At 35.9% G+C, this 72,089-nt stretch overlaps 4 protein-coding genes and 1 pseudogene across 6 annotated transcripts; 1 reads left to right on the top strand and 4 right to left on the bottom strand.

Annotated features, from left to right (window-relative positions):
* Window positions 1–1,991: 1,991 nt before the first annotated feature.
* Window positions 1,992–13,196, bottom strand: LOC110724231 (transcription factor GTE10-like). Of its 3 annotated transcripts, none has more exons than XM_021903641.1 (11): window positions 12,836–13,196; window positions 11,245–12,561; window positions 10,973–11,021; window positions 10,720–10,860; window positions 5,217–5,287; window positions 4,948–5,017; window positions 4,707–4,787; window positions 4,508–4,623; window positions 4,356–4,422; window positions 4,107–4,237; window positions 1,992–2,922 (listed from the first exon to the last, which is right to left on the bottom strand). In XM_021903641.1, the coding sequence occupies exons 2-11, from the start codon at window positions 12,520–12,522 to the stop codon at window positions 2,638–2,640; spliced, it is 2,289 nt and encodes a 762-aa protein (XP_021759333.1). In that variant the 5' UTR covers window positions 12,523–12,561; window positions 12,836–13,196; the 3' UTR covers window positions 1,992–2,637. The 3 variants fall into 3 exon arrangements, with proteins under 3 accessions (XP_021759333.1, XP_021759331.1, XP_021759332.1); XM_021903639.1 differs by having other exon boundaries at window positions 10,705–10,860; window positions 12,836–13,195; XM_021903640.1 differs by having other exon boundaries at window positions 10,705–10,860; window positions 11,245–12,531; window positions 12,836–13,195.
* A 25,786-nt stretch (window positions 13,197–38,982) lies between these two features.
* LOC110724230 (3-oxoacyl-[acyl-carrier-protein] reductase 4-like) lies at window positions 38,983–45,355 on the top strand. The gene is made up of 11 exons (XM_021903638.1): window positions 38,983–39,388; window positions 41,198–41,340; window positions 41,776–41,829; window positions 42,789–42,869; window positions 42,991–43,036; window positions 43,169–43,263; window positions 43,348–43,380; window positions 43,547–43,681; window positions 44,485–44,578; window positions 44,684–44,766; window positions 44,845–45,355. Exons 1-11 carry the CDS (start codon window positions 39,232–39,234, stop codon window positions 44,875–44,877), a joined length of 954 nt encoding a protein of 317 aa, XP_021759330.1. The 5' UTR covers window positions 38,983–39,231; the 3' UTR covers window positions 44,878–45,355.
* Window positions 45,356–46,097: 742 nt separating this feature from the next.
* Window positions 46,098–54,353, bottom strand: LOC110724229 (protein PLASTID TRANSCRIPTIONALLY ACTIVE 10-like). The gene is made up of 12 exons (XM_021903637.1): window positions 53,601–54,353; window positions 53,016–53,075; window positions 52,896–52,925; window positions 52,547–52,620; window positions 50,302–50,383; window positions 49,455–49,528; window positions 49,262–49,328; window positions 48,326–48,418; window positions 47,772–47,948; window positions 47,629–47,679; window positions 47,165–47,316; window positions 46,098–46,806 (listed from the first exon to the last, which is right to left on the bottom strand). The coding sequence occupies exons 1-12, from the start codon at window positions 54,351–54,353 to the stop codon at window positions 46,380–46,382; spliced, it is 2,040 nt and encodes a 679-aa protein (XP_021759329.1). The 3' UTR covers window positions 46,098–46,379.
* Window positions 54,354–55,232: 879 nt separating this feature from the next.
* Window positions 55,233–59,657, bottom strand: LOC110724027 (lysine histidine transporter 1-like). The gene is made up of 7 exons (XM_021903429.1): window positions 59,590–59,657; window positions 58,419–58,802; window positions 56,362–56,755; window positions 56,162–56,267; window positions 55,740–55,831; window positions 55,588–55,656; window positions 55,233–55,490 (listed from the first exon to the last, which is right to left on the bottom strand). Exons 1-7 carry the CDS (start codon window positions 59,640–59,642, stop codon window positions 55,392–55,394), a joined length of 1,197 nt encoding a protein of 398 aa, XP_021759121.1. The 5' UTR covers window positions 59,643–59,657; the 3' UTR covers window positions 55,233–55,391.
* Window positions 59,658–60,407: 750 nt separating this feature from the next.
* Window positions 60,408–64,138, bottom strand: LOC110724026 (annotated as a pseudogene).
* Window positions 64,139–72,089: the final 7,951 nt, after the last annotated feature.

Genomic DNA, 72,089 nt, shown 5'->3' with positions numbered 1-72,089 from the left:
TTGCCCCCAAATCCCCAATCCATGTCCGATGTTAGACATGGTGATAGTTGGGCTTGCAATTAAACAGCTCATCAATGTAGACACCAACTCCTCAAGCAAAACGATGACTGAAATGTAAATATCACATAATTCGGTTTGAATCACGCTTAGGATAATGAATTGCATGAAGATCCGTTTAGAAATTATAAATAGCCAAACGTTAAGCATTTCAAATAGAGCCCAAAACCAAAAAGCCTGAGAATCAAATACATTTAGCCTCTAAGCCTCCAGTACAAAATGCTAACCCAAACGCAATACACTCAAATGCCCAATAAAATCACAAAAAACTAACCCAAATGTGTAAAACAAGACATGTTTAGTTTGTTGCGCCGATCCGACGTCCCAAATGATGGGAACACTATAGAGTGTGGACACATATTATTGGGAAAATTGTGATACAAAGCTTTGGATTTGTCTCAAACAACACAATCAGTGAGACGCTAAAATCATCAACAATTTTTCTATTTTCTAGTAGAAAAACCCTAGAAATTCTTTTTTTTTTTTTTTTGTAATTGGTGAGACACTAAAAATAGAAAAAACCGTTTTAAAAATGTCAACGACGGCCTTCCCTCATTCTTCTGAAATGCTGTGGTGGGATGGGTAAAATTAACAACGTAAAAACCCAAAGCAGTAGCAGTCTTATTTTGGCAACAAAAATGTTGAAGTATGGGCCTATTCCGCAGATCTAATCAAAGAGTCTAAACAAGGATGAGGATGCTGTGCTAGGCTACTCTATTTTACACCACACAAATAAGTTTGTCTTTCAGAGATTCGTTTAATCTTTTTCATTTGTTTTTGTGATACTCGTATTTGCAAGACTATTGGGTTTTGTATAATAACAATAACTAAAAGGGATTTTATCACTGGTATCCTCAAAGATTTGACTTTTATCAATGGTGCACCTCATTAAGTTTTTATTATCAGCGGTGCCCCTAATATTTTCACCTAATTGCTACAGTGATCATATGTTATTAAAACGTTAATTAAACGTTAACTGGGGTTTTTTTTGGTTGGTTTAATGGGTTAGGAAAGTGTAAATACTCAAATGCCCCTTCCCTAAAAACTCCCTCCAAAAATATGTTCTCCTTTTCCCTTCTTTTTTTTCGATTTTTCCCTCTTTCCTCTATCTCCCATTTATTTTCTCTGCTGCTTTAGAATTCCCCTCTTCTCTTCTCTTCTCTTCCTTCCTCTTATAATCTCATACATTTCAATGTCTTCTGCTGGTTCAGAAATTATGGTCCAGTCTTTCCTATTTGATTACTTGACAATGTTGTACAAATTCCAAAGAAAGTATGACCACAAGAGTTTATACAAAATAATTCACAAAATCAAGATCGAAGTTAAGTATTAACCTTAATCCGCAATTTGTCAAAGCAATTCTCCACAAATTTTGCTTCAATTAGGGCTTTCATGCGAGCTTAAGAACAGGGGAGAGAGTATGGAAGTTGGACGATCAAATTTTTTTGCCTTTTTTTTGTGATAAATGATGTTAGTTGGGCTTGGAGGGAGAGTTAATGACTGGGAGGGCATTATCGTAAACTCACTTGCTGACATATTCCACACAAAATACCCACACTTAACGTTTACTAAACGTTTAAATCAAATATGATCACTGTAGCAATTAGGTGAAAATATTAGGGGCACCGCTGATAATGAAAACTTAATGAGGTGCACCATTGATAAAAGTCAAATCATTGAGGGTACCGGTGATAAAATCCCTAACTAAAATTAATGCAAAACATACAGCTATACTAATATACTGTATAGATCACTATGTATGAATAATCCAAAAAGGGTAATAAAGAATACAAAAAATCAAATTAGAATATACTAGTATAAAAAACTTCAATACAGTTATAGCTTATTTTAAAATAGACTACGATAAATTTGTCTAACAAATATGTAAACACTACAATATGATATTCAAAGATAAGTAAACAACCAGCTACCCATGGCATAACCCAAGACATTCACCAAGTATCCATTAAAAATGCCTCATTTTTTTTTCAAAGATGTACGCAAAATCGCAAATACATGGGAAGTTAGGACTTGCGAGTTTGAGAGTTTAACAGAAAAAAGATCGAATATTTTTTTCCCCCTTCTGTTTGCTGAGTGTATGAACAATTAAGGTTCGATAAATTAAGTCCCGCGGTTATAAAGCAGGCATGCATGTACTAACCCTGATTCTAATGCAGTGCCAAACATGTACTAAAAACCCCTGATTCTGGAGCAGTGCCATGGTTCACGTTACATAATAATTTTGCTTTTTTACAGGAAAAATAAAGGGCAAAAAAAGCCTGATTAACTGAGCTACCTTCACCCTGACAATGAATGCCACAGCTTACTTTTTTTATGTAGGTTTTTGCACAAATGACAAATAACCTCCAACACTGTAAAATCGAAGCTAAACCAAGATTATCCAAGGGGCCTCGTAGCTGAACTATTAACGAGCTAAACTCTGCTTCCATTTGACTGTTCATGAAAAGCTCCAAAGCAGAGATAGACAAATGAACGAACCGTATCCCAACATCCTATGGAAATCAGTCCTCCATTTGAGTTAGAAATACTGGCACGCTTGGGAAGAGTTTAAGGTCTTAGTCAATCGATTTCCCCCTCCTCTACATCGTTTGCTGCTGAATCTGTAGCATTTTGTGGGGCCTCAACCTCCTCCTCCTCTTCATCGTCATCTTTTCTGTATAACCCAAGTTGTTCCAAGGGGTTGCTATTTCCCCTGAATCTGAAACTACCCAGACCGCCATTTTGAGAATTATTTGGGCTGGTATCGCCCATAAAACTAGACAGATCATCAGGGGGAGCAGCACTGAGCATCTCAAGATCCTCCATGAACTGACAATTTTCATTGATATCCACTGTTTTTTCCATCTGTATGATGCCAAAAAGATCATGTGATTGAACATAAAAATACAGGAATTTTCAGAGCTAAATGAATTAGAATTGGAAAATATTAAATTTTCAGTTATGACATGCTAGGCACTGTGTCATATAGTATATGCAGCAAAGACATAATGCTCTGTTTGGATACCTGAATTTCTCTCTCTCTTTTTTTTTTTCTTTTTTTTTTTTTTTTTTTTGAATAGACCTGAATTTCATTTGAAATTCTGGAATTGGGTTAATTATAGTGTTTGGATGAGTTGGAATTTGAAATCTGAATTTAGCCCAAATTCTGAAATATTTAAGAAAACTTCATAAAACTAAAAATTTGAAATAATGAGTCAAAACATGTCATTTGGAATTCCCAACCTAACCCAGCCCCAATACTCAAACACCTATTGTATATACTTAATACTAGTTCATCCCTTTCATCAAATCCTTTCCTTCATGATGATGAAAATATTTATGTTCGTCAAAAGCTCGTCAAGTTCGTCAAACATTTATCGCACTATCATCAACTTTCTTTCTCTCTCCTCCATTGAGCAGTCTCTATCTTTCCTCCACCACCTTCGCCTTTAATGACGGCGGCTTCGACGACGGGTTAATGAAATCGTCAGATCCTATGTATATCAGTGGGTTTGGGGCTACAAAATCTCAAGTCTGGATATGATTAACCATTTTTTTGGATAAGAAGTGAGTAGAAGATTTTCGGAATTGATGATGATGAAGGTTATTGTTTTGATTATTGAAAAATTGAGGAGTTTTACACACTAGTTATTAGTTAAATTTATTTGTTATTAAAATTCTAAAGTATTGCCAAACACAATGGATACTTTGAAATTCTGGATTTAAAATTATTGTTTTCCCAAAAAAGTAATTTGGAATTGAAAGCAAGGATTTAAATTTCCAGAATTGAAATATAGAATTTGAAATGAAATTATTGTTTCCAAACACTGCCTAAGAGATTTCACAATTGTAAGCATAAGATATCTACTGCAGGTCAATATTTAATCAGACATGACAACTATGCAAACCCTTAATGGTGATAAGCCTCCAACAAAACAGGATGTAGGAAGTAGAACTTTTTCAAGTGATTCAAGTTCTTTTGGTCCACAACTAAATGCATCAAAGCATAAATTTTCAACATGCTACCATGTACCATATGATCATCGTACCTTCTGCAAAGCAAGACGTGCAGCCTCCCTCTCCAATTCCCTCTTCCTTTTGGCTTCCGCCGCAGCTTCTGCTTCAGCCTTCTTTCTTGCCTCTTCTGCAGCCCTGGCTTCTGCTTGTAGTCTAGCCTTTTCTGATTGACATAAACAAGACAGTTACCTATCATGACATAATTAAGACTGAAAGGCCACAGGCCCAAAGCTAGATAAAACCAGTAAGGCAAGCTCAAAATATAAGGAATAGTGTCAAACCTTCTCTTTGCCTTCTCTCAAGCTCTTCCCTTTCCAACCGCAATTTCTCTGGATCACGCTTTTCACCCTGTATAAAGTAGCATATCACAATATATGACACCAAGCACAACAGAACCACAAAAAAATAAACTAAAGCAAAGCATTCATGGCACCTTTTCAAGAGTCTTCTCTTGAGCTTTGAGGATTGTATCAGCAAATCGGCTCCTCAGTAAAGCAGCACGGTATAGCTTATCCGGGGAGACTTGCCTCTCAGATGGAGCACTCTCCCCTAACACGTTACAGCTCAAGGGGTAAGACAGCAACTCAAACTAACAGCACACTCTTCTGATCATGATTTATTTTCATGCTTACCCTCTTTATGACCATCCACCTCAATTGACAGAGGCTTAGTCTGGGAACTTTGTTCAACTTGGCTCAAGCTGCTCCTAGATTCTGTACCACATAAAATCAAGACTTCAGAATAAGATAAAAATAAGAGCTGAATAAAAATTAAAAAAAAATTGTAATGCACAATTAACTCAAAGGGCATCATATCCATAAGCTTGTACTCTATTTCTATCAAAGGAACATATGCAAGCTTGTAGAAACTCACGGTTTATCCCAGCTTCTTGATCAATGTCACTTCGATTCTGGTCTGCATTTTCGTTGGCATTCGCAGTTGGCTACCAATGATGCAAATAGACATAAGTACACCAAAACATATTTCACTACAATTTCCCTTTTGTTTTTTTTTTTTTTTTGGGGGGGGGGGGGTGTTGTATTTTATGACATTAAGAAATATGATGACAAGGAATTGATGATATAAGAAGAAACAATCACAGAACTCATCATAACATACAAGAATAGTTGTTACAAATGTACCTGCAGCTTGTTACCCGGAGGTAAAGCTTTTGCGCCTTCAGATTCACTACTAGAACTGCCTGAATCTGAATCTGAAAATCAATGAAGCAAACACATTAACGTGGGCGAGAGTATCATATACAAACAATTTTATCACTTAAGTAAAAAGGGTAAAGTGCCAAAAGCAAAATTTTGACAGTAAGTTAAAAGATAGAATACGCTAAGAATGACAATAGCTAACAGAAGCAAAATATCAGTTTCCCACACAATAGTAGAAGCTAAAAATATGGGTCGCTCATTGCATCATATTCACCAGTTCTCAACAAATCATGAAGCACCAATAGATATGGTTGTGAGCTTGTGACTGCCCCCACTACATGTGAGTTTTCTTAACGATATAGAAGGCTTTACAAATTACTGAAACCATATAGTCTCTTAACTTGAACATACACAAGAGAGCCACCCAAGAGCAGCTACCATATAAAAATAAAATCACCAATAAAACTTGCTGCCAAACAATATATCAGAAATGAATTTTGGAAAAAGACTAAGCACAAGTTGGGCAACAACTTCACCTTGTTGAGTGCTTATATAAAAAGAATTTAGAATTAGCTGGTGTCTGTATGCTTCTAAAACAGGAATACACAATGCTTCTTTTGACAGAGATTTCACCAGCAAGGTCCTTCATAATTTGCTTTTATAAAAATCATATATATAATTCCTCTCATCAATTATATTTTAGAACCATAAGAGTTTTTTAGGAAAAGCTCCGGGTTTCTTAAATTGAACAACTGAATCTTAAGAAACCAAACAACAGCACAACCACTGGTGAGAAAGCTAGGCCTATAAAAGGCCTAACTATTTTTCTTAGGCTACATCTCTCACAAATCAATAATACCTCTCATTATTAATCAGATATGACTATATGAGACTTAGCAGCATTACACTTGTCTCTCATTCCTCAAACCCAAGCCAAAGCTGGTCTTGTTTTCTCCACCAGATAATAATCTGAGTCCAGTGTATGTCACTAAAAATTCAATCTTTAGAACACGAAAAAAGCTTATACCTGGTTCTGTTGAAAATTTGGAAAGCATTGAATAAAAATATCAATTGTGTGCAATTACACATTAACTAAAAGGCAATAGACATCTACAAAGAGGGTGCCCTAGCTTGGACATATCTCTTGGAAGGAGGAGCATGAAGTTCATAATTATGGATATATTCAATACTCCCAAATAAAAATAAAAAAGCTCATAATTATGGATGTATTCAATACTCCCAAATAAAAAATTAAAAAAAAAATTGAAATAAAAGAAAAAAGAAACTATCCATGGTCAATTTCATGACAAAAAAATAATGATTTCAGGATAAATCCATCAGTGAATACTAATATAAAACTATGAACTTTACGTAACTTTCTCAATTCCGTACTCCTCGGGCAAGGTCTCTGGCTTAATCCCATATTATCAAGAATGGTCCAGTAAAACTTCAAAAAAAAAAAAAAAAAAAAAAAAAAAAAAAAAAAAAAAGAAGAAGAAGAAAATAGAAAGAAAAAAACCAACCCTTCCTCATCCTTAGGTGTGTGTCCTTTTTCTCTTGTCTCATATGTAAGCCCTAGGATCCCACCGTCTTAAAGAACTTCAACTCTTTCAAAACACACGAGTTAGGTCTCATGAGGAAGCTTGCTAGACTGTTTCCCGTATAGTACGGAATACGGATGGAAAAAAGTGTGGGTACAATTTCTCAAAGGCAAAGAGAGACGTGTACAAAGGAACCACTTAACATGATATCAATCCAAAGGAAATCCATACACACCAGGCACAAGACAAAGCTTAGAAGTCAGAAGTACACATAAACTCACCAACACAACCATATTTCAAATTTTGAAACTTGAAAGTAAAGCTAGGAGCACAAATTTAACTCGTTCTTCGAAGAGAGATACATAAGCTATCTCCTTCCACAATCAACAACAGTTACGACGTACTAAAAAATAGATATGCTTCCCGAACAATGATTGATTAACCCTATCACAATTGCACATGATAACTCAATTGATGGGCCGGTATTTCACAACCCATTAATTATTCAAGGTTTATTGCCAAAATTATCCACAGCAGCTTTCTGCTTCAGAAAATCAGAACCCACAGGACATGGGTCAAGCTAATTTAAAGTTCATCAGCAAGCCAATTCAAAAATTCCAGCAATAGAAAATTCAGGATTGTACATCCCTATTAGATCAAGAAGAAATCTGTAGGGTAAACTGCTAAAGTACTTCACAGATTGTCAATGTCATCGCATTCAACAACCAAATAAAAGTAACCATCCAATTAACGTCAGTCAAACTTAACCATCATTGTGTCCATGTCAAAACATGGTATCTCCCAGCATGATCATTAAATCAAGAGTACAAGTCGGGAAGATTAGCGTATGTTCTGTTTCACTGGTCTAATAATGAGTTAATGACAGGGTATTTCTGCTAAAAATGACAATCCAAAACAAAATGCATCCATACGTTCCATGGTACATGAGTCAGCACTTTCAGCTATGGTCAATTAGTGGTTCTAATGTTAAACATCATACTAAAATGTTAGCAGGATAGCAACAAAGAGCTAATTATTAGTTTCTACTATTGCTTAGGAATAACATAAACATAAAGTTAAAACAATAACCCTCCCAACCCCCCAAAAAACACACACACACATCACACCTTTCTAATCTTCCACCCAACACTCACTAGATCCATCAGCATTAGTCATTCCAACAAAATCCAGATAAATCTACTCATATCTAGAAGCAATATTGATACACCAACCACACTTCACATCTCATTGCTCTTCCTTAATTGCCTTTAATTCTGATGCTTCCCCAAAACTACCGCAGATTTTTCTATACAAAGTCCACTGCAAGCTTGAGGGACATTAACCAAACCAAACTCTCAAAAGGTTGATAAGAAATTAAGAATAAAATGGAGTGCTATGCTGATACCAAAAATCCTAATCGTGGCTTATCACAATTGAAATCATATAAATTCCTCAAATAAGATATCAGATAGAAAAATCTAGACTTTGAATCTACTGAGGCTCTATCCTAATTACTGTGGTCCCAATTCAGCATTTGTACCTAATTAAAATTAAACTAGACATATTTAGCAGTTACATATGCACAGAGCCAAACACAACAAAATAGTACAAAAACATGCTCAGATCAGAAGAAATATATTAGTTTCCACACATATCACTTAGGCATTGCCCATTCGATACATGAACAAATACAAACACAGTACAATTTCTTGAAGAAGATCACTGGCCAGCAACATCCACAATGGCATATAATGATAAGCAAATTGAAAGCGTTTCTTGTTGAGAGATTTTAACAATGTACAGAAGGTAAACATTGATCAACTCATATACCAGTAATTCAGTAACCTGCACATCTGATAAAAGCTTCTAAATCATTGCCACACTGGCACAGTGACCCTCCTAGATTTCCAAGGAAGTAATGATAAATGCAAAGAAGCTACCAGCATGAATTTTGAAGATAACTGCCCAACACATGAAACATATTAAACGGGTATTTGGTTTAAGTGATTGACACATTGGAATAGAGCAGGCACCATTCTAATAATTAAATGATTGATTGAGCAGTATCTGCCATGGAACCTCATAGCAGTGGTATCAAACTCCATTCCAACCCCCTACAATCATACCCACCTCACCCCTATGACTCTAAATCCATTCCACTCTAAGTATAATCCCATTTAAGTTTCAAACCAAACAATTTAGCAAGGTAAGTATTAGTTCCCAATCTATTCCATTCCAGAACCAAATGAAACCATCACAAGGCAACAATATCTAGATATAACTCCACTCTTCCCCCACACTACATCCCCACATACTCACATAGACACAGTGACATGAAAACATTCCCAAAAAGAAGGAATAAGGTGGACAAAAGATGTGCATTAAATTATGGAATGCAAAGCAAGCATTAGCAATGACAAAAATGAGTCCACCTCACACATGGATATATAAATATCACATTCCCATATTCAGAATATAGTACAATTATTTTAGTATCCTATAACTAAGTCCAAATTATACTAACTCTTTTCTGAAATATTTTGGAACTTTATGTTACTAAGTCCAAATTATACTACCTCCTTTCTGAAAGATTTTGAACTACGTTTTTTGTCCATTTCAAAAAAAAATTAACATTTTAACTTTATTCCAATCTTGGCAAACCCCTTTTAGGTTTTATTCTTTTCACCTCATTCTTATTACTTGTTCATATAATCGGACCACACCTAGAAAAATCCAAATCAAATCAAACAATATCATAAACATTATAACTCTGACCGAAGACGAGACCAAACTAGAACTTTAAAAATTCAAATAAGGACCCCTTAAATATGGTGAAGAGAACAAATCCTCATTACCTTAACCCTTTTAACCTATAATATTTACATTGTTTCACTCATTCTCTCTTACTTCACCGACCTTTTTTGTATACCCACTCACCTTTTAGATCATACACCATTTTTCTTTCACCCATTTACCACATCAACTTTTCTTTCCAATTGCATTAATTATTATGCAAACAATAAATGTAAATTTTTTTTAGAATAGGAGGTAGTATTATGTTTACCCGTAAATTAGAAGCTAGAATTATACATAATCAAGAAAAGCCATCCTACTACTTTTGTTGATAAGCATTTCATATACTCATACATCTTAAGGTTATCATTCCTCTAAGACATAGTCATTTGCAATCACTAAATTTTTAGATAAAATTTTGTTTGTTTGGTCGGAAGCTGACCTACCTTGGACCCTAAATAGCTACATCCGCAAATTCCAAGTGTAAGAAAACAATGACTTAAGAGAGAGGATTTAGAGAAGAATAATTAAATTTTGTACAAAAGCAATAATTAAAAGTGAGCAATTCCTAGCAACATTAGCATTAAACTAAATCAAAATGAATTGAAGAAGGTATCAATGGTAACATAATAGATCTCCAACTGCCCTAGACTCATCTTCTACAATGCCATTTTAAGATTTCCCAATTTTATCTTCTACTAACCTACTTTGGAAAAAGGCTCCCCATACCCCTGCTAATATAAAGTGTATCCTAATTTCTCTTACTAGTTCTCTCTCCATCACATCAACCAGTTTCTCCCAAAATTCCAACACGTTTTCTTACTACCTTTTATCACTCTGTACATCTTGTCATTTAGCACACATTTAACTACTTTAAAGGCCACCTGACTAGTTTTCTTAATGTATGTGGAAAAGCCTAAAATAAATAAATTAGATTTAGAAAAAAGGATGGAGTAGGTCAAGAATATGGTTATAAATACAATGCAAGCATAAACAAAGCCATGAAGGTTTGCTGGTTTTAGCCAAATAATTCTATGGGCATATGGGATAGTACATCCTTTCATATCTGTCAATAATATACAATAAAGAGCTCTTGCAAAGGAATCAAAGCAAAAAAAGTTAACTAAAGGACCAACCACTAGATGATGAACCTGAGTCACTGCTGGAACTGGTTGGACTACTGCATCTATTGTTCTTATTGGCTGTATCTTTCTCTGTCTCTACTGGAGGGATGCTTGAAATAGGATGATCACTACCTCCAATATCAATTTCCTCATCAACTGCATCATTGCCTGAGACATGAACCATCCAGAGCAACAAATAAAGTAATTAAATAGTTAAACAAAGGACTCACTCCTATATTAGCATTTTATCCAAGTATCCTTCTAAATAAATCAGAAATACCTTTTCCAGCTTGAATAGATGAATTGCTAAACCCGGATTCATTATGTAACTGTAACAAAGAGAGGAAATCAAGAAAGAAATCATATAAACATCGCAGTTGTTACACAGAATGCACAAAAAGTCACAGTGTTTTAATCAGATGCTCATAACTGTCATAAGTCACAAACACATGACAGGGGGAGACAAACTAGGAGTAAGCTCTTTCCAAAAAAAGAAAAAAATAGTAAATAAAGAATTTGAACCCATAAATAGGATACAGCATAAAGAAGTACCTCCATTTCGCAGGGCTCAGCCCTTGCCTCGATCTTCTTTTTCTCCAACAGGAAGTCATCTAACAATTTTCGTAGCTTAAATAGCACATCATCACTGAGAGCATCAATATCAATCTCAATCTCCTCCTCACCATCTTGCCCATCAGCAGAACTATTTGCTTTCAAGAATTCGATTATAGTATCTGGCAATTCAGTAATTAATGCCTCTAATTCCGTGCTCAATTTATGTTTCTCATCAACTGTAATGACCTTCTTAATAGGCTCTGGCTTCCCTACATATCCCACAGGAGCAACCTTCTTTTTCTTAGAAGGTGGAATATGATGGGCTGTTGGTTCATTCCGTATGGGGGCATTTAAGTGAGAAGGCAATACCTGAGCATCTGTATTGGTTGGGACCTTTTTCTCAATTGCTCTCCACCTCTGCTCAAAAGATTTACTAAGTGCATTGGCCATGAAATTAACATCATTTCCAGGTGGATTGTATGTCAACGCATTTGAAAAAGTAAGCCTAACATCTGATGCAAAGCCCAATGGATTAGTGTATTCCCCTCTAGATAACTTGTTTTTGATTGTACTAAAATCCATGGGATGCTTTATCACAGTATAATAATCAGGAATATTTAGCTTGACAACATCAACAGGTTCATTAAAAACCCAACCATACTGATGTCCCATCAACCAACTCAAGAGGTTTTCGCATCGCTTCATCAGCATAGGGTTAGCTGTACTTACTGATGTGACTTGCTTTGGAGGATCAATTTGTTTAGAAAACCCCTTTTTCACACGAGCCCCATTACGACCTACAGACTGTTTCTTCCCCTGAACTGGATGCTCAGGTCGTCTCAGAGGATTCTCGAGTGGAGGCCTCTTCTGCCCATCACTACAACTACGAATGTCACTCGCTGGTGATAAAACAGCAGCACCCGTACTAAACGATGCAACTCTCCTCTGTAAAATCCGAATCTCTTCAAGCTCCCTCCTCAACCGAACCTCCAAATCCTTCCTTTCTAATCTCGACATCTTTGAAAATGACAAAACTTGCATAGGAACCCCAAACTGATCATGACTATCCCCATTTAAACTGATACGCTTCCTCTTTGGAGAACACGAATCCTCAGAAAGCGTCATCTCCGTGTCTACCCGACCCGAACTCCCAAAACCCTCCGACTCGGCCGTGGTTTCCACAGCATGCCGATACTCAGGACCGTCCCCAATCCAGGGCATGACGGGCGGGCGCCCTGGACCCATGGAAAACATGTCCATTTTCATTTTTTTCATAATTTTGACCTAACATTAAAGGGTTATATAATCAAAATCCTGCAACACATTAGCAACCAGATTTGACTCAAATTATCAAATTCGGCTCGAAAATCGCCCTAAATTCTTCTCGCTTAAATTCATATCAAAATTCTAGCAACGAAATCAATCATTACAATTTTTAATAACTTCACCAATCATAATCAATAGTTCAATTATTCACCTTGGAAGAACCCTAAATTGACTATACTGAAAAATTAAATTGAAATAAAATTCAAGATTGTGAATTTATAAATATTCAATTAATAATGAAAAGAAAAAAGAGAAATCTTACCTCAGAAGCTGCTTCAATGGAGGAAATAGAGCTCAGAAGCCGCTTCAATGGAGAATTCAGAGTTCGCTTCAATGGTGGAGAGAGAGAAAGGGGAGAGGGGTGTAGCGAAAACTAGCGACGCAGCGGAAAACGGAGTCGTTTTTATTCAATAACAGTTGTTATACTCTTCACAAATAATAGGGGTATTTTCGTAATAAAGGAGTGAAATTTATTAGCAAGTGAAAAAGAAAAAAGAAAAAAGTAAAGGAAAAAAATAGGTAGAGAAAATTAAGGAAAGACAGTGTTAAATTTGGTTTTGAAGTAGGGAAACTAATCGATGAAGATGGAAAATTTCTTTTCGATTAAAAATTTTTGACTCTTTGTGATATGTTAAATACCCTCTCATACGACATAATTGATGAAATTTCACTTTCACTGAAAGACAACGACAATTAACATTCCAACTTTACTTAGAATTTATTTGAATATTTTTGAACAAGATAAAAAGGTTGGATAGATTTGGTAGGTTAAAGAGTTATTTAAGAGTTTTATTTTCAATAAAATTTGGATAGATTTATTTAGTAGGATAAAAAAGTTATTTTAGAGTTTTATTTTCGATAAAACTTTTGATTTAGAATTTTATTTTCTATAAGGTACCAATATTTTCTATAATCATGCTACTTGCGTCACTTTCAATACCAACCCAAACTCTTTCTTAAAACCACCCACATCTTTAAGAGCGGTATTACTAGATTTTTAATTTTACAAGTATGATTGTCAAGTGATTATTATTCCATGGGTAGATTTGAAATACCAAATATATTTTAGATAAAAAAAAAAAGTATTAAAGTTCAGTAAACAACTCGAGCATTGTACGGGACACAAAACCAGTTTCTTATAAATTCGTAATTACATATTATAAAGGCTTATATGATTAACTTAATACATTATAAGTTTTTTTGTAAAATAAAATTTATTATTAGAAAAATAACATATGTAGTATAAAGAGTAAGGCCTTGCATTGTTTAGTTCACCTTATTTTTACTTATTTTAGAAAAAATAAGATCAGATCAGATTAGAAAAAATAAGTTTAGACTAGATTAGATTAGAAAAAATAAGTTCATAATAGATCATCGTTTTATGTGTAGTGTGTATCGCTATTTATCTTTCATTCTGTAATGAAAAGAGTTATGAAAATTGCATAATAATAAAATACACGTTATTACGAATCTAACAAGACCCCACTTGATATATTTTTTCCTAATAGATTATCGTACACTTAAGGTCAAAGTTTTATCAAATCAGGCAATCAGATCATATCACACCAGACCAAATCACATAAGATCACATCAGACAGACCAAATCAGATAAGCAAAAATAAGGTGAACCAAACAATAAGGCCTAAATTTAAACATTTTTTTTTATAACTTTAACCTATCTTACTGTAAATTAATGTACATCCGATCCGCCTAGAGAATTTGTGTTTCACTTTCTACACAAGTTCAATAGTTTTTTTTTTTCTTTTAACAAAAGTTCAATAACTAAACCTAGATAGCTCTTACACTCATCAATTAACAAACATTCATTCAAAATTGATTTTTTTTAGGAAAATTTGAGTTTTGCTACCACCAAAATACCTTGTTTTGACTTTTGTTTCCTATCTAAAACTTATTTTATTTTGCTACCTCCAAAAGTTACAAAATATAGGTTTTACTTAGGGGTGTAAATGAAGTGAGCCAATCAATAATCTACTCGGGTTCGAGCTCAGTTGAAGCTCGTCCATGTCTGTTTACCTGATAAACTAGGTTAAAATCCTGTGCAATCATGGTTATTAAATATTTTTGGCAATAATATTACAAAATATAAAGTATAAAAGATATTCAAAAATATTTCATTTGGATATAGATGGAATAAGATTGTCAAACTGAAAAGAAAATACATAAGGTATAAATAGTTTACTTTAAGATTTTGCAAAAAAAAAAAAAAAAAAAAAAAAAAAAAAAAAAAAACAAACAAATTTCACAAGGTAATGACAAGTGTCATGGAAAGATTTGCTTTTAGTATATAGGTTATGAGCCAAGTTTGAACAAATTTTAAAACTCGTTTATTGAACACGAACATGGATATGCTTTGCTCGTTCAGAATCTTCAAATAAGTTCATGAACTCATTTATTTATGTTCATGAACATCTCATTTTATTTATGTTTCATGAATTATTGATTTATTCACATCTGTTAATTTAATTCTTAAGTTTATAATTAAGATTTAATTATTATGCTACTTTTGAGATTTTCAAATTGTCAAAAGTACAACTAAAGCTCGTTTATTATTAAGTTCGTTCATGAAACACTCGTCTCAACTCATTTAACAAAAGAGTTGTTCGTGAACATATATTGTACTATATGAACCAAGCTTGAACATATTTTTGAGCTCGCTTGAAAGCTCAAGATTATGCTCGGACTCGGCTAAGTTAAATGAACTTAACATAAACAAGGTATGTAGTACCATTTAACAAAATCCATTAGGGTTCCGTTAAGTGGGGCTCATAATTATCTCATCAAATAATGATTTAATTTATTAAGAAAAAAAAAGGGAAAACTTGCCTAGAATAATCAAACCTTTGCCTCATTCGCCCAAAATAATCCCACATTTCGACTATTTTATAATGATCCGACCTTTATATCTCTTCCACTTTAAATGGTCCTAATCGGTCATCTAATCTGTTATTACAAGTTACTAGACACGTGTCAACCTACTGTAAAAAAAATTAAAAATAAATAAATAAAGATAAAATAAATTAATAAAAACAGAAAAATAAAATAATATAAAAAATAAAAAAAAACCCCAAACCCATATTCTGGCAGCCCCTGCCACCGACCCCGACTCAATTCCGGCCACCATCTCCCTTCTCCTCCCCTTTTTGATTCCGGCCACTCCCTCCCCTACCCGACCCACCCACCGAAACCACCTCCTTCTTTAAACTCCACATTATTTTCTCTCTTTATTATAATTCTCCCTTCACTCGGTCATTTCATCAAAAACCTTCGTGCAACTCGACTAATCATGTAATACCCCATATTTTCATACGTATTTTCTATTTAATTAATTAAGAATTATTTTATAAAAAGGGTATTATAGTAAAATCATTATTTGGAGCCAAAATAATATTTGAATTTTGGCATCAAATATAAGTATTTAATCATTTGAATAATTAATTATTTTCGGATTTCTAAATTAATAATATAGTTTAATTATCTTTTTTTAAGGTCGGTTCGTACTTTATTATACTAACTATTTCAAGAGAAATATCTAATATACACTATTGTATTTAACTAATTTTGATATTATCTAAAATATTTATTTATTCAATTATTTTATTATGATTTTCGTTTTTATTTAAAAATAAATAAATAAATAAAATAGTTGTGAACGTTAGTTATCATGTTTTTAAGAGTGATTTTATCACCTTAGTTTGTTAATAATTATATAACTTAACCTCTAATTCTATATCTCATTTTGTTCCTATCTTCCTTCTCCCAATCATATGTGTATCCATTTAATTTTTCTTATCTTTTAACCAACCTACTAATTTAGACCAAATGTTACTCAAATTCATTCAACAAACGTAAATTTATCATGTTCTTATTCTAATCTCATTCCACCTTAAGCTCTATCCTTTCTACACCCTCAACACTATAAATAGACCCTTAATTCTTCCCACTTATTCACACCAATTCTCTACTTTTCTTCTCCTCTTTTTACACAAATCATCCCGTTTATCTTTGAAGCCAATTTTCGGGTATTTCTGGTCAGTTTTGGGGTATTTACGTTTCATAAAATATTGTTCTTCGCAAAAAATCCTTGAGGTTAGGCTCAAGAATCACACAATTCGGAGTTATATCAAAGGAGTTATAGCCTCTGCAAGTTCTGCCTATTCTTTCCAACGCAAATCCAATTCTTCTCTTTTCCTTGGTTTCTTATATTTTCTTATTCTCTTCTCTTATTCAACTATTATTATTATTATGGGGGATTTATAAATAATTATTATGAATAGTTTTAATTATATAAAATCAGATTTTTAATAATATTTATGTTGAAAGGTTCATGAACATATAGTTGGGAGGTTTTAATTTAATTATTTGTGATTATTTGTTAACCTTATATTGATTAAGGTTACATTTATTTGTAGGGTGTGTTCAATCAAGGTTCTTGAGGTTCTTTTTGTGTGAAGGATCAAGGTACGTTTAGGTGCCTAGATACCTTTGAAAGTAATTGGTTTGAATAACATGTTTTACATGATTTAATTGGTGATTGAATTAAATTGATTTTGAAATAAATTATGTTTGAAAGTATTTATTTTAATAAAAGTATTTGAATGATTGATTTTTAAATCATGTTTTGAATGGTTTGTGTTTCGGGGTTTTCTGATGTCCTGCGGGAGAGTTACAATTCCGAGACTGGAACCGGACGTCTGTACCTGCAAAATAACGGAGACTCCTGAGAGCTCCGCCTCCAACGGTCAAGTTAGTACCTGATTAAGGAGTAATCAATACAGAAAGTAAAGTAATGAGATCTCTCTAGGTGAGAGTGCTTAGTGTTGGTAACCTGCGTCGTTAGCGAGATTAGCCGGTTGTTAATAAGTCTGTTCTTCTCTGCTTGATCTCTTAATTATTCGGTTGTTTTTTTGTTGTTTTTTGATTAATGAGGATTAATCGAGTATTTATAGCCTTGGGAAGCGTGCAACTCTCTAGGTTTAAGGTAAACCTAGGGCTGATCGGGCCTCTAGACTGAAATGGGCCTTGATGGCCGGTTGTCCCACTTGGCATGGGTGGACACGTGGCGTGTCTTAAGTGGTCCGTGGAGGACGTATCTGTGACTGACACGTGGCAAGCTCCTGTTGGCCTTCGTGAAGGACACGTGGCGGAACCTGGTTGGTCCACTTGTCAGACGGTGATTGGTGGATAAAAATCCCCTAATCATTTGCCCCTCACAGGTGGCACGCGACTGGTCACGTGTCGCCTGTGACAGGTGTCGCACGGTGACAGGCGACGGCCCGTTACAGGTGTCACCTTGCAGACGGCCGAGAGATTTTCCCGCCCAAATTTGAATTTGGAAGCGACCCTTCGCCTTCTCATTTTGCCTATAAAAGGAAGTGCTGACTTCGGTCATTTTCACATTTGAGAACTTTTGCGAGAACATTCGGACCCCTGAACTTGCTCTGACATTTTCGGACTTTTTCTGCCTACCGCCTGTTCTGACAAGCCGACTGACCCGAACTTCCAGGACTTCATCAACCGTCACCCGTTCAGGTAACTCAGTTCTCTTACTCTTAATTTTCTTTTTATTTTTTGAAATGGCACCATGGAAGCACACGACACGCCCTAAGTTAGTGATCAGCCGGTCACCGGGGACGGCTGAATCTAGGACTAGGAGTGCCGCCTGCCCTTTTCTGGACCCATCTTTGCCCTTTATACAAAGTCCGACTGAATCTGTGTCTATGCAGAACGTGATGGCCAGAACAAAAAAGACTGCTATGATATCAAACTCAGACGGCTCCTCCCAAAGGGTGCTCCTTAGCGAAACATCTGACCAGGCGCCAGATGTAGAACGAGGCGACTGTCAAGCTGACAGTGCTGAGAGAGGGACCAAGGTGTTCCCTTCTCATCTAACCGTGGACATGTCTAATTTTCCTTCTGCTCCTTCTAAGGGAGAGGAGGCGGGCCCCTCTAGGAGAGGGGAGGAGTCGTCCTCTTCGGACTCGTCAGGGGACGAGTCCGAATCCAGCTCTTCTGACCATAGTTCTTCTGGCTCAGAAGAAAAACATAGCCGCCTACAAGAGGCGAGAAGTTCTCATGCAGTGGAGAAGGGGGATAATTGGGCAGAGCCGTCCGCCTCTTACAGAGAGGAAAACGCCCCCTACTACTGCAGGGTGCCCCGGGGCCGGATTGCAACCATGCGAGACAACGTGGCGAGCTTTATTGCTAACCACAAAATGGGCCCGGAGTATTTACTGTTTGTGCCGGATCCAGAAGATACTGTCGTCTGGCCGGCTGGTACCAGCTATGGTGACGGCTGCTTTGGCTGCTATGTGGCGGCCATCAAAGCTGGACTGCGCTTCCCATTACATCCGGCTGTTCAGCGGATTTTAGATGGGTATGATCTGGGGTTATGGCAGTTAGCCCCCAACTCTTGGGTAAACGTACTCGGCTATGTGGCCGGGTGCGAACTGAACGGGGTGGAGCCAAGTTTTGAGGCTTTCGCCCACATGAACTATCTCAGCCGGACCCCCAAGTCGGGAGGTACCGGCTGGTATCAATTGACAAGCCATAGGGGTTACCTCATGACGAGAGGTAAGGCAAACAAATGGAAGGATTGGCGGAACACCTTCCTTATTATCGAGAGTTCAGACACGGAGCTGAACAAACGTTTTAATAAGTGGAACAGGGATCCACCTCTTCTCGCAGGCGGCCGCAGCATGCCGCCTGTTCCCCCAAAGGCTAAAAAAGAGATCCTAGACAAAGGACTCTTCAAAGTAGAGACTAGGGTGAACTCTACTTCAGGGGTACGAGAGCAAGTACCCCTAAATTGCGTCCCGAGCTTCAAGTGGCTCTATGACGAGTACTTCTTGGCCGCCTGTGGCCTCGGCAGTCGGTGCTCTAGAGGTAGCCGGCCTGACGAATACTCTGTTTTTTCACGCCTTGTTTACTTGGAATTTTTACTAACTTTGCTGTTTATTTCTTTCAGCCGACGCCATGAGTAAAATAACAGCATCTAAGACTGCGGCGGCCATGCTGCGGGTCTCACTAATGAAGCAGTCGTATGTCGACTCCCCCAGCAAGGAGGCACCCTTGGTAAGCTTTGAAAACTCCTCCTTTTAGTTGTATTATGCATATACTAACTCTTTTTGTTTTCAGTCTGGCACTCCAAGGGCTTCTTCCTCGCAACAGCCGGACCCCAAGGCCCGGAGGACGACTGTTGCAAGCTCTCCTGGGTCTTCCAGGAAAACAGTGGCGGCTGAGAAGCAGCCGGCCACTTCTTCAAAAACCCAGGCGGGGCCGCCTAGATGTATGGACACTTGCTTGTAAAAACTCACCCTTGCTTCCTTCTTGATTAGGTCTAACTTGTTTTTTCCTTTCGCTTAATGCAGCCGGCCCCCAGGGACTTGACTTGGTTGAGGTAGCCAAGTCAATGGTTAAAATAGTTCCTCCATCTGACAGGGAGGCGGTCAAGGGTGCCGGCACCCTTGACCTCGATGGAATTTCGGGGATCCTAGCTGAGGTATACTTAGCACCTTTTTGAGCTTTTGAGTTCCAGGACGCCTGTTAACTCTTTTGATTGGAAACTGACGCCTGTTTTTCTTTGTACTTAGGCCCTGCTCCGAGTCAACAGCCTTCGCAAGCCGATTGATCGGAAAAACAAAGAGGTAAAGGCCGCAAAGGCTATGGCCGCCTCCAGCTGTGATAAGGCAATGTTTCAAATTGCCCAAAATGAAGTACTGACCCTTGATCTTCTTTATTATCAGGCGCAGGCGACCGCCGCTGTTCGGGCTCAGCTAGAGACGGCCCAAAAGAAGGTTGACGAGCTGGAGGGGACCGTCACCAAACTTAAAACCGAGCTGAAACCCCTTCGCCAAAAAATGCACTCTTACGAAGCCATGGAGAAATCTTTGGCTAACGTAAAAGAACGCCTGGTGAACCAGGAGAAGAGTCTTACCCAAGAGCTCTCGGACAAGGCCGAGCAAGAGAAACAAGAGCTCGTCCGGGAGATGGTGGAAGACTCCGCCCAAATCCAACGCATGACCTGGGAACGACTGTTCCCCAGTGCCGACTTTGCCTCATGGGAAAGAACGTACCGCCAGTGTTCGGAAATATATAATCAACAGATCCTGGCGGCTGCTGAAGAAGAGGCGATGGACGTTGCGTTGGAGGAGGAAGAGCCGGTTGTGGCGCTTGTGCCACTTGGGGGTAAGGCATCAAAAAATGATGCAGCTAAGGCCGAGTCCAGCAAGAAGAGTGCTGACCAGGCGGCTGCTGCTGATACTGAACTGCCCCCTTCTTAAGCTTTAAGTATATTTTTTTCTTTTCACGGCCTGCGTGCCGTTTGCTTTGTAATTACCCGGCCAGGGGGCCGGGGTTTTGAATATTCTGCTGGTCTTTTATGGCCGGCTCATTTTAATCAAATATTTTGTTTTTGTTCAAATTTGTCTAAGTATTTGAAGTTTGCTCACTTGACCGACTGTTGTGTATGGCCAAACGTTTAGACAGGTAAGTATGCCGCCTATGCCCCTGGACGACTGGTTGTCTGTTTCCAGGATAGATGATCAGTCGGCCATTTAATCAATCGGTATTCGAACTCTTTATTCAATTTGACCAAGTAAATAGAATTACCTAGTAGCCAAGGAATTTAAGTAGGAAAACAAGCGGCGGGTACCGGTTGTTTCCCTTTATTGCCAATGTTGGCTTTAAACTCGTTATTTTTTAACCTAGCAAGAGTATTGGTTGAGAGCCTTTGTTTATTAAAAACAAGTGGACGACTCATACCTTTTAGGCTTCATACTAAGTTTGAGTGACTATTAAGGTAACATAGGAGTTACTTAGTCTTTGTCACAATCTTGATTGAGTAGTAGAGGTATCAGGCGGCGTAGGCCGGCTAGACCCCTTGATTCACCAATGTAAGCTATTAACTTAATAGGTTATCCAGTAGGAATAGGGGTTCGAGTGCCCTTGTTTGTTTAAAACAGGCGGACGACTCAAACCTTTTAGGTTCCATACCAAATTTGAAGGAGTGACTATGAGTTAACTTTGGAGTTACTCAGTCGCCGTCACTTTGTTTGAGAAGTAGAGGTACCAGGCGGCGTAGGCCGGCTAGACCCCTTGATTCGCCAATGTTTGTTGGCTATTAACTCAATAGGTACCCCCTGCATTTATCCCAAGTAATACAGGCGGTCATCTGACTCAGATGTCAACTGCTACCACTGGTTTGGTTAGTGATAGAGTTATCCTTGTCTCAAAAACGGCTACGTGGTTGCCCTTTGGGACAGTCGTATAGGTGCCGTGTAATTAGTTTATAGAACAATGTTCCACCCAAAAGGGAGCTGCTCTCTGCGACGAATTTCATCCGGAGGGATGCCGTCGGACGCCTGCTATGATGTTGGGACAGGTCGAATTAGTTTTTTAGTTTTGATCAGGTGGATTGGCGCCTGGTCTGATCATTCGGCCGATGGCCTTGGTAAGTTCTTGGTGAACGTAGGTGCTAAGTAAAAGAAGGGTAGCCGCCTGTAAGGTACAGGATCGGCCAGGCCCTTATCTTTTTAGCTAAGTATTGTGAGTAAAATACTCGATGGAGAGTAGCCGACTGTAAAGGAACAGACGGCATGCCCCTCTAAAGATAGTGAAACTCAATGGAGAGTAGCCGACTGTAAAGGTACAGACGGCATGCCCCTCGTAATACAATATTGAATAGTAAGTGCAAACTTTATTAAGTAGCTCTTTACTTTACATCATTCAGAAGAAATATTTTTTAAGGTTATCTACATTCCAGGTTCGAGGCAACGGTTGTCCGTCTGGTGTTTCCAGACGGTAGGTACCGTCCCTGACTTCCGCATAGATTCGGTAGGGTCCTTCCCAGTTGGGAGTTAGTTTTCCAGACTCATTGGCCCTACCAACTGCTTCCATTTTTCTAAGTACAAAGTCCCCTACTTTGAGTGGGCGCCTGTGTACTTTCTTGTTGTATGATCTAGTCATTCTTAGGCGATAGATCTCATGGCGCAAAACAGCATTGCCCCTTTTTTCAGGAAGTGAGTCTAATGCCAGGCGCATAGCTTCCCAGTTTGCCTCTTCATCATATAGCATTACTCGAAGAGTCGGCTCGTAGTGTTCTATTGGAAGAACAGCTTCTGCACCATAAGTTAGGAGGAAGGGAGTTTCTCCAGTCGCCCCTTTTTCAGTCGTCCTAATGGCCCAAAGAACATGTGGTAGTTCATCTGCCCATAGGCCGCCTGCTCGTTCAATCTTTTTCTTGAGACCGTCTGAGATGATTTTATTAAAGGCTTCTACCTGGCCGTTTGCTTGTGGACGGCCGACAGATGCAAAGTAATGTGCAATTCCTTGGTCTCCCAACCAGCTTTTGAGAACAGGCGTCTCAAATTGGGGGCCATTATCAAAAACCATAGACATGGGAACCCCGAACCGAGTGATGACGTTTTTCCAAATGAATGAAATTACATCTTTCGTCTTGATTCCCTTTACAGCCTCCGCCTCTACCCATTTAGTGAAGTAGTCAACGGCAACAAGTATGTACCTTCTGCCGCCTGTAGCAGGCGTATATGGCCCCAGAATGTCCATGCCCCACTTAGCAAACGGTAGTGGGCTGTGAATGGTAGTGAGGTCAGTAGCCGGACGGTGAATTAATTTGCCAAACCTTTGGCACTTGTCACATTTTTTCCCCATCTCCATTGCATCTGCTTCCAAAGTAGGCCAAAAGTAACCCTGCCGCCTTGTCCTTTGAGCAAGCATCCTACCACCTATGTGGGAAGCACAGAAACCAGAGTGAAGATCATCTAGTATCTCTCGTCCCTTTTCAGGAGTAACACACTTTAAAAAGGGTTGAAGGTGCCCCCTCTTGTGAAGTTCTCCCTGTATAATTTCAAAACAGGAGGCTCGTTTTTTCAGTGCTGCCGCCTGTTGAGGATCATCCGGCAGTGTACCGTTTGTCAGATATGCCCTGATTGAATCCATCCAGGTTGAGCTTCTGTCTAGAATTCCAATAGGATTTTCCTCGATGCTTCTCTTCTCCATTACTTCCCAAAACACAGTCCGAGGAGTATCGGAGGAGGCGGATGATGCTAATTTCGAAAGTGCATCTGCCTGGTTGTTTTCTGATCTCGGCACTTGGATCAGATGGAAATCCTCAAGGGAGCCGACTGCTTGTCGGACCGCCTGTAAATACTTGATCATGGCCGGATGTGTTGCTTCGTATTCGCCATTGTACTGACTCACTATCAGTTGTGAATCAGAACAGGCGTCTATTTTCCTTGCCCCTGCCGCCTTACACATGCGGATCCCGGCTAGTAAAGCTTCATATTCTGCCTCATTGTTTGAAGCCTGGAAACTGAAGCGTAGAGCATACTCGAACCTGTTGCCCTCTGGAGATTGACATACGACGCCTGCTCCACAACCGTTTGAAGTAGAGCTTCCGTCCACATATACCTTCCAGACTTGGTCTGGAACTTGAGAGTCAGGAGGACGAGTCATCTCTACGATAAAGTCAGCAAAGGCTTGCCCCTTCACTGCTTTTCTAGGCTCGAAAGTAACTTCGAGACTCTGCATTTCTATGGCCCATTTGATCATTCGTCCGGAGGACTCCATGGTGGTAAGGGGCCGCTTGATCGGTTGGTCGGTATACACGACGACTGCATGTGCCAGAAAGTAGGGCTTCAATTTTTTAACAGCCATGAAGAGTGCAAGACCAAATTTCTCCACTAGGGGATACCTCAACTCGGCATTTTTCAGTACGTGACTGACAAAGTAGACCGGGAGTTGACAGCCGTCCCTTTCAGCAAGGAGCACCGCGCTTAACGCATGATCAGAGATCTAGGGGATACCTCAACTCGGCATTTTTCAGTACGTGACTGACAAAGTAGACCGGGAGTTGACAGCCGTCCCTTTCAGCAAGGAGCACCGCGCTTAACGCATGATCAGAGACGGCCAGGTACATGTAGAGATTTTCTTTGGGCAAAGGGCTAACCAGCCTCGGCAAGGAATGCAAGTGAACCTTTAATTTCTGGAAGGCGGCCTCAGCATCCGGCCCCCATTCAAACCTTGCCTTCTTCTTAATTGCCTGGAAAAAGTATAGGCATTTGTCGCCTGATCGGCTTAGGAATCTTCCCAAGGCCGCCAGACAACCTGTTAACTTCTGAACCTCTCGAACGGTACGAGGCGACTGCATGTCAATGACCGCCTGTACCTTCTCGGGGTTCGCCTCTATTCCTCTCTGGTTGATAAGGAATCCGAGAAATTTCCCAGACTCAACTCCAAATACACATTTCTTGGGATTGAGCATGACATGGTGCCGCCTGAGTGTGGCGAAAGTCTCTCGGAGGTCCGTCAGATGATCTTTCTGAAGTTTAGTCTTGACAATCATATCATCAATGTATGCCTCGACGTTTCTCCCAATCTGATCAAAGAACACTGTGTTTATCATTCGTTGGAAGGTAGCCGGAGCATTCTTAAGACCAAACGGCATGACCGTGTAACAGTATAATCCCTGATCAGTGACGAAGGCCGTCTTCTCCTGATCTTTCTTCCACAAAGGAATTTGATGAAAACCAGAATAGGCGTCCATAAAACTCATCAAGGCATGGCCGGCTGTTGAGTCGACCAGGTTATCAATTTTAGGCAGAGGGTAACTGTCTTTGGGGCACGCCTTGTTCAAGTCTGTGTAGTCTACACACATTCGCCAGGTGCCATTCGGCTTTTTAACAAGTACCACATTTGCAACCCAATCTGGGAAGTAACATTGCCGAATGAACCCTGCATCAAGTAATTTTTTGACTTCGGCGGCTGCCGCCTGACCTCTCTCTTCACCATGGTTCCGCTTCTTTTGCCGTACCGGCTTCTTTTTCGGATCCACAGCGAGTTTGTGTACTGCCAGATCAGGACTAATGCCTGGCATTTCATGGACTTCAAATGCAAAGATGTCCTTGTATTCTTTCAACAAGTTGTGAAAGTCGGCACCAAGGTTTCTTAGAGCAGCCGTCCCTACTTTGACTGTTCGGTCAGGATGGGAGTCGTCTAATATCAGGTCCGCATGCTCACCAGCCGGCTGAGGGCGGAACTCATCCGGCCGGTCCTCTGCCAATGATTGCTATTTTCTTGCTTTTCTTGCGGACTCAGTCTGGAGTGCCTTTCTCTTTTTGTCGCCTGTTTCTTGAACAGGCGCACTTTCCTTGACATTGTCAAGGTCTGTTTTTTCTCCACTTGACCCAGTGGCCATAACAGTGGGCTTGACATCCGAGAGATAGCACTCTCGGGCCATCCTCTGATCTCCCCTAAGGGAGCCGACTGTTCCATTGTCCCTTTCAAACTTAAGCAGCATAAGTGACGGGATTATAACAGCCTTGGAATTATTCAGGGTTGGTCGACCCAGAATCATGTTGTAGGCAGAGAGTTCCTCTACCACTAGGAACCGGACTACCATGTGTCGTCCTTCCCCTTTTTCGCCCAGGCGGATGGGTAGATCTACTCGTCCCAGTGGGTGGACGACTCCTCCCCCAAACCCTATTAAAGGGTGGGAGGCCGGATGTATGCAGTCCGTCTGATATTTCAGTTTTGATAGACATTTGCTGCTGATGAGATCTGAAGAGCTCCCGGTATCTATGAGGATTCGACCAACTCTCTGGTTGGCCACTTTACATTCAATAACGAGAGGGTCGTCATGCGGCCCCCTTATTCCTCCTAGATCCTCTTCAGTGATGACAATCTCAGGAAATGTATATTTGGACGGTCGTTCTTGGTGAACGGAATTTACATCTAACCGCCTTATATTATCTTTGTTACCCCTAATAGAGGGGCCGCCTCCTGAGAAGCCGCCTGCAATGGTGTAGACGACTGCATCATCTGTATCAGAACTGTCGGCCTGCTGATTCTTTTTGGCCGACTGCTTTTTTGAGGAAGTGTTTCCCGCAGATTTCTTGACATAAGTGTCAAGATCACCTTGATCAGCCAATCGGTCTAGGTACCGCATGAGACTGATGCAGTCATTGGTGTGATGACCAATGTCATCATGATAAGCACAGATTTTGTCTTGGTTCCGGTTGCTCGCAGAACCCTTCATGGGGAGCGGCTTCTCAATTGAGAGCCGTCCCTTTATTTCTTTTAGGATAAACTGGTTATCCTTGTTAAACACATATTTTGGGGAGTATGGTTTGAATTCTTTTTTCTTTTTCTGGGCCGGCTGTTTAGAGGAATCAGCCGCCCAGACCCCTTTTCTTTTTTCATCCTTGTTGGACGACTGTTTCTGTCGTCCCTCTCTATTGTCGAACCTCTTCCCGTCCGACTGTTTCATCGTACACAGATCAGTCGCCTGTATATAGGCTTCTGCTTCAATCAAGGCCTCTTGAAGAGTCGCCACCCTTTTTCGAACTAAATCAAATTTGAAGGTAGACCCGTCTTTGAGACCTCTAAAAAAGTCAGTATAAGCTACCTCATCCGGTAACCCTTGAATCTGTATTCTCATCAGGTTGAACCGCCTGATGTAGGAACGAAGCCCCTCCTTTTCACCCTGCTGAATTGTTCCCAAATCAAGGGTCGTTTTCTTCGCAGGGATGTTCATTGCGAAGTTGGAGGCAAATAAGTAAGCAAGCGTCCTGAAGCTGTTTACACAACCAGTCGGCAGGTTGCCGAACCATTGCTGTGCAATTCCCTTGAGAGTCGCTGGGAAACACTTGCACCAAGTGGGATCATCCAACCCTTGAAGGTACATCAGGTTGGTGAATGCCATCAGATGGTCTTCCGGGTTAGTAGTGCCATCATAGGCGCCTACTAAAACATTTTTTACTTTGGCCGGCTGAGCGGCTTCAGTAATTTCCTTGGAGAAGGCCGACGGCTGTTCACCAAGTCTAAGCAGCCGTAGCTGCCAGTCCATAGGTTGGACGTTTTTTGCTGCAGGTCCACCAAATGGAGGTGGCTGCATAAAATACTGTTGTTGCGGCACAAATGGTAAGTTTGGTACCGCCTGGGCACTATGAAAGTCGGACTGACGGGAGGTGCCGCCTGACTGACTCTCATGGTACGACTGAGTTGGCCTCATCGAGGCGTTTCGCAAACTGTCCTGAAAATTTGAAGTAGAAGCCGACTCTGATAATCGGTCACTCTTCTTCTGCTCTAGCAGGTGCCGAGCATCTGTGAACGTTTGCTTTGACCCGTCCGCCTGAATATGACGAACCGGTTTCCTATTTCCCGTAGGGTAACGGAATTTTGTGAAATCAAGAGCAGACGGTTCCCGCTTCTTGGATTTAGGATGGGGAGTCGCCTCTCGCCCTTGAACTGGCTTCCTCCTCAGTGAAGTGGAAGGTTTCTTGGCCGACTGCTCTTTGACTGAAGCAGGCGGTTTTTTGTTGATCAACTCTTGGATCTCTCCCTTGAAGTCCCTCATGAAGGTCATGAGTTCGTTCCTTGTGATGGGAGCAGACCCATCAGTCGGCTGTTGCCGAGCAAGCGGTGCGCCTGCTGGCTCGCTTCCTGTTTGAAGATACTCCCGTTCCCTTATTTCAGTATGACGGGTACGGCGGGCCCTTAGGGTCCCGTCTGGAGCTGTATGAGTTTCAACTTCAAATTCACTTTCGGTATCATGGTCCGACTGAACTTGAGGGTCGTCTAGGGGACGCCTCTCTTCTGGAGTCGGTACAGACTTGGATGCCATCTCTGAAGTACTCTCCCCACAGACGGCGCCAAATGTTTCGGGGTTTTCTGATGTCCTGCGGGAGAGTTACAATTCCGAGACTGGAACCGGACGTCTGTACCTGCAAAATAACGGAGACTCCTGAGAGCTCCGCCTCCAACGGTCAAGTTAGTACCTGATTAAGGAGTAATCAATACAGAAAGTAAAGTAATGAGATCTCTCTAGGTGAGAGTGCTTAGTGTTGGTAATCTGCGTCGTTAGCGAGATTAGCCGGTTGTTAATAAGTCTGTTCTTCTCTGCTTGATCTCTTAATTATTCGGTTGTTTTTTTGTTGTTTTTTGATTAATGAGGATTAATCGAGTATTTATAGCCTTGGGAAGCGTGCAACTCTCTAGGTTTAAGGTAAACCTAGGGCTGATCGGGCCTCTAGACTGAAATGGGCCTTGATGGCCGGTTGTCCCACTTGGCATGGGTGGACACGTGGCGTGTCTTAAGTGGTCCGTGGAGGACGTATCTGTGACTGACACGTGGCAAGCTCCTGTTGGCCTTCGTGAAGGACACGTGGCGGAACCTGGTTGGTCCACTTGTCAGACGGTGATTGGTGGATAAAAATCCCCTAATCAGTTTGGATTACTTTTTGTGTTTAAATAATATTGGGAACTATTGGATATTAAAAGGATTTATTGAACCATTGAATTATTAGTAATGCTTTATAAGCATGTTAGTAATCCCACTATGCGGATTTGGTTTATTGATAAGGCCTTGGACTTTGTATGACCGGGTCTTTCCTCAAGAATAGCCTTGTAATATAAGGAGACTAGCTTGGGGGTGTGCACACTTGGGTGAGGAATTGGATTAAAAGGAATTGGTTCTTAATAAATGAATGGTTTTAATAACTATTATTTTGAATATTGAATCATTGGAATCGGTTTTGGAATAATGAGTTTTGAATTTATTGGATTAATTATTGGAATTGGTTTTAAAAGCATGTTTGCAAATAAATTGAGTTTACACTATCTTGCACTTATCGTACTTAGCATATTTTGCTAATTCGTATTTCTTATTTGTTTTGGTTCGCCCTGTTTACCGTAATGGTAAGCAGTGTTGACTATTTTCAGGTGGAGTCATGAATGAGCATATAGGAGTCCAGGGATTTGCTTCACCTAGTTTAGGAATGTTGGTCTTGTCTTTATTTTTGAGCACTCATAACAATGTTACTATTTTTTTTATAAATATTAATAAAAGAAAATTGAGTTTCCGCTGCAAGTTTTGTAGTTGAGTTAAGTACTTTGAGTAGCCTTGCATAATCACGCGGCAGTAATACGCCCAAGTCTATCTCTACGGTATAATTATATGTATTATGCTAGTATTTCCGTAGAGGAAGATTGAGGGTGTTACAAATCAACTTTGTTTACCTTACATCAATGACGAACTTCACCTTCAACTCAAAACCACAACTAATGATACACCACCTTCAACTTCATCTTCTCAATTTCTTTTTGGGATAACTCAATCCTTATCCCAAATCAACAACAAAACGAAAGAGAGAAAAATAACAAAGACCCAATTTACAGAGGAGTAAGAAAACGAGAATGGGTATCCAAAAAACGAGAACCCGGAAAAAAAAATCTCGAATATGGCTTGGTATGTACATTCAACACATCAGAAACGGTGGCGCGTGCTCACGACGTTGTTGTACTTTGCATATATCAAAGTTGACTCAACAATTCTCCACTTCCCTAAACTCCCTAACTCATTCTCTTGACGTGTTTGTGTCGAAATCACCGGGTGATGTTCAAGTTGTTGTCGCTTTAGACGCCTGGATAGAGTGATGGTTTCGGTGGGTGGGCTAGGTAGGGAAGGTGGTTTCGATGGTGGGTCTGCCGGAGAAGGGTGGCCGGGGTTTTTTTTTCAATATTTTTTTAATTATCTTTGATTAATTTTTCTATAATTTTTTTTTTAAAATATTTTGACCAATGGCGTGATGACACGTTGGGAAACAATCTCATGGTAACCTATTTACCCGGTTTCAAGTTACTTGGAACCATTGAGAGCGGATTGGATATAAAGGTCGGATTATTATAAAATAATCGAAATGTGTGATTATTTTGAGCGGATAAGGCAAAGGTCAGTTTATTCCGGGCAATTGTGTTTTTTAAAATGAAAATTTTAAATTTCCAACCACTACTCCCCCTCCTTATCAGCCACCCCCTCTCCCCATGCCGACTGTTGAGGCCCGAGCAATCACCCGGTGCAAGTGACCCATATTGCCCCTTGGCTGCCCCCACGTTACTGCAATTGAAATTTTTTCCTCTTTTCAAAACCCTAATCACTTCAATTGTGATTCAGCTTTAATCAAAATCTTCCAATTTCCAATGATTTGCTTCGATTCCACAATTCCGATCACCAAAAAAATTAATGAAATAGGAGAATATTGTAGGTTCAAGCTCAATGTTTTTTACCAAATGGTAGCTGCTTCTCATATAATAGTATGGATCGGAGTAGGAGTACTACGTATTAAAAGGTCCAATCTCTCTCCATATTTTCCCCTGTTTCTTTTTCTTTAGTAAATTAATTACAGAACATATGGCTACTAGTGAAAGTCTTCAAGCTAAAGGAAATGGAAATTAATACAAAAATAAATTGGGTAGGGGATGGGGTCACCAGCGTTGGGGGATTGTTTGGGCGCTGGCAGTCGGCACTGTTGCACGACTGTCGAGGAGGGGTGGCTGATATATAGGGAGGGGGAGAAGTGACTGGGATTTTTTTAATTAATTTTTGTAAGTTTTTTTTAATAAATTAATTATTATTTAATGAGATAATGACCACACTTAACGAAACTTTAACAATTCTGTTTTAGCAATTAATAAATATATATACACACACTAGTTTGTGCCGTGTGCGATACCAAATTTTGATGTGCTTTTGTGATGATTTCCTATCGAGTAGGAATGTAATGACTAATAATATTGGTGAAAATTTTCGATTTAATATATTAAAAAAAATTAGCAAAAATACGGTGGCGTTAACCCCTAGCTTGAACCCCACTGTGATCATACACTAAAGTAAGGTGGCGTCCAAAAGGGAAAAAGATAGAGCAAAAGAGTCGCCAACAAGTTTTAAGAACTTGTAAATCGTTCACAGGGTGAAAGTTACACCCCTTAACGATCTAAGAGATCGTCAACTCCATAAGGTCTTGAAACAAATAAGGGTTCGGGGATGAAGGTATAAATCCAACCTAAAAGAGATTGAACCTGCCCTAATAATAGGTGTTGGGAATAAATTTCAAGCTTTAAACCCCTAGCTTGAACCCCACTGTGATCATACACTAAAGTACGGTGGCGTCCAAAAGGGAAGAAGATAGAGCAAAAGAGTCGCCAACAAGTTTTAAGAACTTGTAAACCGTTCACGAGGTGAAGGTTACACCCCTTAACGATCCAAGAGATCGTCAACTCCATAAGGTCTTGAACCAAATAAGGTTCGAGGATGAAGGTACAAATCCAACCTAAAAGAGATTGAACATGCCCTAATAATAGGCCTCTACTTTATTCTGATCGTATTCATGTGCGCTTTCTGATTAACATGCAATCAATAGGATTAACCCTAAACCTGTTTATCTATGTTGGTTGAATATTAATGCACAAATAAATCTATTATTGGCGATCACTTGAAATTATAATCATATTAACCCTAAACAAGATTATTAATTATCTTATTAAGCGTGATTACAAGTACAAATTCCCTTAAACATGCATAAAAGGTGTGATCAAGCAATAAATATACTAACAATCATAAATATTAGGAAGAGAATAAAAGGCATCGCAGGAATCATATTTAATATTAAAAATACCCTAGACATGATACTAGGAATATCATAATAACAATATAAACATGATTTCTACATCATAATAAATCAATTAAAATACTTACTTTGATGCCTCGTACTTCTTTCTAATAACAAAATACACACGTTAGTAACTTCAAGGAAAATAATAAACAAAGCAATTAAATTAAATAATTGAAATAGAGATTTGGGACCAAACCCTCAGAAATTAAAACCTCGTCTAGGGCGAAGGCAACTTCGAATATGACTAGGTGTTTCTAGATCTTGTGAATGCGGAATTTTGTATGTAAAAAGCTAGTTTAGAAAAGAGAGAGAAAGAGATGAATGAATTAAGAGAGAATTAGAGAATTAATGATTGCGAATGAAAACTGATTGTAGGTGAATGTAGATGATTGATCGTGAGAATTGGTGAATGAAAACAGAGTTTTTAGTACGATATTTATAGAGAAAATCAGCCAAAAAGATAAAATAAACAAAACAGAGCCTGACGCACAAAAAACAGAGCTGGCGCCAACCCTGGCTAACTGGCGCCAGGCACCAACACTAGCGCTAGGCGCAATGGCTAGCGCCAGGCGCCAAGCCTGGTTCTAGGCGCCAAAGCCTGGGGTTAGGCGCCAAGCCTAATTTTAACGCGTTTTCGAAAATCAGATAAGTTTGCCGTACTGGAGGATAAAATCATATAAAAATGCTATTTGATTTTGATTAAAACTCTGAAAAGTCAACAAAAGTCAATTTATCAATGCTAATTGAATTAGGAATGAAAAGAACCTTCTAGAAGACTAAAACCATTCCTAATTGCATTAGGAATGATAAATCATATTAGGCCCTCCCCTAGATCATTGGGCCATACATAAAGCTCAAACCGGGCCCAGTTTGGTAAATTGGTCATAACTTCCTCAATATTTATCGGAATTGGGCTTATAATATATCGTTGGAAAGCTCTTGTCAAGCCCCATCTAACTATACTACTATTAGACCCATATCATGGACCAACCAAACTGGATTGGCTATTTTCTTAAAATAAGTTTTCAAAAACATAGGGAAGAGAAAAGAAATTAAAACTATCCGCAACACTAGACTTTCCACACTTTCACTTCATTCGATTATGATTCGACGTGAAAGGTACTCATCACTGGGTTTGGTTTTGGGGAGACACAAATGGGTGTCTACAATAGGCCTCTACTTTATTCTGATCGTATTCATGTGCGCTTTTTAATTAACATGCAATCAATAAGACTAACCCTAAACCTGTTTATCTATGTTGGTTGAATATTAATGCACAAATAAATCTATTATTTGCGATCACTTGAATTATAATCATATTAAACCTAACAAGATTATTAATTATTTTATTAAACGTGATTACAAGTACAAATTCCCTTTAAAACATGCATAGAAGGCGTGATCAAGCAATAACAATATATATCAAGCAACATAATCATAATCATAATCATAATAAATAATAATTATAATATTAATAATAAATAAAATAATTATCATAAATTATAACAATTATAATCATAATCATGTCCTTGTTAATATTAAAGCATAATAATAGCAAGATCCTAGGCATGATACTAACAAGATTAATAACAAACCCTAGCATGTCACTAAGCAATAAAAATCAAATCTTTAACCCTAACATGATACTAACAATCATAAATATTAGGAAGAACATAGGAAGCATCGCAGGAATCATAATAAGCATATTTGATATTATAACCTTTTCCCTAAACATGATACTAGGAATATCATAATAACAATATAAACATGATTTCTACATCATAATATCAATTAAAAACCATTAAAGCACTTACATTGATGCTTCGTACCTCTTTCTAATAACAAAATACACACGTTAGTAACTTCAAGGAAAATAATAAAACAATTAAATTAAATAATTGAAAGAGTGATTTGGGACCAAACCCTCAGAAATTAAACCTTTCATGTCTAGGGCGAAGGAAACTTCGAATATGGCTAGGTGTTTCTAGATCTAATGAATGCGGAATTTTGTATGTAAAAAGCAAGTTTAGAAAAACAGAGAGAGAGAGAGATGGTGAAATAATTAAAGAAAACTTGATGAGAATTAGCGAATGATTAAAGAGAATAAGAGAAAATTGAAAACTGATTGTAGGTGAACGAAAACGGAGTTTTTACGTCGTTATTTATAGAGAAAATCAGCCAAAAAGATAAAATTAACAAAGCAGAGTATTGGCGCAACTGAAACAGAGCTGGCGCCAACCCTGGCTAACTGGCGCCAGGCGCCAATGCCTGGAGTCAGGCGCCAAGCTTGTTTTCGACGCGCTTTCTCAAATCAGATAAGTTTTGCCGTATAGGAGGATAAAATCGTATATTTTCCTCAAAAATGCTTTTTGATTTTAATTAAAACTCTGAAAAGTCAACAAAAGTCAATTTATCAATGCTAATTGAATTAGGAATGAAAAGAACCTTCTAGAAGACTAAAACCATTCATAATTGCATTAGGAATGATAAATCTATATTAGGCCCTCCCCTAGATCATTGGGCCGCAAATAAGGCTCAAACCGGGCCCAGTTCAGTAAATTGGCCATAACTTCCTCAATATTCATCGGAATTGGGCTTATAATATATCGTTGGAAAGGTCTTGTCAAGTCCCATCCAACTACACTACTATTGGACCCATATCATGGACCAACCAAACTGGATTGGTTGTTTTCTTAAAATAAGTTTTCAAAAACAGAGAGAAGAGAAAAGAAATTAAAATTATTCGCAACACTAAACTTTCCACACTTTCACTTCATTCGATTATGATTCGTCGCGAAAGGTACTCATCACTGGGTTTGGTTTTGGGGAGACACAAATGGGTGTCTACAATTATAATCTAATAATTTTTTTTGAATAAAATTATAATTCAATTACATTTGAAATATTGGTATTTTATCGATAATAAAACTCTAAACTAATCGTTTTATCCTAAAATTCTATCCAAATAGAATTCTAAACTAACTTATGAACCCTACTTAAATTTATCCAATGTGGCGTGACACTTGGCGAAAAGTTGAAACGCCAAGTGTCGCAATGTCGTTATATAGAAAACTTTGGCACCTTTTTATTATTACGCTTACCAACACATGTTTTTAACGCTTAGGGTGTGTTCTATTCACCTGATTTTTACTTATCTTAACTTATTTTTCCCGAACTTATCTTATTTGAAATTATTAACCCTTATCTGAACTTATTTTAACTTATTAACCCTGAAATAAGTGAAAATAAGGTGAACAGAACAAGGCCTTAATACCTCTAATTGTCAACATTATAAAATTATAAAAAGTGGATATTAATAAAATATACATTGAGAAGATTCAAACAAGATTACACATGACTATATTAGTATATTTTATCGTACCTATTAGACAGTAGTGTATGAATAGTGTAGAAAATCAAATGGTGTCAACTAAAAAAATGGAGGTAATACTCTCTCCGTACCAGGCCATAATATAGAATATGTTTGTATTTTTTACGGTATTTAATAAATAGGAGGAAAAAGTAGACGCAGTACATTAATAAAAATGAAAAGTATAAGGAAATTTTGACTTTTGCTACCTGTCAAATAGGTCGATTTAACTTTTGCTACCTATGAAAACTTTTATTTTATTTTACTACCTATCAAATCCCGTTTTTTCAATTTCGCTACCAGTTAACGGAATTCGTTAATAATCCGTTAATGAGATCCAGCCACCCTCATTACCACCTTCCGACCACCACTCCCTCCTTAGCCACCCCTACCACCCCTCCCCTCAACTGCCACCTCCCTCCACCACCCTCATCCATCACTGCCCACCTCAAGCCAGCCACCCACGTCCCTCCACCACCCTTCATCCATCACTGCTCACCTCAAGCCACCCACCCACCTCCCTCCACCACCCTCATCCATCACTGCCCACGAAACCCTCGAAAGCACCCAGCCACCCACCCACGAAACCCTCGAAAGCACCCAGCCACCCACCCACGAAATAGCCTATAAATGCCCAGCTCACGAACCCACATGCGAGACCACTCCGTCGCAACAACACCCCATCGCGACCCAATCCACCTGCGACCCAACCCACCCGCGACCCACCTGTGGCACCTCCCAGCCACTCGAACCCCCTTAACGAAGCCCCTAAATTTTGAAATCAAATTGGGGGAAAAATTAGGGTTTTTAATTTTTTCGAATCAAACTCATTGGTTTCAAAACGAAAACAACAATTAAATACATGATTTTGCAATTCAAATGTAAACAAACAAAAGCCCTAAAACAATTTCGACAATATTGTTCGAATTATGCCCAAAGTCGAACCAATTTCGAAAGAGGGAGGTGGGTGGGTGGCTTGAGGTGGGCAGTGATGGATGAAGGGGAAAGGGGGGTTTTTGGTTCGGGATGGGGTCGGGGTTGCGTAGGGAAAGGGGGGTCAGGGCTGCGTAGGGAGTGGGGGAAAGGGGGCTGCGTAGGGAGGGGTGGGTTTGCGCACCGGCGCCGGCCGAAACTCTGGGTGCCAGCCGCCGGCAGGGGGGAGAGAAGGGGTGGCGGTTGAGGGGTGGCTGTTTATTTATTTATTTTTTATTAATTTTTTAATTTTTAATGTATTATTATTTTTTAAAAAAAATAATAAACTTAACGGAACCCTAATAGATTTCATTAACGGGTAGCAAAATTTTAAAAAAGTACATATGTTAGGTAGTAAAATAAAATAAAAGTTTTGGTGGGTAGCAAAATTGAAATCGAGTTGTTTCACAGGTAGCAAAAGTCAAAAAATCCAAAGTATAATCATAGATATAAGTTGGAACAGTGGGTTTCTGGTGCGGCTGGCCGCACCATGCGGCAGGTTGTCAAATCAGCAAATGACAAAGTAACTCCCCGACAAAGTAACCCCAAGACAAAAGTAACCCCTCACTGACTTAGTAACCCTTGACCTAGTACCCCTGGCCGACCTAGTAACCCCTAATCGACCTAGTAACCTCCGACCTAGTAACCCCAAGTAACCCCTAACCGACCTGGTAACCCTCGACCTAGTAACCCCAAACCGACCTCGTAACCCCCGACCTAGTAACCCCTATCCGACCTGGTAACCCCTGACCTAATAACCCCTAGTAACCCCTAACCGACCTAGTAACCCCCAACCTAGTAACCCCCAACCTAGTAACCCCAAGTAACCCCTAACCGACCTAGTAACCCCCGACCTATTAACCCCAAGTAACCCCTGGCCGCCGATCTAGTAATTAACCCGAAGTAACCCCTAACCGACCTAGTAACCTCCGACCTAGTAACCCCTGACCTCCGACCTAGTAACCCCTAACCGGACCACCTAGTAACCCCTAAACGGATCTGGTAACCCCTTACCCACCACCAACAAAAAAACTACCACCAACAACCACCACCAACGAACCACTACCAACCTAAACGCCTTGCGACTAGCCCCTAACCCACAAACAAACCCCTATCCAACCAAACCATTAAAAAAAAATCAAATCAAACAAATACCTTAAAATGTTAACAATGGTTTTGAATATCACTTCAAATATGGCTAAAAAGGCCATATTCGACCATGAAAATTCTAGATCTAGAGTTTTCACGGCCGAATTTGGCCTTACAAACTTTGAACTTGTTTTCCGACGGCGGAGTCACCAAACCACCACTACCCTCCCAGTGAAACCACTACTTCCGACGAACGAACCACCGACGAACGAACCATGAAGACGACTATTGATGACGATTGCGAAATTTGTGTTACGTTCTCTGAGAAAATGAGATCTGGCTTGAAGAAGAAGAAAAGAGGAGAGAGAAAGAGAATAGAGAGAAGAGAGAAATAATTTTTTAAAAATAAAAAAATTTGTGGCTGGCCACACCGTGTGGCCAGCCACATATGAAACTTTGTAAAGTTGGAAAGAGAAAGTGAAAAAAAGTACAAAACATGTGCAAAAGTCAAGAGTAAATTAAAAAGTACAATAAATAAAGTTAAAAAAATAAGGGTATAATGGTATTTATATACGGAGTACTATCCAAAAATAGATAGAGAAACAACATTTTGAATCTCCAAAATAGGAAAATTGGAACTATATTATGACACAGACAAAGTATACTAGATGTAGCCCATGCGATGCACGGTTTGTTTAATTTTTTTTTTAAAAAAATAAGTATAAATATATTTATGTGCTAAAATTTCTTTTATATTTAGATAAAATTCCTGATATCAAAAGATAATATTTTATATTTAATTAATTTAAACTGGGAAACCTCATTCGCCAATTATGCTTACGTGTCATTTAAATTATTTAATTCTAAAAGAAATTAATAATCTCGTATTTAATTGGCTACCACTAAAATTCCTGATATCAAAAGATCATATTTTATATTTAATTAATTTAAACTGGGAAACCCCATTCGTCAATTATGCTTACGTGTCATTTAAATTATTTAATTCTAAAAGAAATTAATAATCTCGTATTTAATTGGGTACCACTAAAATTGTTTATCTTACGTGGCGCGCTAAAAAAATTAAATCCTATGTAGCTCTCTATAAACTCGAGAAAAAACTCCCCTTTATATATATACTAGTTTTGTGCCTCGTGCGATGCTCGGGTTGTTTATTGAATATAAAATTTTAATCTATATGTCAAAATTTTAATTTTATCATTGATACAAAATTAGTTAGGAATTGATGTGCTTTTATGACGATTTGATATATTTAATCGAAAATTTTTAACAAAATTATAATTCAATTTATACCTCTGAAATATTGGTATTTTATTGAAAATAAAACTCTAAACTAACATTTTTATGCTAAAATTATATCCAAATAGAATTTTAAATTAACTTTTAAAACGTCTGTTTAAATCTATCCAACATGGCGCGACACTTGGCGAAAAGTTAAAACGCCAAGTGTCGATGCCTCGTGACCTGGCTAAAAGTTTAACTTTATATATTAGTTATTATATGATATGATATGATACAAGTATTAGATTTTTAGCGCTTTGTAAAAAAAAAAAAAAAAACCGACGGAGTTTCCCAAGCATAGAAATGACCACCCAAAGATAGTGAGCAACTAAACCAAACATATCAGCAAACGAGTTTCCACCCAAACACACTCCTTCATTCTCTCTGCATATTGTGGCGACTCTCACTCGATTATCCTTCGTTCTCCGTGACAGATTCTCCATGGCTACCGCTGCCGCAGCAGCTGCAACCTCAATCGCCAAGCTCGACACTTCTACCTTAGCCTCGCCTTTCCGACGCCCGATCTCTCAACTCCGCCTTCCTACTCCTTCACTTCGCCTCTCTCAATTTCGACCCTTGACCTCCTCCAATCCTTCTGGTATTCTTTCTTTTCTCTCTTTCGATCTCAATCGTTTTATTATTTTTTCTTTGTTTTTGAATTGTGATTACTGTACTTTATTATTCAGTTGATAGTGCCGTTATAGTTTCATTGATTTTAGAATTATAAGGCATTGTTATTTGATTTTGAATTGTATTCATCGTACTTGTTATTTCAGTTACATAGAACATATATGTATCGAATTTGCCTAATTCATAAAATTGTATAGTTGGAATGTTTGTTTATTTGACAATTTCAAGATTGCTGATGTCGTTTTGCACTTCTGAGTATGAGGAGTGTAGGTGCTTTGTGACTTCCATTGTGAAATGCGAATGCGCCACATTTTGGTTAACTTAATGGAATGAAGTTGGTTTGTTTACGAAATCTTAATGTTGGAAATCATGTTCATATTATTCGATTGTTACAATATCCGTGTTGAACTCTTTAATATGCCGTTTTGCCCTATGTATAATGAGTAAAGTTTGTAGATTTGTGACCTTTTGAGTCTTCTTTGGGTGATGGAAGTATATGCTTTAATGCTAAGCTGTTACCAATGTGATCTTCCAGCAAAAAGATAATGCAATGTGAAGAAATAGAATTGTAATGTGTGCATCATCTATAAGTAAAAATAATTTAATTACGCTTTTTAACTTGTGTCAAAAAGTTTAATGGAGGTTTGTTGGAAAACACATCGATAATTCAGGTGCATACATCTTGATATGGTGCTATTGTTGGCTTGTTGCTTGGAAATTAGTACCAATTTGGACTTAATACCTTAAAACACAAGAGTTTGTGTAATGGACCCGGTACCAGGAGCAACACTAGGAGACAAAATTAATTAAAGAAGCACTAGGGTGAAAATTTTTGGGCCTCTGCTCTCTGTTTTGTTTGGCAGCAGTAGATGACAAGAGCAATTAATATTAGGTTAATGATTTGTAATGTGGCTTTAGTAAATAAAGTGTTGTAGTGAAGGCAATAGGACATTATGTAAATTGTGAGGAAACATGTTAAGCGTAGTAACCTCAAGTTGTTTGTAGAGTGATAAACTGATAACCTAGAGTTATCAAGAGAGTAATAGCATCAAGCTATTAACCTATCCTTTTGTAACCTTTCAGCCATTACCTATCAAAATATAACCTATCCTTAGTTTATATACTACTTGCAATCAGAAAATCAGTATATTACAGCTTGTGTCCAGAATTTATTAATCTGATATGCTTTTGATCTTGTCACTATTATCTAGAAATTAATTATGCATTATATTATTCAAAGTCGCTAAAAATTAAAGAATGTAATGTTTGTGCAGGTATATGATATAAGGCTTATAGTTAAAGAACATTTTGAGCTATTTTAAATGTTTAAACTTTAAAGGACTATAATGTTTCAAATATTGCAAAAATTATAAAAGTACTTAGTTTACATTTTAACTATCATTAGGTCTATATTGAATTATATTCATACATTTGGAACTCCCTAAACCTTGCCATGGGCAAATTCTTGCTGGGCGGTGGTGGTTGTTTGCAAGCCTTACTTTTTCTTGTTTGAAACAAGGGAGAGCTGTGTTATGATGATTTAATCGTTGCTATTAGCCTGAAATCCCTTTTGCTAAACATTGTCTAGTTTGCATTAGTTTTATTGTCGGTGTTTGCTTTAGCATGGACTGTAGTCATTGCACTCTCTTTTTTTTTTTTTTTTTCTTCCATAGATATTTCTTTTAATATCATGGACAATACAACACTGGACTAATCTTCCGTGATGGACCCAGGGGTGCTGATGTTATGCTGATGTTTTCATTAAACTTATACTTAGGTATTAAAGCCCAGGTTGCAACTGCTGAACAAGCTGCTGTCGATGCGGTGCAACAAGTTGAATCCCCTGTTGTTGTTGTCACTGGAGCTTCTAGAGGAATTGGGAGAGCTGTTGCATTAACGTTGGGAAAGGCTGGCTGTAAGGTTTGTAGCTAACACATATTGGGTAATTTAGTGTAGCTAATCTCAAATTGAAGCTCCTACGGAACTTGATTTTGTTTCTTCCTAATTCTGTAAATTGTCTGAGTTGATAATCTTTACCCTAACTGAAAAAGGCTTGAAAGTAGTAAGGAGAAATGCTAATATTGAATTAAATATAACCTTTAAATCAGCCCCTACGAGTCCTAACCATTTGAGTGTGAAAGTTTTGGGTTTTGAAATGAAATTTACTTAAAGTTGGGAAAATTTGATGTTGTGGTAAAAGAGAAATAATGAGATTGCAAAATATATTAAGACAATGTAACTTTTTTTTTTCCTTCTGAGATTGCTGGAGGGTTTTCACTAAACTGGGTTTCATATCAATCTAAGCATGACATCTCCATATTGTTTATTAAACTTGAATTGGATGTATTGCTACAGGTCCTTGTAAATTATGCGAGGTCATCAAAAGAGGCGGAAGAAGTATCTAAAGAGGTCAATATTTGTCTATTAAATTTTTTTGGACTTGTGAACTCAGAATTTAGATTTTAAAATCATTGTTGCTTCATTTCTTACTAAAATATGTTTTGCTGTTAGTGCATTTGTTCCATGTCATCATTAATTTTTCTGTACTCATAGGTCCTTGACCATTTGCTTTTGTTTGTCTAAGGGCTGTATGAGTCTCCGTTGTGTTCCTATGTCACTAGAATTATATGAGTTTGTAAGTAACTTTCTGAGAGTTACGAGACCTAATGGTCTAGCTATCTAGATTGTTGTTGATTTCACTTGGATACAGTTTTAGGCTGTTATGTTAAAATACCATTGTGATGACCTGGAAGTCAGAAACCCTTGCTCAATATTAATATATTATGAAATACGTTTGCATAAATATAATATCAGAGATGAATGTTTTGCAAATCAAGTTCTCTTAGTTAATAATCTTTCTCTGAGACCATTTTCTCGTTTTCTTATTTGTTGGTTATTGGTTTGAGTTTTACTATAATACTTCCTCTGCTCCCAGAATATTGCACCATACCAGATTTTAGGTATTGGGAACGGAAGGAGAGAGAGGCAAAATCATTAATTTGCCTTTGTAATTGAATTCAGTAACTAAAGCAACACGTGTAGGAGATATTTGTTTTCCTAAAATTGGGTATGGTGCAATATTTGTGAAATTTCCTTAAAATGTAAATGATGCAATAATCAGTGAACAGAGAAAGTACATATAGTGTCAGTGAGCTAGTTCCGGTCATTAAAAAACAAACTCTTCTCTTAATGCTGTTGAACGGTATTGTTTCTGAAGTTTGAGTAATAAAGAGCAGTAATTGGCATAAAAGCAACATTGTTCCTGTTGTTGAAGCTTTGGTGATATAAATGCACATTTATTATTTTATTTCAGATCTCTTCCTTTTCTTTTAGTTTTATGAATATTTTTTGTTTTAATATGCTCTCAGATTGAGTCATATGGAGGTCAAGCTCTTACATTTGGGGGTGATGTATCAAAAGAAGAAGATGTAGAATCAATGATAAAGACTGTGAGCTTCCTTGCTCTGTAATAAACTTCAATAATTCTACAAACACAATTTCTATCTGAATATTTCTATTTAACCATCAGAGGAAATTTATTGATGGACCTTATCTAAATTGCATTTGCAGGCTGTAGATGCATGGGGAACTGTTGATGTATTGGTGAATAATGCAGGTTAAATCATTTATCTCTATGACCCTAATTTGTTCTCCTGAATATTATGAGTTGATAGATCTCATCTGCTATAGACTTTAAGTTTTTTTCTCAATTGAGAATTTCACAACCATAATGTTCCATGCTGTTTAGGTATTACACGAGATGGCTTATTGATGAGAATGAAAAAATCACAGTGGCAAGACGTCATTGATTTAAATCTCACAGGGGTTTTTCTTTGCACTCAGGTTTGTGCAATCATCTATACTTTGCGGTGTGTGGTCTATTGATTATTAAGTTTGTAAGTATGAGGAGTTGTTTCCTTGTTGCAGGCTGCTTCAAAAGTTATGATGAAGAAGAGAAAGGTATTTGTAAATATTGCTTTTGAAGATTAAGCATGTTGAAAATTGAATAACCTGAAACTAAGAAGTATTAATATGATGTTAATCAAATGATGCTTATATGATTTTTGCTTTTTCTGAATTTTCCGTGACTCATTTACTTCTGGATGTTATTTGACTATATATACAGGGGAGAATCATAAATGTAGCTTCAGTGGTTGGTCTTATGGGCAATGCTGGGCAGGCAAACTATAGTGCTGCAAAAGCCGGTGTTATTGGTTTCACAAAATCTGTAGCGAAGGAGTATGCCAGCAGGAATATTAAGGCAAGTATTTAAATTCTTAATCATCATATAAGCTCAAAGTATATATGCAGTAAGAAAATTACGGGACATAGTCCCCCCCCCCCCCTTTTTATTCTCTCCCTTTGATATCATTATATTGAGTATTGTGGTAACTGGGCATTTGGCTCACTGGTTTTGAGTAACAGTATCTAATATTTTGGGAGGGGAGAGGGGGGGGGGGGGAACTTAAACCTAAGCCCATGGAGTCAGATTTATTGTCCAGAATTAAATCAATACCATTATTGCGGCTACCGCCTACCACTCATTGTTATTTTACCATCATCTCCCTCCCTCACTGTTGCGGCCCCTCTCCTCCCTCCCTTTTTCTCCACTGCCATTGCAATCAGATTAGGGGTTTACTGTATGTTGTGAAGTTTAACAACACTACAAACATTTGGGGATAAAGTGCCCCAGATCTAAGTATTGATTTGATCTGATTAGCACTTCTAGAATGCTAGGCGCTAGCATTTGGGGATCTCGTTGGCATTACTTCAGATTGAAGTTGCCCAGTGGTAGGAGTAAAGAGGGAAAGTAGGTAGGAGGAAGAGAATTGGTTGTGTGTGTGACACTGTTAGCACCAAAAATGGAGAAGTTGGGAGGAGAGAGGGGAGGAGGGAGCAATAACATGTACAAGGGCAGTTCTGAAATTTTATTTAAAGTGAACCAAACACCCAGGGCTTAAGGTATATGTGTTTTAAGTATCACTGTACAACTATATCTCGGACCAGATTTTTATATGCCTTTAGTGTTCTTATTCACTGTAACTGACTGGCAATGTTCTATAGGTTAATGCTATTGCCCCAGGATTCATTGCCTCTGATATGACAGCCAAGCTTGGAGATGACATTGAGAAGAAAATTCTGGAGAATATCCCCCTTGGTGAGTCATGAGTAGCTGGATTTTTTTTAAGAAGGGTGGTTTAACTATTTATACTTACAGTATATAATACAAAGGTGATTCTAATGTCTTGGAAAATATTTACAGGACGATATGGTCAACCCGAGGAAGTTGCTGGACTAGTGGAATTTTTGGCACTTAACCCTGCCGCAAGTTATATCACTGGACAGGTATTGCCGCTACTTTGTAATTTTGCATTTGATATGTTCAGTTGTTGCGAACATATTGATTCAATATCTTGAGTGCAGGTTTTGACAATTGACGGGGGCATGGTGATGTAAGAGGTTCACTGGTATCAGATTAGCTAGTATTCATTTGGATTTACGGCCTGGATTGTGGTTATTGAATAGAGACTGAGATATCAGATATGGAAGGAAACTAGAACTCTTGTCGGTTTTTTCCTATCACTCTATGGCTCTATAGCTGGTAACCTTGACAGAAAGACTAATCAATATCAGATTGTATTGGTTTGCCTTGGAGCAGGCATGTGCAAGATTAATCCAGATTCATGTTCCTAAAATTTTCCCTTCAAAAACATAGTTTTCCTCTAGGTTATGTTGTTTCAATTGAGAACGTTGTGAAATGAATTCTAATATTCCTTGAAAGTGATTAATCTTTCCACTGGAAGAAAACTGTCAAAGAATTCTGGAAAATGTTTTCCTTGAGTAGACAGCCAGCTGAAAGCATTTTTTATTAAGATATATCAGTGTTGTAACAGTTGAATTAAATGAACCCTGATGTTTTTAGAGTTTTGCATTATGCGTAATATTATGCTATCTATATCTTACAAATGCATAACGAGTGTTGTAGATTATTTTGCTGCCTTGGGGGCCTTACTGGTTACCGCAATTTCTTTGCACAGAAAGACTCCCCCTGTCCCCCCAGATAGAGCAAACTTGCTTGTTTACTCTCGGCCTGGTCCCAACCAAGAAACTGTGTTTTCTCCTTGGGCAACGCCAGATTGCCCTGGGCAAATTCATTGTTTACTCTCGGCCTGGTCCCAACCAAGAGTAATCTGTCATATACTTGTATACGTAGTATATAAGTAGTTTCAACATGTTTTAATTTGATTGTCGCAGAATTAATTTATGCATAATGTGTGTTGCATATTCTTCAAATCTGACTAAATTCTTGATCATCTTTAACATTGCCTTCCCAGATCCTATGCAATATCACCAATATGACTGTTGAAGTAATGTTATGCCAATGGAAGCAGCAGTGGGTGGTTGTCTTAGTGGTTACCATTAGCAGGGAGGTGTGCAACTAGTTTCGTTTAATGGTAGTTTCGTTTAATGGATGGTATAGGCTAGTAGCCCTAACCTTTATTAGAACTTATCTAAACCTCTTTGAACTTATTTTTATTGAGCTCAAAAAAAGTGAATATAAGGTGATAGGTGAACCAAACAAACCTTTTATTAGTAGTAAATTTTCTCACCTTCATTCCAAATTATATTTAGGCAAATTATGGTGAAAAGACACGTATAATGGCAAAACTGAGATAAGAGCAAAAAATTAATCTGAATTTCAATCCACTTACAAAGCAAACATAAGCCAAAATCATGCTCAAAAATATTCATTTCTATTCGATCTGTACAAAAGCCCATATCCTTGAGTTTAGAGATAGACATCTTATTATAACACATAATAAATTTTATAAATACTCGATACCCCTCAAAATGCTTTCACACTATTGGAAGTGTGAACTAATTTTTCCTACTTTCCTAATAAAATATTTACTGTACAACTGACAGATTTTTCTTCTGACTCATTGCAAAGTTGCAAACTAATCTTCGAACATACCCTCATCTGATATGCTGGGTGATTCTGTCCCATTCACATGAGGTTGGCTAGCATACTCAGCACTCAAGTCGCTTAGAATGCTGTAGTCAAAATCATCATCACTATCATCATCTAAACCTAAATCTTCGTCTGTCTGCCTCTCTGCAGTGTCCTTTGGTTGGGCTTCCCTATGCTTCATTTCCTCAATTGCGTCTCCATAAGACATTTCATACCAAACATTCCCCTTTCCAACAATAGATTTGTTGTGAGCATCTGTCATCCGCTCCTGTTTACTCTTCTCTGAGTTCTTTGGCTCTCCCCAATAGTCATAGCGATACAAGGGGTGAGAAGGGTCATATTGATCTTTGCCAAGAATACTGGGATCAACATATCTCCCTGGTTCTTGAAGTGGTAGGCCAAGAGCTCGGCGACTGCAATAAATTCGAGTCTTAGTACTAAGCAATCTAAGGACATGTTCAACACCAGAACAAAACTTTAAAGCACTTAGTTTGTTAAATATAATTTACATTAATGTCATTTCTCAAAACCCTAGTATAAGTTGGCTTTCTTCGTATGATGACTGCATCCAAATTGTCATATTGTCCATAACTTTAAATTCCAATAATTGAAGAAACACCAGGCTTTATATTCTTTTAGTCTTTGTTACCCACAGTCAGTTTGCTCTTACCCAGTTCTTTTCTGGGATGCAGGTGAGGAGGATCATACAGGTCAAAGGCCCGAAATAAGAAAAAAGTTTGTGGCTAATGCACCTAAGAGTAGTGAAAATACCAGCTTATATCTCGCAGAAGAGCTTCTCTTTCCTCAAACGAACGACGCCAGTGGATTAAATCATACTCATCCATCTCTAAGTTTCGTCTTAGTTTGTGAACTTTGTAGTTCTCCCCTCTTTCTTCTGCTTCCTTTTGAAGTCTATTGTGAAGCTGAAGAAAAGGAAAACATGTATAAGCAAAGCACTAAGATAATGCACACAAATGATAACATCTCCTTGGTAATTAGGTAACAAAACTGTGCCAAAACTTGCTGTCTTCTACATTATGTTTTCATTCATAGTGGTGGTATAAACTGATTATCAATGACCATAGGCAACTAAAATATGTCAATTTGTTAAGTAGTCCAATAATTCCTTTTCCCTCTGCGCATTCTCTTTTTTTTTTTTTTGTTTTTTTCCCTTCCCTTTTAAAACGGAGGGGTAGAGAAAATGAAACATCTAAAAAGAGGAGCAAGTGATCAACCTGACGCTCAGCAAAAGCTGATTCCAAATCAAGTTCCTTGACACTTGTTTTCTGTCAACCACATGAAGAACATCAGTAGTAGTACTGCCAAACACGCCAACTCAAAACTATAATTAGTGATTTGGCAGACAAATTATGCTTACCAATATTGTTTTTGGCAACAGTGAGTTTTTATAATAAACTTTTGTGTATTCCACACTATTTTTCTCATCAAACTCTTCTTCATCAGTCAGTTCTGACAGTTTCTTCCCTTTATATTTGTCAGGATTAGCCTCCATATCATCCAAGATCATCTGCTCAGCTACATTAATCTGCCACAGCTGCATGATATGGAAAAAGTAAATGGTTAAAGAACTTAGTCTTGCAAGCAGGTTTGACAATTAATGGGGGCATGGTGATGTAAGAGGTTCACTTTCTTCTAAATTTCTCTCTTTCTAGATACGTTTCTGATTTATGTCAAAATTATCTAATCTACATTCCACACTACTTGCAGTGGCTCTTCACTTCAACAAAATCAGTGCATAGACTGTTGTTTGTTCCCTATAAACAGAATAGTTATACAACTAACTGACTACGCTATGTACTGTTTCTTCAAGATACAAAGTTTATCTTTTCATTGAATAACGATTAAAATATTTAAGATGTAAACATAAGATAGTGAAAGAGTCTGGAAAATCAGCATCAACCTTGTTTTTACCTTGTCAACATATGGATGATCAGACAAAAGAGACTCTTCTTCTACTTTGATTCCTAGATCTTTTCTGGGAACAGGAGGCCTTCTACAATCACGCTGAATACAAAGCAGCTTCAATTTAGAGTACAAACAGGAAAATCTTTCAAATAAGATATGACACAATCACCTAGTCACCTACTCGCTTATATCTATTAAAATCACCGCATGCAAATGTGATTTGTTTGAGAACAGCTTTAGACCATTTAAAATTTGAAATCAAACCAAACTCCAACTTTCAGCGGGGGAATTAACAACTTGAACAATGGATCCAACTTCTTTTCTTATAAACCAATGAAAAACAAAGCCGAAGGTTAAGATTGGAATGAAGACGTACCCTTCACGATTAATAACTGCTAGCCGGAATTAGGTTGGTCATTAATTAGTAATTGGGACGATATCCTAGATGCCAAAGAAAAGTCTGGAGAGTGGATAGGTTCATAGGCAAGTCAAAAGCGATTAATAACTTCAAAATGACTGTTATATATATATATATATATATATATATATATATATATATATATATATATATATATATATATATATATATATATATATATATATATATATATATATATATATATATATATAGGTCTATGCTGGATTGCGGCTAGAGAAAAGTTCGCCAGACATTGCTTTAGTTTTTCAGATCAAGGATTGAACTGTAAGGTCTGTAACAACCTCTCTGCAATCATAGACTTTTGGCTTCTTTACTACTGACATAAGCTACGGAAGGGGGTAAAAAGCCTTGGAGAAACAATGGGTCAAAGAGTTAGGATACATCGCCAAGACGCCAAATGTATAGTGTGAGACTGTGAGCAAAGTAGCAAACATTGCAAATAAGCATCGATGTTTCTTGGTATATAAAACACGGCAAGCTATGGAGAGAAGTAATATACTTACTCGTAATTCATCAAGATTTGTATCATCATCACGATGAAATATTGGTGGATATTCAAACCTTTGAAAGCTGCAAAATGGAGACCAATGTTTTGAGCAAGGAGAATTCAAGCATCAAATTATTGACAAGCAATTGACAATAAAATAATAGAGTACTAAAATTTTGAGGAAATTAATGAGGAAGGGAACTGCTTACATAAGATGATCAATGTTTGGGTCGACAAAACGTAATTCAAGAGGAAATCTATACCGATAAGGATCTCTCTTAGCCTGAAATGCAAAGTAACATGTCAGACACAAAGCCATTAATATGTCCAGTTACTAGCAAGATAAAAGCACACTGGAACATGCAAATATACAAATTTGAAGACTAATTGACAATCTGTTTATGTATCTGAAGTCTTTAATCTCCCTTGCAAATTTCTATGAAGTATTTAGTATCCTTAGATTTAGAAAGGAACATAAACAGCGCAACAGTTTACAGCATCAGAACATGAGGAACTTCTGACCAATTTGCATCATAAGCAGATGTATTATAACAGAAATTAGAAAAAGACTTTGATAATGGGTCTCTTGATTCAAGTTCAGGTGCTGCTTACAGAACAACACAAACACACAAGTGCGAATATAACACACACAGACTACACACACACACACCCCAGAATAAATTATGATGCATGAAGTTGAGGATAGAATGGATAAATAATAGTCCCACGCACACATACCCACACCCACGTGCGCGTGCGCGCACACACACACACCGGGATAAATTATGATGCATGAAGTTGAGGATAGAATGGATAAATACAAGTTTGACTGCTCATGAGTTCATGCCACAAGTCCTGTAACTATCTCAAAATTCTGTTGCAACTCCATATGAATTTAGAGCAAAGTTAATAAGGCAAGCTTATAACTTGTTATAAAAAATGAGGGGCAATATTGATAGGAGTGCTCAAAAGTCAAAATGTGTGGGTCCTCAGTTCTTCAAAGAGGAGGGTTAAACAAAAAGAAGCAATGCACAAACAAATATTTGAATTACTCACCAAAATCTCAACCATAACATGCATACCAACTTTTATGTGCTGGCGAATCCAGTACCAATCATTGTTTTTTATAGGAACCCACCTGAAACGGATGGTGCACAAAAGCATATTAGTAGGGAAACTCTCAGACAAAGGTTAGATGCTATAACTAACAAAGGCAAGTATTTGCTAAGAATCAACTTAGCTTCAGACAGATTCAAAGATCAAATATAGAGATTAAGTGAAGAAGAATAGAAGATGAACATTGGTGGATCATATCTAAAAAACAGCAGTAGATTAGTTTGGTTATATGCTTTCGAGAGGCTTGCTCTCTCCCAAATCATAAAATACCTAACAGAAAACCCTCAATTATGTTTAGCATATATCCTTCCTCTCTCTAATCTGGCTTATTTTATGAGTTTCTACCTTACCTAATTAGTTAATCCCTTTCTCTAAGCCAGTTGTTAACCATGGAACCAGTTCTTAGAAATGGCAGGGGTTATCCATTGGGGATGTCCTGCTGCCAATTTACAGCACCTAAGGTTTCTTACTGACTTTCAGCATAACACATAAGTGCACTGTGCTCAAGGAGGAGAAGATAATAGAGCAATCAGTTTCCTTTGGTATCATGTTGGTGAGTTTTCTGGACAGGTGATTGAATCTTTAGATCTGGGGTCTTGTGATTTTATTTTGCGGGAGAGAGTAGCTTCTTACCGGTGGGATTACCTATAACCAAGAATTCTTTTCTTATATGTACAATGACTGCAGTGCTGTTTTTCTTTTTTCTTTGACCCAGGAGGATTGTTGGCCCTCCCTCTGCACGCCTCTCATTTCCATGTTATAAAAATTTACATTATGAAGAATAGTGCATGCAATTTCAATATTCATATAACTGATGTAAGAGCCACAAAAATCATATAGATAAAGAAAAGTGTTATTTATGAATGATACTGCGTAAAATCAGAAAATTGTTTGTTTGAATAGGCTGCTTGAGTATGTAAAGTGTAGGAACAATTCACATTGGACATACTATGCTTAGGATAACGAGTAGCCGGGATGAAGGTTAATTTTATCAATTATAAGAAAACAGATTTTTTTTTATCCTTCCTAGATGTATCATTTTTCCGGTTGCACAATAAGTATCAACTAATCAACAGATTTTACCCAAACCACAATAAATTGGGGAAAAACACATTTCTCTCACACTGAAGCACAATTATAATACAACTATATTACTTGTTTAAAACTCCAATATAATGGGTAAATAGTTGCATTTCTTTGTTTTTCCATCTCATACATAATGCACCAATATTTTTCTCTATTATGATGAGATGACAATAAGTCAACGAGTATAAAGAATAGGGAGAACCAATCGTGTTGGGTTAAGTATTCAAGTGGAGATTGGAAGAAGCGGAGATTGGAGTAAGGATAGTTGAGGGTTGAGGCAAGGGGATCTTTATAAGAAGAAAGGGAAGACCAATAATGTCTTGGATGGAATGAGTTTAAGGACATGGAGAAGTTGGGTTTGTAGAAGCGTATAACATTGGACAGAAAGGAATAAAAGGAGAGGATCATGGTTGGCGAGTTCTGAAAATAAAATCTTGGCTCATGCCGTTGACACCATCTTTGGGATTGAGGATTTGCTTGTGTTATTGTATTAATGAGATGACAATACTACAATAGTGACAATTAACAACTATATTCTCCTAACTAATAAATTAATGATGTATACCAAGCATAAAATTGCAAAGGGAATATTAGAAGATGATACTAAAACTATGATAATAGTTACATATGGCCAACACACACACAAAAAAAAAAAAAAAAAAAAAGTTTCTCAGTTTTCACAAAGTGGCCCAAAGGAACTGAAAAAAAAAAACTCCAAAGATTTGAAAGTGTTCTAATTGGCGAGTAAACTAATCATACAGACAAGGAAAAAAAATCTTATTGCAAATGAAACAAGAAGATAGGGGTATTCAGTTTTGTAAACTAGGGAGCGAGGGTAGAAGCTTAATTATTTAAGGAAGAATTGACAATCATGCAGTAGACTACATACAACAACAACAACAAAACATTAGTCCCAGAATGATTTGGGGTCGGCTAACATGAACCGTCATAAGGAATTTTATTTTCCAACAAAACTAGAGAAACAAATAAACTAAAAAGGTTGGATTGTGTTCTTTTCAATGCTATCTCAGATTTAAGAAAAGGGAGTAAAAAGCAATATAGAAAGAAGGAAAGAAGACCAAGAAGATGGATAGATTACCCTTCATACACTCCTCCAATGTCCACAAATGCTCCTTGATATAGGTGTAACGTAGTCACCTGGCCAAAACAGATCTGCATCCAAAGATATAGTGTCAAGTGTGATCTGTTACGTGAGTGCAATTGCAGGCAGTCATCAATTAGCCAAGAAAAAAAACCAGTAAGAGATGGATGGATGAATGTAACATCCACATTTGATCAGGAGACAGAGAGCATCTCACTCAAACCAGTAAAAATCTAGAGATTGGTGGTCCAGCAGATACCAGTAAAGAAATGCAAGCCATACTTCTAATTAGAAAGCTTCATCTACAGTTATAGCCAACTACTCAAGAGAGTCCAGAATAACTTACTTGTCCAGGATAATAGAACGGTAGTTCATACTGCAAAAATGGAAATTGATGATCAATCAAGGGCTCTGCATGTCATGTAACAACATATAAGTTATAATTAGTCAATAAACAACAACCTACCATTCCCTCCACATAATCTTTTCCTCGTTTCCTTCTTCCTGGGTGATAATCTTGATCATGCTGCATAAACATTGATAATTTCAAGACTTAAGCAATATGAATGAGTGAATCATTCTTATTAGTTACAACTCACAAACAATAGCAAAACCATAGCATTAACAATTACAATATACCAACCAAACAACACGTTACACAAACTGAAGCCTAAACAGCATAAATCAATAGGCAACTTCTAAAGATCTAATCTAATTTCATCAAAAGATGCCACACAAAACTAACACATTACGACAACACTCCCTAATTCATCTACAAATTGGCGTGGTAGATATAGAAGCACACAACCTTATCCTTAGAATTGTTAATGTTTCACTACTCTAGCATGATATCAACACAATCTAAATTGGGTCAATCATAATCTAAAAACTAAGGAGCAAAATTCCAATTATAGAATCATTCAAATGCCTTGAAAAAGAATATAATTTTGGGTTCTCATTAGCCAAATGTAACACATCAATAAACACAAATTCATGGCAATAATGCTCAATTTATTGCTAGAAAAACAAGAGAAAGTGAGAGAAAAACAACCTCATAAGACTCTTCTTCCAATCTATCCTTGTTATACTCAACCCACTCCTGGTATTGCTTAAGAAACATTTTATACCTATCCATAGACATCCCTTCTTTTTCCCTAATAACATTATCCAAATCCTTGATATCAACCCTTTCAGCCATCATCTTATGACCTTCCCTAATAAACTCCAGCTCCTTCCTATCAACCTCCCAACCCCGAGGCGGCCAATCGCGAGGCGCAACGTGGCGAACAACCAAGGGGCCATCCCAGTAAGTCTTCAAAGGCTCCAAAATCTCACCCTTAATATCAAACTGTTTAGCAAAATAGTCATCCTCAGTCAACCCCATTTCCTCCATCTTCTTCTTCCTGTAACTGGGTTTCAACATCTTGAATGCCTCAATTGTTTCAGGGTCTTTCAATGCAACTTCTTCCCCTTCATTGAGTGATTTTCTGGCGAAATCGGCTTCAGGAGAGAGAATCTCCTCCCATGGCGCCCAACCCCGCTCAACCCAGTTCCGCTTTCGGGCTTCTTCCTCGGTTTCCGAGTCTTTCGGCCCGAATTGCTCGAGGAATGTCTCGTCAACTGGGACTTCATCGGGAGCATAGGCATTTGGGGGTTTGGGAAGAAGAGAAGAGGTTGAAGAAGAAGAGAGAAGAGAGAAATTGGGGAAGAAATTAGGGTTTTGGAGATTGGAAATTGAGGGTTTAAAGGGGGTTTTAGAGAGGAGAGAGAGTGGGAGGAATTGAGAGGTTTGAAGGATATGCATGTTTTAGTGCAGAAGTGAGTGAAGAAGAAATGCTTCACTCATGAAGATGGAGTAAGGTTGGTGCTAATGGATAGAGTTGGTTTAAATCGTTGCGCGGGTTTAACATGCATGAGGTGTTAATTCGGGTCGGGTTAGGTCGAGTTCAGTTGGGTCTATTTGGGTCGAATTTAGTTCGAGTTTGAGTTATCACGTTAAATTATTGTGTCTAAGACATTCAAGTCGAGTTTAGTCGGGTCGGGTCAGATTTAACACCTCTGTTTTAATACAATTATTTATTATGTTTTGTTATGACCTTACTACCTTAGGTGTTAATATTTGTGTACTCCGTACCATATAAGAAAGTTTCAAATATGATTAAACATTTAAACCATATTATTATTAAATCATTGGCATGCTTGGGTCCATAACCCCAAATATAGGGGCTCTGAGGCAGCCCTAAGGATATGAAGAGGCTGCCCCGCTTCACCCTTCCTAACCCACACTTTAAATTAAATTGCTCAATGAGTACAAAACTATAAGCTCTTGTAAAGATTACTAGTGATAAATAGTGATAAAGAGAGAAATATATTGGTGTCAATTTGGGTAGCTAAGTCAAATTCGATTGAGTCGGGTCGGAATAAATCTAGTTCGAATTTGAATCATGTTAAATTATTGTGCCTACATAAACAAGTCAAAACTGGATTGAATTACCTTCGGATTGGATCGAGTTGGGTCAGTTTTTGACACCTTGACATTACTACTCCGTACTACAACCAAAACTTGCGTAGTTGCGTTAATCTAACGTTTGAACATGAAAGGCCATAGTGATCACGGTATAATAACAAACCAATTAAGAAAAACTCCCCTTGTAATGTGAAACCTTGGGGAGAGGCGATTAAATTAGTACTACAAGAATTCGCTGTTACACATCAGGTTGCCTATAAACCAATTTTCCTACATAACTACGTCAAATTAAACATTAGTGCATCATTACATATTAACCACAAGATGATCCGCTAAAAAAAAGTAGCCGGATCCAAACAGAGAAGTGGTTAAGGCTTAAGAGAAGAATCTATAAGTTTTGAATTGAACTATGATATCCCTTACAGCTCCAATGGGAGATAATATTGTCAAGGACACGCCGAAAACAATGCAGAACTGCAATAATAAATGATAAAGTTTATAAGACTCAATTGAAAATATAAACAAATACCCCGTAACTGTATAAAGATAGAGCTTGGAGCTGAGAACTAACCCAATTACAAAACCAGGATAAACTGTATCTCTTGGGTTTGCATATTATTAGCCATATAATACAAGGAAGCTGCAAGTCAAGTAAAATGATAATGTGTGATCAACTTCGCAAATTTGATAGCATTAGTATATGGTGTAGTGATAGAGACTCACATAATATGAAGTGGGTGCGAAGGCTATTCCTCCTAAGACGCTTAGAAGCGAGCCAAAGAATGGAAATATTATCCCAATGAACATGGTTACGGCTGCATGAAAGAGTACAAAAATTGTTATCAACAACTCTAATGTTTTATATACTTATTTTGTCATGAATTAGTAGGACATAGTAGTGAAAGAACTACATTTTGTGTTTTAAATCATGTTTTCTAATACAAGTATATATTTATGATTAAATTTCTAGATATCTCGTCAGTAATTAAGCAATGAATAAAATATTAACTTGATCCAATTATGATCATTTATAAGGCCTTCTTTGTAAGATCAAGAAGTACTCTTGCACAATGATGGTGTATTTTTATTACCAAGAAACAATATTGGGTGGAAATTTTGAAAGTGGATATAAATATACTACATACCAACAAATGAAGAGCGAGTTAGAATGCGAAGTGTGCTACTAGGTTTACACTTCATCCTCAGCACAAGAAATGACTCGAGCATGTCAAATATTGGCATTGCAAATACCTACAAATAGGAGTAAACTATAGTAAGAAGAATGAAATGATTCTCAAATATAAGACATGCTAACAATTAAAAACCATAGTTTCGAATTTTGTACCTGATAACTACCGATTACATGAATAACAACAAATATATTGGCAGAGGCGATAAGCCAACCTGGCTTCTCAAGCGAGATGAGGATGTTATCTTCAACTTTGTTACCAAACACAAGGTAACCAACAAAAGCAATTGGAAAATAACATAGAGCCACAACTATAGAAGCAAGGAGAGATCCTTTCCACATAGGTATTTTTGATGGAATCTCCGAAGTTGAAGGGATAGTTGCTTGAATCTCCAAAACAACACTATGTCCTGAAAATGCAAATGCTACTGTTCCTAATCCACTTAAAAAACCAAATATATTCCCTGCACTCGAGTGATACCTGCTACCATAATCCGTGTCTGGTTGTACTCCTCTTAGTGCCGAAGCTACCCAAGCAATGGCCGAATAACTGAAATAATCATGATGATACAAATTAAAAATTAAGTTTAGGGTGCATCGTATATGCAGAAAATCTTGCGTAGACCTGGTCCATAATAATATTATTATGGACCTAAGGTTTATACACACGTAACTGACATTATATTCAACATATAGTGACCTCTAATTTTAATATAGTAACCTTAGTTTTAACATAGTGACCTTTTTAAAAACTTGTGTGACCTTTAATGCTATGATGAACTTAAATTACGACATTATGTTGAATATTGACCTAATTTTAACATAATGATCTTTATTATTCATATTGACCATTATATTAAAAATTTCATTTACAAAATTAACCTCTTATAGCTTTTATAATGTCACACTAACTTTTATTTCACATAATCACCTTTATTTTAATATAGTCATCTTTTTATTTTATTAATAAAACAATCCTATTGTCTCTAATGTTGGTGGTCCATAATAAATTAGTGTGAACCTAGTTCATTTAAGAATTTGTATCCTACATGACCCTCTAAGAGCCCTAATAAGGTTAAAAAAAAGCATGTCTTCTTTTAAGGGTGAATAAAGCTTCATTTTACAATTTTACATTATAGTTCCCAATAATATGATCAGCATATCCAAAATTTCCAAGTCACAATTTTCAAAAAAGTAATTAGATATTGTAATAATAATTAAATTGCATCATCTTATTGATTATTGAAATATCAAAATCCACCTTTTGCAATGAATCCTTGAAAATTAAACAGTACAATACTCACGTAATAAAAAAAAAATTGGCTTGTTTAACCTTTTGAGCTATTTAATTTTTAATCAGAGGTTTTTCAGTGCGGCAAGTCACATGGTGCGGCAGAGGTTACTTGTAAGGTGTTACTTGTATTTTAGGGTTACTTGTATTCTAAGGTTACTTGTATTTAATTTTGGGGTTACTTGTATGAGTTACTTGTTTGGTGTTACTTGTAACCCCTGACCGAAACCAGTAACACCCATACAAGTAACACCTACAAGTAACCCCTGACAAAACCAGTAACACCCTACAAGTAACCCCTGACAAAACCAGTAACACCCTGCAAGTAACCCCTGACCAAAACCAGTAACACCCATATAAGTAACCCTAAAATACAAGTAACACCCCCTGACAAAACCAGTAACACCCTACAAGTAACACTTGCCGCACCATGTGACCAGCTGCATACAAAAAATTGTATTTTTTAATTTATACCGTATTTTTATACACCATTGTCACCCTAACACCATACCATTGCATACTAAACTAAAATTAACCTCAAATATTATGTTATTTTTTGTTAAATAATAAATAGCTAGTAATAAAATATATTTCATAATACCAAATTTTTATAAATTTTAGTAATGTAATTTCCATTTAGTAATGTTCAAAGTTATGCATGGATATGAGTTCTTGGCTAAAACATGTCAATTATTTTGAGAGAGTACAAATTAGGCCTCTAATTAATTAATTAATTAATTATTATTATTATTATTATTATTATTATTATTATTATTATTATTATTATTATTATTATTATTATTATTATTATTATTATTATTATTATTATTATTATTATTATTATTATTATTATTATACCATGAGCCTATAAATGTCATCATTAAACCCTCAATTCCATAAATAACATGAATAAACAATCTACCTGAGGGACATGATAGCAGCAGCAAAGGAAACACCAGCGATGGAGTTGAAGTTAGGTAGGTTAGACAAGAAGAATTGAACGACAGCAAACATCATGATGAAGTATGTGAGCTTGATGGGTTTGCAGTCAGGACAACTAATGTTGTAGAACTTCATAAGTGATCTTCCTGCTGTTACCATGTAGATGACGTCACAACCTGCTTGAACAATCACTTGTTGAGGCACCACAAGCCAAAGCCCCACCTTGTCTCCAAATGCGTATTGTCCTAACTCATGATACCTATCAAACCTTTTTCCCGGTACTATTTCATGCATTTCCACCATTTGCCATAATGTATATAACGTTACCATCCATGACAATACTAATATTGTCACACCCGGACCCCTGAAACACATACAACAATTATCCATGTTTTGTTCGTCGATCATCATATTTCACTAATAAGATCATTAAATTAAAAATTCAGGTGTCTTATTATCGTGCATCTTAATTAATTCTAAAATTTCGATTTTCAAAAGTTTAGGTGCAATGTAAGGCAAAAACAAAAATAGGATGTTTAATTTACTAGGTCGGTTTATTTATTTATTTTTTCTAAAAATATTTTAAAAGAAAAAAGCAAATTTTCCCTTTCACAAAGTTAAAAGTGTAACGAAATATAAACATGTATGCATTCTAATTTTTGGACTTACAGATCGCACCAGGCCACTAGGGGAACATGAGATGATCCACCACTTTAGATCGCCTGATCATGAGTTGTAGGACAAACAACTCAAATCTTTAGAACAATACATATGCAGAAATAACAATTTCGTCTTCTTGTAAGAATTAATCATGGTATACTTTTAATTAATTAATTGTCTATTTGATCATTAGATTAGTTTTAAGAACAATAGTAAATAACCACCACTAAAATCACCTAAAATTAATTTGCCCACTCTTTTAAATTTGTTTATTTAAAACCACCCGTAAAAAACTTAGAATCACTAGTAATAATAATATGATTGGTAAAAGAAACTTGTGAAATTATGACGATCCCAATAAACAAATGTGATCATATAATTAAAAGGTGATTTTTCAAAGCATAAATGAATTGAAGCTAGATTTATATACACGCAAATGTGAATTACCTAGCAATCGAACATAAAATGGGGATTGGAAACGAAAAACGTACCATCCAAGTTGAGACATGGCATAAGGAAGTCCTAGGATACCAGCGCCAACCATACAAGTAATATTGTGGATAGCGGAATACCACCATTTTGCCGTCCGATTCGACGTTATCGGAAGCCAATCGTTGATATTATTATCATGTTCTGCGTTTTCCCTATCATTAACCACCATTATTGATGTTGTTTATGTTAATATTATAGATCCTTAATTCTTGCTGCATCTACTTATTTGTTTCAAATGTCACAACATTTTTTTTTTTTATGAAAATTTTAATCTATTTTTGAGTTTATATATATGGATTTTAGCCATTGCTAAGACGTGTGTTTATTAATTAACTTCCTTAAAGTTTTCTGTTTTTAAGACACGTTTATTGAGGTGTCTTCTAACTAATATTTTGTTTGGAGTTTCCTTCATGTAACAATCTGAGGTCGAAACAATTTTTTGATTATTACGAAGTATATAAAAATAATTTTTTGTTAAAAACACAAGGTTATCTAAGCTGAATAAATCTAAGCACTCCATATTTAGTATGCTGTTACTATAGTATAGTACTGCTTTTGTCCATTTAAAAAAAAATAGTACTGCTTTTGTCCGTAATAAAAATTTAACTTGTCTTTAAACACATTTTTAGTATGGTTAAATAACAAAAATTTGGATAGCGAGATTTATTTGTTTGATAATTTGTGAACTATAAAAAAAGGTGCTTTAAATTCAACTATTTTTAAAGATTATGTACAAAATTATTATAATAGAGACATAATTAAAACAATATTTTTTTTTTTGTGTTTAGAGAGCCACAAGGGCGGGGGTGAGAATTGATCTAGGACCTCCTAGAATCGGAAGGAAGCTCTAACCACTTGAGCTATTCCACACTCTAATTAAAACAAAATTATTTGATTGTGAATAAATAATTTATGGAAAAAAGTGAATAAAAAAATGGTGAATAAAAAATTCTGGAAAAAATTATCATTCATTGTTTATCGAACACAATACACATATTAGAAAATAAAGTAGTGTATCATTATTTCCTAAATATACGAAGTAGATAATCCCCTAAAAAAATCGGTGGGATTGAAATTTTTTAATGTCCTATTATCCCTAACTAAAATCTAACATTGATCAAGAAAAAAATTTATACGATCCAGCTTGCATTATGATATCTCTTATAGCTCCAATGGGGGCTAAGATCGTCAGTGATGCGCCAAACATAATACAGAACTGCAAGGTAAAAAAAATAATTAAAAATTAGAATAAGTACTTGTATAAAAATAGGAACATAAGTGAAAAAAAAAATATTTTAATGAAATTTGAAGTTAAAAACTTACCCAGTTGCAAAACCAAGATAAGCTGTATCTTTTGGGTTTGCATATTATCAACCACATTATGCAAGGTAACTGTAAAACATATACAATGTATTAGTAAAATATAATATCAGACACATTAAAAAAAAAAAAAAACAATATATGAAAATGATGAAAGATTTGAAAATATAAACTTACATAGTACGCTAAGAAGAGAACCAAAAAATGGAAACGCTATTCCCACAAACATAGTAATTCCTGCAAAAGGTATCATATAATAATTTTATTATTGTTATTGTATTACAATGAATTATAATGTAAAAGTATTCCATCTTAAAAATTGACAATTAATACTATTATAAAAGTTAATTTTTCTTAAAATGAATATGATTTACGATTATTTAGTGGTTTTCATTTGTATTTTATTTTTTATTTTTACAAGCATTACCTACTTGATAAAATGAATATATGAAAAGAAAATAAAAAAAAACAAAAACAACTTACTGACATAGATAGAACGGGTTACTAGGCGAAGCATGTTACTTAATTTGCGTTGCATTTTTTGCGCTATAAAAGATTCGAGCATGTCGAACATTGGCATTGCATAAACCTAATAATAGAAATTTATTAGGTTTTTTTTTAATGAAAGATTTGAAAAAAAAAATAATAAAGTAATTTATATTTCAAAATACCTGATAACTCCCAATGACGTGTAGAACAACAAAGATATTGGCAATAAGAGCAACTCCAATGGTTGAAAAAAGGGACTAGCTTGCAAATATTAAAATTCTTAAACTAATAGCTATACCATTGTTGCACATCTTGCTGATTAGCTTTGGCAAGCAAATTAGCTTTGTAGAGCTAATTAGCTTGGTAGATATTTATTAGATAAAAAATATTTTAAATTTAAAAATAAATTAATTTATAACTAGTTTAACCATTGGAGCAACAAATAGCTAGAATTATTGTAGCTTACAAAGATGATTTGACATAACAAGCTATTATATGAATTAGCCAACCATTGTAGTTGCTCTAACAATGAGCCAATCAGGTTTATCGAGTGATATCATAATGTTGTCTTCCACCACTCTTCCAAATACAAGATAGCCAACAATGGCTACCGGAAAATAACATAGCATCACCATTATGTAGGCAGCTAATGAGCCTTTCCACATGGATAATTTGGAAGGTTTTTCTGGAGTAGAAGGAAGCGTAGCTTGAATCTCCAATACTACATTATGCCCAGAAAAGGCAAATGCAATTGTTCCCAACCCGCTCAGAAATCCAAAGATTTGAGCTGCATTAGTGCTATACCTACTCGAATAACTTGTATCCAATTGCACTCCTTTTATAGATGAAGCTATCCAAGCGATGGCAGAATAGCTAGATTTAATGAAAAATATTTAGTCAATATCCAACACAAAATATTTTAAATAATCTTTAACAAATTAAAATATCTACTCTCTCTTAAAATAACATAGACATTTTAACTAGCTATAAATTTAAAATTCTGGAGTAAAACATATTAAATTCAATTGATAAATTGAAATCCATTAATATTTGGTTAAAGTTAAATTTACTTATATGTATACGTATTTCCAAAATTACAAAATCATTAAATAAATAAATAAACTGTTGACAATTTTCTTTAAAAAAAACATGCTAATGAGAATTTCAAAACTCAAAATCCCGTTCGAAAAAAAAAAAAAACTCAAACTCAAGTTCCAATCCATTAATAATATGGTGTTAAAATTTCAAAACTCAAAACTTACAAGACAAATAAAAAACTCAAGTTAGAATCAATGCAATTAAAAGATGTGAAAACTCACCTAAGAGACATAATAGCCGCAATGAAGGAGATTCCGGTGATTGAATTAAAATTTGGTAGGTTGGATAGAAAAAATTGAATTAAAGCGTATAACATGATAAAGTAGGTACGCTTAATTGGGGTTCCATTTGGTACTAGAATATTGTAAACTTTTATAGGGAAGTTCCTCCCGTTATCATATACACAATATTACAACCAACCTGAACCATAATTTGTTGTGGGACTATAAACCATAATCCAAAATTTTCCCCAAAAGCATGTTGTCCCAATTCATAATATCTGTCAAATATCTTTCCAGGCTCAATTTCATGCATTTGCACCATTTGTCAGAGTGTGTACAATGTTACAATCCATGAAAGTATTAAAATTGTCACACCAGGACCCCTGAAATACAAACATTCATTCAATGTCATTTGTTTTATTATTATAGAAACTAATCATACGAGTACACAATCTCCTAAACTATATTTTACTTATGTTTATATATTTTTATTATAATAAAATCAAATTCCTCCGTATCATATAATGATATTCAATCTTATTACATTACTAATTTATAACAATATTGAATTTGTCAAAAATAAATACAGATTGATCAATTAGTATCCAAAATGAAAAGGTTGCTAATTCATATTTTATTGGATCACTTATGAGTCATAGACATAATATTATATGTTCGTTCTGAATACTCATATATCTTCATATTTTTATTATACCGCGAAAAAGAAAAAACACAAGTATACCGCGAGAAATTAAAGAAAATCTTCTTAGGGAAAGAGAATGAAAATCGTGTAGAGACAAATTCCCAAAATCATTGCTTAATCGTTTTAATTTGTAGTGCAACAATAATTGTGATTGATATTGCATTATTTTGTTGCATTAAAAAAAAAACATGGCAGAGGAAAGAAAAATCATACCATCCAAGTTGAGACATGGCATAAGGTAAACTGAGAATACCCGCACCAACCATGGCGGTAACATTGTGAATGGCAGCGTACCACCACTTCCCCTTTCGGTTCGAGGTTGCCGGAAGCTCGTTGTTAACATTATTATCATGTCCGGCGTTTTCATTCTTATCTCCAACGATAATATTGCTATCAATAATCACGTTTTGGTTCTTTTCTCCTCCACTTTCTATGTCGAAGCTAGTGTTTTCGCTCTTCTCTACTCCCTCCATGATTAATTATATTGACTTTTTTAGTTTTTTTTGTAGTATGATTTTTGCAAGTGCTCTCTAGTTTTTAATATTCTACTTTGTATGATGACAATATGATTTTTACGAGTTCAATTCCTGGGTTTATATAGACAGAAGTAGTTGATGCTTGATGGGTGTCCTAATCGTTCAGAATTGTTGTCTAAATTTTTATAAGATTATTGAATTATTTCCATATTTGCATTTTGGATAATGTCGTATATATAATTCTAATTATATTTAGACTAGGCTTTTCTAATTGCTGACATGTTAGCATAATAATTCAGCACAAATTGAAAACTAAAAGTAAATTATACGGATTTTACCTTGTTTAATTAGTATTTTTCAACCATAAATATATATTTTTGGTAAGAAATTTTCTCTAATTTCCATAGAAACAAACTTTCTTTCAAATAGAGAGTAATGAATCTCGGGGTAATGCTTCATCCTCTCTCCTCTTCGACCTCTTGTAATTGCAGATCTATGAAATTCATCCATTCATGAAGTGTGCATGCAATATTTGCTGATTTTATTATAAGATTGGGTAATAATTTATGTTTATCAATTCATTGCAGATTTTAGTGCTTAATTTATTTTTATTTTTTTTATTTTTGTTTTGCAGATTTTTTTTTTGATTGAATAATTGTTTCTCAGAACTTAGTAGTACCTATATTATTCAATTGCTAGTAAAAATCATGGTTGTATTGCTGAATTATACGATTTTAGTGATCCATTTAAAAAAAATTAAGTTTTTTTTTAGTGATTATTTATTTGTTGATGAAAAAAAATGCAAGTGTCTGTCAAAAACAAGTTACGGTATGAAAGATTGAAAGGGTCTGTCAAAAAAAAAAAAAAAAAAAAAAAGAAAGAAAGAAAGAAGGAAAGATTGAAAGGGGTTACGGAGTAATAATAATGGGATTGATTTCATGTTTGTTAATCAGACTTTTATTTGTTTTTTTTTAAAAAAAAAACTGACTTTTATTTCATGATATTTTTTTAAATTTGGAAATTATTTCATGATTTTATTGGGTTAATTATTTTTAATGATTTTTTCATGTTGTAACTGAATTGCTTCATAATTTTTGGAATTAATTTCCTGCTTGTTGTGTATATTATATTTGACGGTTTGATTTGTTCGAAATTAGTCCCTCTTAATTGTTACCTCCTTAAATTAGTCCACCCTAATAATTTCCCTCTTAATCATTACCCCCTAAAAGCTCCTCTCAATCCAGGCAATAGGCTCAAGATCTTCCTTTGTGAACTAATTAACTCCAATTCTTCTGATGTATGTCATTACTTATCATCTGATTTTTTTGTGCAATCGATTATTGATGATTCTTGTAGTTTTGATATTTGTGGTATCGGAACGACTGAAGCATGTATAATGTATCTGAATTTCAATTGCATTTTATCAATTTATTTTATGAAATTTGTGGTACGTGTATATTTGAATCTTCCATATCAATCTAGAATTTAGTTTAGATCATACTTTATTGTTACATGTTTTCATAGTGGTTTAATTTCTTATTTTTTGAACTAAAAATAAAAATAATTACAGTGGTTATGCAACTTCTCCATTTACATCTCCTTGATTTTCTATTTGAATTTCAATCATCTCATTCAAATTACCTCACTGGACTATGATTCTATCGATTTAATATAATTACTTTGTTAGAAGTTAGAAGATTTGTAGCCCTTGATTTCTCATACCAAGTATTATGCAATTAATTTTAAATTTACTGTTGCTTGCTTTTGAATTAATTTTTATTACTAGGAGCGTGTGAGCTTTTTATACGTATCAAATGCTACACTTTGAGTCTTCAATTCTCAAATTCTTTCATTTTTTATAAAAAAATTTGTGGGTCTGTTAATGATATTTTTGATATTTTCCTGCGCGCGGGTGATATAACTTTAAATGTTGCAATTATATAATGAAACAAGGATCATTGTCCCATGGTTTTACTTTGTTATTTGTTCATCGTATTTGTGTTATTGGTTGTGGGTTCTATTTTAAACATGTCTTTTAAACTTTCTTTAAACTTTCAACATACTCTGTATTTTGTTGTTGGAATAATCTGTTTGGTCATTAATCATTATATGAGAGTTAGGTTGTCTATTGACATGGATCACGTATACAATTTTTAGGGGTGAACAAACAATTTAATGACGAGCAAATTATATTAAATTATTTAGAGTTCAGGAATTTATTTGGATGGTACTAAGGTTTTAATCTAATATATATATATATATATATATATATATATATATATATATATATATATATATATATATATATATATATATGTTTTTTCCCGAGTTTTTAGAGAGCCACGTAGGATTTAATTTTTTTAGCGCGCCAAATAAAATAATAAATTTTAGTGGTAGCCAATTAAATACGAGATTATTAATTTCTTTTAGAATTAAATAATTTAAATGACACGTAAGCAAAATTGACGAATGAGGTTTCCCAGTTTAAATTAATTAAATATAAAATATTATCTTTGTTGTGAAATAAAGGGAATAAGAGAAGAATTGAGGAGAGAATAAATCTGTGTATCTTATTCCATATGATAAGGTGTATATATACATACAATATATTAGGGTTTGATTGGATAACCCTAGATCTAGATTGTTCCGGAATGATACAAAGGAGGATAATGGATATCCACAAATATTTCATAACACTCCCCCTTGGATGTCCATTATCGAAGACTGTGCCTCATTAAAACCTTACTAAGAAAAACCCTGTGAGATAAAAACATAGTGAAGGAAAAAGAGTACATCATTCTTCGTAATACGCTCGAGATGCCGCCTCATTAAAAACCTTACCAGGAAAACCCAATTTGGGACAAAACCATGGTCAAGGGAAAAAGAGTGCAGCGCGTATTTTCTTCCCCTATTGAATACAACTGTACTTGAGTCTAATATGTAGTAAGTAAAGTATCATTCCTTGATCTTCGACTCTCCTAAGTTGAAGTTGCATCTTCAATTCTTCAGGTTTTCACGTGAACATGTGAAGTGTCTTCATTTCACCATACTTGTGTTTATATCTAAAAATTAAACTTATGCAGTTATGACTTCTTCTGGAAGTCGTTAATAATAGAAATTGATAATTATTATTTGATTAAACATTCATTAATAGACAAAACTTGACATTATTAATGTCGTTCTTCAATCTCATATGAATTATAATATAACATATGCAATTATATACATTAATCATGATTCTTCTGGACCATAAGAAACAGTCTCACGCATAAGTATCCCGTTTCTTTAGAAGTTTCATAATTAACTACACGATAATTTTTCTGCGTATAGAAATAGTAAATCTCACTAACTCTTATATACCCAAACTTCAGGTTGAGATGTCAATGATGTAGTCACATAAAATTTTCAAGAGTTTGATAATTGTAATATTCAAAAATTTGTAGAGTTGATTATTTAAAAACGTCGTATATAAGTTTTTCAAGAACTCTTCTTACATGATTCACAACATGTTATTAAATCGACGTTTTCAATATTTTCATCACAAGTATAAGCCCATAGGAACATAAGTATTTCTTTCTAATTTTCCATCAAAGTTGTAAATATGTCTTACTATACTTTGAATGAACATTGACATACACCACAATTATTATATAGAAAATAAAGCATGCAATATGATATATAAAAATATGATAAACAACTTATACAATGAGTAATGCATTTACAACTTCGAACATATGCAATGAATAATCCAAAAACCTAAGACTCACGCATGCATATGAACATAAATAAGACTCGAAATAATGCAAGACACTGTACAGTGTGGATTTTAAAAATCCATATTTCTTTGGACTTCTGGTCCATGATAAACTTTTATTATTATCATCATGTCGACATTAAAATGGACATATATTTCAGATCCCTTATTCACTAGTCCATTATATCATGCATATGCATTATTTATCGGTTCCATCATATACCGGTATCATCATATAATTCCTCAAGGTACAATTTTAATTTGCATGCTATTTTGACAATGATATCTGAATACATTTTTCATTGGTACCATCATAATTTTTCTTACATCATAGGCCATCTATAATAATAATTCAGATATCTATACCACTTTTAGGGTATTTCATTCACTTTGGTATTTATATACTATTACACTATTAGTGTTAACTGCACTATCTTGCCAAATATCATATCTATTAAACATATCTTTATTTTGGAACCGATCATATACAACCTACACTTCAGGTGTAGTGATTCAAGTACAATTGGCAAGATTTTATCTCAATGTATACACATAATTAATATGACCAAAATGTATCTTCAACGCTATGCAACATGAGTCATAACTGAATACAAATCAAATCATAAATGTGCAACATATCTTGATAGCATATGGACGAAAGTTGGCTAGAAAACATTTTAAATTACCATTATTTATATAGGGATCATCATTTTAATTAATTTTTGCCAACTTACTCCAATTCTCCCCCTAAGTTGGTAAAATATCTCATATATAGGGGCATCACAGTTTTTCACCAACTTAGTATACAAATTTACAATAAAATTCATTTCATGGGAGGACATAATCAACAAAATTTATCTCTCAGAATAATTATATTAAAACAATTTTTTTATCTCTTCTAGGGAGCAATTTTAAATTATTTCTTCATTAACTATACATTGCATAATACATATGTATTTATTATTAAATCTTTCACAATTTGTTCTCTTCAGGAGATCAATAATTCAACATCAATGGGGAGACATATGTTGTGCAGTTGAATTTCCTTCTTTTCTATTTCTTATGTGCTGACATACAATAGCCCCAATCAAGAGAATTGTTATACAAATATAAACTTTTTTTTTTTGTAATTTCACTAGGTGGTGATCTTCGGGATCAGTAGAAACATTGATAGTAACACTAGTTACTTAAAATTTTCACATATAATTTGTACGTGGTGAGCTTTTGGTCACCTATTATTTGTCAACATATAAATTATTCTAGTGAACTTCTGGTCACCAATTATTCAGATTGACCAATATATTATCTCTTGAACTTTTCTTTTTACACAAACTATTAAAAATCACAATCTAAATATAGCTCAATCTCAATGTTATGTCTTGCCATTCAATTTATTTCATATATTTAACATGAGAGAGCGTCAACACATTATTTCTTTCATATCAAATGAAACTTTAGGTTTTCATAACGGGAATTTATTAAACCCCGGATGGCCTAATTATTAATTATCACATCCAATCACTTTTGCTTTAGTATTTAAATTATGATCAGTTTTATAATATTGGTGATCACCTTATTAGAGATACTTTATGAATGGCCATGAAAATGATGTGATATAAGTACACCAGTGTGTTTCTTTCTACAATTGGCAAGACAATTAACTAATACTCATACTCCACTGAAGCATTGATTGTAATCTTGATATATGTTAACCTTGTTGGACAATATTCTATACTCTTCTAGAGTACTTTATATAATCATATCACATTTTAATGTATTAGAAATGATCTCTTCAGGATATACATAAAATGTGTCACTTAGCTTTCTCAAATTTGTCATTGTCAATTAGTGCTTCTTTCCTGTTCCAAGGATTCTTATCGTTGTAGCCTTTTGCATTACCACACTTCAGGTGTGCTAGTTCAATAGCAACTGATCTTGTCCACCTAGGACATCAACTTAATATGTACATTTATAGCTATTATATAGGTAATGACATTTATTCATATCCATCTTCAGGATAGTATCATGCTAAATATTTGATTATCATGTGGCCACCTCTATTAAATAAATTATTGATGTTTAGGCTAGTGTATGTACCAAACTGACCATTAACATATTTAATTATTCATGTGCAAGGATTACATAAAAACAGTGGAATAAACACTATCTCCCCCTACTCCTTGCATATGGGGGTATAAAACTAGTCTAACAATCTTTAAATCCATCTTCTTCTCAAGCCATAAATTCTTTTAGCAATGCATGTATCAAACAAAGCAAAGTTATTATTTTTCTCTAGCCCAATTATATTAATCATATTAATCTCTTATAAGTGTGGACATAATAAATATACTTTTAAATAAGTTGCTCACAAGTAATGTCGTGGATTAATTTCTTGAACTCATAACACTATTTCTTGCTCAAATAGCTAATATATGTAATCGTTTTGGTAATTCTCATGAATTTTCAATGAATTATATCAAAATAACATCATGCAAACATGCTTATATTATTATTATTATTGTTTCAATCTTGAGATTGCTCATTCACTTCTGGGAATGAGCTAATAGTCTAGTTGGGATCAAGGATCTCCACTTTTAACCCAAAGTTGGAATAAAGGATATCCACTCAAAGACCATATAATAATATATCGATTGTTCAAAGTATTTGTTTATGTATTTATTTTCACTTTATGGTTTTGCTTACGGAGGATAATATAGCCAACAACATACCTTAGAAACTATTGTTGGAAATTTGTAAGTCATCATGTACATGTATGTTTTCATATTATACTTAAGGAAATAAAATTACTAGTAATACACTCCTTGTCTTATTATCCACTTCAAAGTAAATCATAAGTATCTCATATAATAGCGGTGTTATGGTTATTAACCATTATAATTAATTATCATATATAAGAATCTGATGTCATATATAAGAAACATCATATAATAACTTAATCATTCTTATAAAACCATCTATTCCGCAAACAATATACTTGCTCAATTTTATTTATCTATTTTTTTTTCCAATCATTTCTTTCTCTCCAATCACATAATCATGAATGAAAGTAATAGGTTTAATAGAGTACTATAAGTATAATGCTACTGCATACATGGTAAAATTATAAACAAATCGAATAATTAACCACATCAGGTACATAAGATCATGAGAGCAATGCTAAGTAGCCATAAGTAGCCATCACGAGTCATTAGACATAGAATAAAATTGACACATAATGACATCCATAAAGGATTAATAATTGCAACAATGTTAGGGATATAGTTCATGATACATGTGTGTGAATTAAAGAATAATCAAGTACGAGCAACATAGGATACAAGTGTAGAGAATGTTTTATTGATGATTTCCTTCATAAAGCTTGAGAATATAAGTCAACGTCAATCTAGGGAGTAATGGTAGCAACAATATATGTACATCTAGTTTATAGGAGATAATTAAGGAGGATAATAAAAAGATATTATCACTAAGATTATGTCAATCCTATCATCAAAATCATGACATGATTTGAAAGATACCAAACAAATACAGTAAATAAACATTGTCTAATATGAGGCTAAAGGCAAGCGACACGGACTATATATATATATATATATATATATATATATATATATATATATATATATATATATATATATATATATATATATATAAACTATTTAATCTTAAACATGGGTCCAATTAGATATAGTAGATGAAATTTGTGCTTAACTAAATAATATACTATGGCAAAACGAAACAACAAACATACATAGATTATGAGGAGGCGTAATGGTCATTATTATTAATTATGCAATTTGAATGGATGAAAACCATTGTCAGCATATAATATTGCCCAAATTAAATCTGATCCAAAATTTTATCTTCAAGGATACTATCACTCAAGAAATTATTATCAATCAAGAAATTATTCAGAACAAATTAATTGATGAAATAATAAATCATATGTGGACCTTTGACTATCAGATCTAATACTCTAGGTAATCCATTCAATCGATTAATCATCAATAATATAATTCTAAATTCTAATTGTGGCTTACATACAAAAGGTGTATAACTACTAGAGTATGATTTTAGCATGTCGTCAAAAACAGAAATAAGCGTACCTTTGTCAGCATTAATATTTGCGGTTAATCAATCAAACGAGTCCATCGTATTGAATTTTACGGTTACTTTGATTGCCAATATCGAGATTAACAATCTAAGACTTCCCTTGATATTATGCTCATTTGGTTAGATTTGGTGCTGATAACGTGTTGTGAAATAAAGGGAATAAGAGAAGAATTGAGGAGAGAATAAATCTGTGTATCTTATTCCATATGATAAGGTGTATATATACATACAATATATTAGGGTTTGATTGGATAACCCTAGATCTAGATTGTTCCGGAATGATACAAAGGAGGATAATGGATATCCA

The sequence above is a fragment of the Chenopodium quinoa genome, unplaced genomic scaffold (assembly GCF_001683475.1).
Source record: "Chenopodium quinoa cultivar QQ74 unplaced genomic scaffold, ASM168347v1, whole genome shotgun sequence".
Taxonomy (NCBI): domain Eukaryota; kingdom Viridiplantae; phylum Streptophyta; class Magnoliopsida; order Caryophyllales; family Amaranthaceae; genus Chenopodium; species Chenopodium quinoa.
The sequence above is the reverse complement of the archived record's forward strand: the minus strand, read 5'-3'. Positions and strand labels throughout refer to the sequence as shown.

Excerpts from the sequence above, each read along its gene's own strand:
- LOC110724027 (XM_021903429.1), bottom strand. The coding sequence starts at position 59,642 with ATGGTTGGCGCTGGTATCCTAGGACTTCCTTATGCCATGTCTCAACTT. Across the intron at positions 56,756-58,418 it reads GCTGCTATCATGTCCCTCAG|TTATTCGGCCATTGCTTGGG; the intron begins GTAGATTGTTTA and ends TGATTATTTCAG. Across the intron at positions 55,832-56,161 it reads AACTCGCTCTTCATTTGTTG|CCGTAACCATGTTCATTGGG; the intron begins GTATGTAGTATA and ends TCTTTCATGCAG.
- LOC110724229 (XM_021903637.1), bottom strand. The coding sequence starts at position 54,353 with ATGCATATCCTTCAAACCTCTCAATTCCTCCCACTCTCTCTCCTCTCT. Across the intron at positions 48,419-49,261 it reads CAAATCTTGATGAATTACGA|CGTGATTGTAGAAGGCCTCC; the intron begins GTAAGTATATTA and ends CTTTGTATTCAG. Across the intron at positions 46,807-47,164 it reads CTTCTGCGAGATATAAGCTG|TCGCCGAGCTCTTGGCCTAC; the intron begins GTATTTTCACTA and ends AATTTATTGCAG.
- LOC110724231 (XM_021903639.1), bottom strand. The coding sequence starts at position 12,522 with ATGAAAAAAATGAAAATGGACATGTTTTCCATGGGTCCAGGGCGCCCG. Across the intron at positions 4,238-4,355 it reads TGAGAGAAGGCAAAGAGAAG|AAAAGGCTAGACTACAAGCA; the intron begins GTTTGACACTAT and ends TATGTCAATCAG. Across the intron at positions 2,923-4,106 it reads CACGTCTTGCTTTGCAGAAG|ATGGAAAAAACAGTGGATAT; the intron begins GTACGATGATCA and ends GGCATCATACAG.
- LOC110724230 (XM_021903638.1), top strand. The coding sequence starts at position 39,232 with ATGGCTACCGCTGCCGCAGCAGCTGCAACCTCAATCGCCAAGCTCGAC. Across the intron at positions 41,830-42,788 it reads CGGAAGAAGTATCTAAAGAG|ATTGAGTCATATGGAGGTCA; the intron begins GTCAATATTTGT and ends ATATGCTCTCAG. Across the intron at positions 44,579-44,683 it reads TCTGGAGAATATCCCCCTTG|GACGATATGGTCAACCCGAG; the intron begins GTGAGTCATGAG and ends AAATATTTACAG.